This window comes from Bufo bufo, chromosome 10 (genome assembly GCF_905171765.1).
Source record: "Bufo bufo chromosome 10, aBufBuf1.1, whole genome shotgun sequence".
In the NCBI taxonomy this organism is placed as follows: domain Eukaryota; kingdom Metazoa; phylum Chordata; class Amphibia; order Anura; family Bufonidae; genus Bufo; species Bufo bufo.
In genome coordinates, this window is record NC_053398.1 from 96,253,285 (window position 1) to 96,325,373 (window position 72,089).

At 45.8% G+C, this 72,089-nt stretch overlaps 1 protein-coding gene across 1 annotated transcript; it reads left to right on the forward strand.

Annotated features, from left to right (window-relative positions):
• The first annotated feature begins 556 nt into the window (after window positions 1-556).
• On the forward strand, window positions 557-34,193 carry SART1 (spliceosome associated factor 1, recruiter of U4/U6.U5 tri-snRNP). Its single transcript, XM_040409835.1, has 21 exons — window positions 557-682; window positions 4,465-4,710; window positions 7,897-7,951; window positions 8,793-8,848; window positions 8,942-9,068; window positions 9,165-9,270; window positions 10,904-10,978; window positions 11,057-11,153; window positions 11,243-11,388; window positions 13,930-14,136; window positions 14,328-14,443; window positions 21,509-21,630; window positions 22,839-22,960; window positions 23,637-23,807; window positions 25,551-25,661; window positions 25,842-25,929; window positions 27,458-27,548; window positions 28,497-28,632; window positions 28,715-28,804; window positions 29,136-29,257; window positions 33,828-34,193. The coding sequence occupies exons 2-21, from the start codon at window positions 4,467-4,469 to the stop codon at window positions 33,844-33,846; spliced, it is 2,301 nt and encodes a 766-aa protein (XP_040265769.1). The 5' UTR covers window positions 557-682; window positions 4,465-4,466; the 3' UTR covers window positions 33,847-34,193.
• The last annotated feature ends 37,896 nt before the right edge of the window (window positions 34,194-72,089 follow it).

The following is a 72,089-nucleotide window of genomic DNA, read 5'->3' on the forward strand; positions in this document are numbered from 1 at the left end:
TACCGTATGGCTATTTCAGTGTTTTGCGGTCCGTTTTTCCGTTTTTTGTTTCCGTTGTGTTCTCGTTTTTCCGTATGGCATATACGAAATATATATGAATGGTTCCGTATACGGAACGCAAAAAACAGCCCGCAAAATGGGAAAAAAAAAATACGGTAGTGTGAAAGAGGCCTAAGGGCTCATATACATGACTGTATGCATTTTGCGATATGTAAAAAACGGATCCGTCAAAAATACGAATGACGTCTGTGGGCATTCCGTATTTTGCAGAACGGAACAGCTGGCCCCTAATAGAACAGTCCTATCCTTGTCTGTAATGCGGACAATAATAGGACATGTTCTATTTTTTGCGGAACGGAAACGAAAAGAATGGTTCCGCATAAGTACCGCAAAAAAACACAGAACGGACACAGAAATAAAATACGTTCCTGTGCATAGAGTGAGACGCATGGTCACTTTGCACCTGAGGCTTGGGATGTCACGTGACCCAGTGCCAGGCCCTTACGGCGCATGGAGATTAGCTACCACCCTACACATAGAGGTGACGCCGGAAGCGCACGGCTCTTGCGCTCAGTACAGGCATTACGCATTTCCTAGAGCGCCCTAACTGTGCTGACGTCATTGGAGCGACTGCTGCGGCAGCCATCTTGTGGAACGGACCTGGGACGCTGCAAGAAGTGACGTGAGTAGATGGGGATTGTGAGCAGGGGCCGGGGGTCTGCGTCTGTACCGGTCAGGTTCAGCGGACGTGTACTAGTGCGGGCGGGTCACATATTGCGATGTTCTGTAGGATGCCGAGAGTTCCCTGCAGCTGTATTTACATACTCTGCACTGGTGGGGGCGCCGCCAGCTGCTCTGTGGAACAGGTATCATCTCCCCATTATAGCACCAAGAGCGGCCTTTCTGCTGTGCTTAGACTGTATGGGCTCCAGGACCACCACCCAACAGCCCTCACCCTAAGGAGCCTTTTACACCGGGCCAGGTACTGGGAACCAGTGTAAATACCTGCCGAACCGTCCTGTGTCACAGTCCTCCTCCTTCAGCTGTGTGACAGCAAAGTGTCTTCCACAAATCCATGTGCCGTGCCTGACATTAGCTCAGGTCCCTTGATGTCAGCGAGGCCGAGGTGTAGTACCACACACAAACTGTAGACATGTGTGGTGCTGTTTTTGGAAGAAGGCATCCATCTCTTTCTAGTCCTGGACAACCCCTTTAACCTTCTGGGAGATCATGCACTGTGCGTATAGGTCTCTGTATACACCTGCAATACATGAAGGAAACCTCACATATAAATTCCAGTATACACGGCTCGTCTGTGGGGTAATCCTCATATATAAATTCCAGTATACGCGGCTCGTCTGTGGGGTAATCCTCATATATAAATTCCAGTATACGCGGCTCGTCTGTGGGGTAATCCTCACATATAAATCCCAGTATACACGTCTCGTCTGTGGGGTAATCCTCATATATAAATTCCAGTATACACGTCTCGTCTGTGGGGTAATCCTCATATATAAATTCCAGTATACACGTCTCGTCTGTGGGGTAATCCTCACATAATAATTCCAGTATACACGGCTCGTCTGTGGGGTAATCCTCACATAATAATTCCAGTATACACGTCTCGTCTGTGGGGTAATCCTCATATATAAATTCCAGTATACACAGCTCGTCTGTGGGGTAATCCTCCTATATAATCTGACCCAGTGTTATGAACAGTAATCATGTACTGATCTACAGTGTCCAGCTGAACCCCCCCCCCCCCCCAAAAAAAAAAACAGGCCTTTTACCATTACCCCACCAAATTATACAGTCTGCATTAGGGTTGTTTCGGGTATCAAATGTTCGATACCCAATCGATACTTTTGCCTGGTGTCGACCTCGATACCAGGATTTGCCTTTTTTTCGATAGTGGGCTTTGCTATTGCGCAGTCTAGTATCAGAGAACATGAGCACGCAGCTCTCAGGGTGCTCCATGTTCTCCTCAGCAGCACAGGGGAGAAGGAAGCACTCTACCTCCCCCCTGTGCCGCTGCTGCCACCAATGAGGAGAGAGGGGCGGGCGCACTGCGCTACCAATGAAAGTAAATGTTTAATACAAATCCCAGAGGCGGCCTCCTGTATTAAATGTTAATTATATTATCATTGGTGGCACAGTGCCCCCTCACCCCAACCCCCCCAGTATTAAAATCATTGGTGGCAGTGGCCACAGGGTCCGCTCCTCCTCATTGGTGGCGGTTGTGATCGGAGCCCCAGCAGTGTAATCCTGGGGCTCTGATCGGTTACCATGGCAGCCAGGACGTTACTGAAACCTTGGCTGCCATAGTCGGCTCCCTGCTGCTGTGTGTACTATGCACAGGGCGGCAGGGACAGTGTGAGATCCTATTCACCCTGATAGAGATCTATTAGGGGGAATAGGACAAGGGATTCCCCTAAGGGGGAAAATAGTTAATATTTTGATGTTTGTTTGTTTTTTACTTTAGTAAGTATAAATCGCCCCCTTTCCCAATTTTACATATAAAATAAATAAACATATTACATATCGCCACGTCTGAAAAGTCCAAACTATTAAAATATTAAAAAAATGTCCTATGCGGTGAGCACCGTAACAGAAAAAAATAAAATAAAAACTGCGCGCTTCGCCATTTTTTTTGTTGTCACCTTGTCCCCCCCCAAAAAAATAGTTTCGGACTGTTCTATTATGGGCCGGACGTTGCATAAAATGCGGTATGCGCGTGGCTTTTTTTGGTGTTTTTTATTTTTTCCGCATGGTATCGAGTATCGCAATACTTTTTTATGGTATCGAAACTGAATCAAAATTTTGGTATCGAAACAACTCTAGTCTGCATCATGCATTCCACTAGGTAGCTTTCTGCAAGCATCTGCCAAACCTGCACTTGTCTATCAGACTGCCAAATAGTAAATGGGTTAGTTGAGTTATTGATATTGAAGGCCTGTCCTAGGGCTAGGACTCCTGAGATCCCCAACAATCAGCTGTTTAAAGAGAACTTGGCGCTCGGTGATCATTGCGACCTCTTCCTAGGCCATCGACATCTCATTCAGTGGTCACATGACACAGCTCAGTCCTATTCAAGTGAATGGGGCTGCGTGGCAGTACCGAGCACAGCCATTATACAGTGTACGGCACTGTGCTTGGCAAACTAGGAGCAGGTCACTGCTGACAGGAGCTGGGTTTTGGTCCGCAACCATTTTGAAATTGGTGACCTATCCTGAGGATAGGTCATCGATAGGGATGAGCGAACTTGTGTTTTCAAGTTTGGGTTACAAGGTTCGGGTTATCTAAGAATTCTGCTACCACGGACTATAACTTATGCTCAGTGGTAGCGGAACCCATAACGAAATTCTTAGATAACCCGAACCTTGTAAGCCAAACTTGAAAACACAAGTTTGCTCATCCCTAGTAATCGATGTTAAAAGCTTGAAAACCCCTTTAAAGGGAACCCGTCATCAACTGTATGCTGACCTCACTGAGGGCAGCATAAAATAGTGACAAATGCTGATGTCAGCGGTGTGTCACTCATGAGCTAAAAGTAAGTGGTTGCCGAGAACCAGCATCATAATCATTGCAGCACAGGCCTGGGAAAGAGTCAAATCTACCTGAGAAGAGTCCTGGTTATTCCTAATCTCCTGCTCTCTCACCCATCTGCTGATGATTGGCAGTTCTCTCCTAGAGGGAAAGGGAGAAAACTAGATATTAGACTGTCAGTCATCAGCAGGTGGGCAGGGAGAGCAGGAATTCGTGAATGACTCTTCTCAGGTGGCCGTGACTCTTTTCCAGGCCCAGTCTGCAATGATTGTGATGTTGGTTCTCGGCAACCACTTACTTATAAATGACAGACTGGTAAAATCAACTCCTCTGTCTCTACTTTATTCTGACGTTAGTATGGGCAGCATAACGTTGATGACAGGTTCCCTTTAAATCCTGATTCTTCATGCCAGAGAACATACTTCGGTGGCACACTTTACACCACTCCAGCCGGGGTTCGGCATTGCTTTTGGGCTGAGCTGTTGATAGCCCTGGATGCTGACTTACAGCTCACAGGGGTTAATCAGAGGTGGCGTCCTAAAACAGTGCCACAAAGTGACTGAGCTCTTCACCAACCCTTACTGCTACCAGTGTTTGTGGAGATTGGTTTTATGCATCTCTCTGCAGTGGGTGAAACCTCTGAGCTTAACAATTAAAGGGGACGGGGTGCAAAGATTTGGCTATATAGTATACATTTATGGTAAATGCAAATTATATTCCATATGCCTTACTGCAAAACAAGAGTCCACTGAGCCCCTCTTCTGGTAGGCAGCCTTCTCGTGAATTAATGGAGGGGTGCCTGAGCATCTTACCGTTTCTCTCCATTCTACTAACTCCTTGTAAGTGAAGGGGTAAATTAATAAGATGTTGCACATTGTAAAGTCCATGCATTATATCATGTATTTTATCTTTTCTCAGCAATGGGTTCCTCTAAGAAACATAAGGAGAAGGACCGAGATCGGGACAGCTCATATGGAGCTGCTGGAAGTGAAGATCGTCACCGGGAGCATAAGAAGCACAAGCATAAGGAACGGGAGCGAGAGAGACGCAAAAGGTCCCGAGAAAGGGAGAAAACTCGGGACAGAGATGGAAGATCCAGGTCAAGTAAGGATGCCGACTCCCGCAAGATAAAAAAGGAGAAGGCGGATCCTGATTATGAGCAAAGTGAGTGCTAGTGAAGTAACTCATTTCGGGAGCAATTTGCTAGTTTCACTTTTTTTCACGGGGGGAATTATTAGACAAGTTGTTCAAGTAGAGGAGGGTTATCACTTCAGTCCTCAAGACCAGAAGGTATCTCCTTCTCCACTGGGTGTAAAAGAGCCTTGAAACGCTCTGTAGCCAATGTGATAGGAGGGTTGTCACAGCATAGACATTAGTGGAATATCTCTATAACCCTGAGCGATGGCAAAGAGTGGTCAGCCATGAAATATAATGAGCTGACTGTGTCTTACCAAGAAATCTGGGCAAAGGTGAAGTGCGCAGGTCTTTCCTATAGACGCTGGCACTTTGCTCTAGCAGTTGGGGGATGATGCCGCAGATAATCCCTGTAATGATCAGACATTAGTGGACTGAGAGAACCCCTTCAAAGACTTCTAACATTCATGGAACAAAGATATGGGGAGAGTGTTGTGTGTTTCTCAGAAGACTACATAGCCGGTGCGGTGTAAAGTGTGTTCTGTATTTCAGAATGCGAGCGATCAGACACAACACGCCTGTTATTTATAATGTGCATCACAGAATACAGCAGTCAAACCTTAGCAGTAAGGATGGCTTTGCTTCAGGCTAGTTTCACACTAGCATTACAATCTTCTGGCAGAGGAACAGTCTGCTGGAGTTCATCGTATCCAGCATAGCCGCAAAGGGTCTGAGCACCGCCGGGTCCCATTGACTATAATGGGATCTGGCCTATTTCCAGCATTAGCGCCAGGATTCAGCCAGACAAAATTTGGTGCTTGGAGCTTTTTTTTGTTTGGCCGAATCCCAGCACTGATGCCAGAAATAGGCCAGATCCCCACCGGTTCCCATTGTAGTCATTGGGCTGTAGCGCTGCAGGCAGTATCTAGCTATGCCAGATATGATGAAGAGCAGCAGGCCGTTCCTCTGCCTGCCTTTAAAGGGGATTTGCCACTTCAGCGAATAGCATTTATTATGCAGAGAAAGTTTCCATGGTTACGACCACCCTGCAGTCCAGCAGCATGGCTGTGCTTGCACACTATAGAAAAAAGTACCAGTTTCTCTACATGATAAATGGATGCGGACAGCACACATATAACATTTGTGTGCTTCCATATTCTCTGAAAACAGCGGCAGGTCGAACATGCACACTGCCTCTCCATTCATCTCTACAGGAGTTCTGAAGATGGCAGAGTACAGCGCTTGGCTATCTGTCAGTCTCTTAGAGATGAATGGGGAGGCAATGCACCATGTCTTGTTCTTAACAGAACCCATGAGCTACTTGATGTTGATGTCAGATGTCTCTCACTCCAGCATAGAAGTGGATAAAGAATGGTATATGAAACGCTAGCCTTGGTAAATTGACAGTTTGTACTCTAAGAAGGCTGCACGCTACATAACTATCATTGGCATCGGAACTTGATAGCGTAACTAAACTTTATTTCTACTTTTTTTTTTTTTTTTTTTTTTTTTAATGTCCCAAATGCTCGTATACTCAATTGATTTTGACTTTTTACTAAAGAAATTTCCACCTAAAGCCCTGGTTTCCTGCTTGCTTTAAATTCACAATTCTGGCACCTCACAGACTTGTCAGCCATGTACAAAGTACGGACTCTGCATTGTATCAATGGGGCCGCAGAGAATGGAGCATGAGCACACATTTCTGCTCCTGCCTGTGCCCCCTGAGGTTGGCTAAATCCTGGCATCGCGCATCAGTACCCTGTAACCATGGGCTATGTCAGGATTAGCGGAACGGGCTACACTAAGAGTTCTGTTTAAAGCTTTTAGCTTAGCAAAGCGGGCACAGGTAGGAGCCGCTCCGATCAGCTAATCCTGGCATAGCACATGGTTACAGGGTACCCATGTGCTATGCCAGCATTTAGCTAACCTCAGGGGGCACAGGCAGGAGCAGCAATGTGTGCTGCTGCCTGTACTCCATTTGCTGCGACCCCTTTGATGCAATGCAGAGTGTCAATTCAGCAATGTGCCAGAATAGTGAATTTAAAGCGCGCTTGAAATTAGGGCTTTAGGTGGAAATTTCAGTAGTAAAAAGTCAAAATCAATTAATAAAGTATATTAGAAAAAAAAAATTCAGGACATAAAAAAAAGAGTTGAATAAAAGTTTAGTTATTCAAGAGATGAGGAGTTTTGTGCAGAGCAATCTGTGAGATTCCACTTATGATTGCTAAAATATACTCTCAGTTCCGCGACAAGTAGCTTCATTTCACCAATATTGTTCTGCAGGAGGTCATCTTCAGGAAATATTCATTGGGGTATATAATTAAAGGGGTTCTGCAGTTTTTTTTTAAACTGATGACCTATCCTCTAGATAGATCATCAGCATCTGATCGGTGGGGGTCCGACACCCGGGACCCCGCCGATCAGCTGTTTGAGAATGTAGCGGCACTCCAGGAGCGCTGCGGCCTTCTCATTGTTTACTGCAGGCCAAGTGACATCACGACTAGTATCAATGGCCTGGGCGGGGCTAAGCTCCATTCAAGTGAACGGAGCTTAGCCCCGCCCAGGCCATTGATACTAGTCGTGACGTCACTGGGCCAGCGGTAAACAGTGAGAAGGCCGCGGCACTGCTGAAGTGCTGCTACATTCTCAAACAGCTGATCGGCGGGGTCCTGGGTGTCGGACCCCCACCGATCAGATGCTGATGATCTATCCAGAGGATAGGTCATCAGTTTAAACAAACTACAGAACCCCTTTAATGTAGTTTGCTAGTATAATGAAGTTGCTCCAAAGGACATGAAAAGGGGCGATATCAGGCAAAACAATCATTTGTCAGCTTAAATTTAACGAGTGACCAATGACAGCCTGCCGCCTGGAAAGACGTCTGCCGCTTTTGACGTTTTTTCCACAGTTGTTAGACCCATGAAGGATCTTTCTGTGAACGTGCATTCCTAGAATGTTTCTCTATGGCTGTTGCCATTGAATGTGTATGGCTGCGTTCAATGACTATCAGCCAAAATGTTTTAAAATGTGTACGGACATATCCGAGTACCAGTTCTGCAGATGTTTGAATGTTCAATGTTGCTTCCTTTTCTTTCACATAGGAACCTAATGGCAGTCGTTAATTACATTTGGTATATTGTTTAGCCTCGGTTATATACTGCAGTAGCATTTATCAATATGTCCAGTACTTACTACGTGTAATGTGTTCATGTACAGGTCCTGCGCCCAAGTCTTCAGGCGGGGATTCATCATTAACTATCGAGGAAACAAAGTAAGTTTATGTTCATGTCTACGTCCGTGATCAGCCAAGGAAAGTAGGCCCGTGCGTCCCGCGCCTATACTGGCGGTATCATAGTAATGGTTTTGTACAGTCAGTCTCTATCTGATTGTGGGGTTATTGCAGTGCACTCACATCATCACATGAGTACACTGCAATCAGATAGTCTGACTGTAACATACATTACTGTGGCTCCGGGAGATACGTCCGACACACAGGCCATGTTTTCTGGGCCAATGACTATTGTGTGAATCAGCCCTTATTCTATATATGTGAAGAGGAATTGAATATGTCATGACTACTGAGGACATGGTGGGGGGGATTGGTGGGGCTAATGTAAAAGTTGGGTGGGGGCTGCTGGGACTGCTGGAGAAATCTTGAAGGGGCCTGTCATGACTGCCTTAGAAGTTAGGGGAGCGGTGCATGCGGTGACTACTGGAGGAAAGATTGGGTGCACTACTGGGGGAGCACTGCTGTAGCCACTGGGGAGCTCTCTTCTGATTGTCAGGGGCAGAATCTCCAGTGCATGCACATTCCCATTCCCATTCCTGGACTCCTAGACCCAAGAAGTCACAATGATTAGATGATTGACAGGCCAGCTTTAGTAAATGGCCGGCTTCATCAGACACATCACTTTAATTGTTCAGAACCATTGTTGCACCTAACCCTTAAATCTAAAGCATAATGTGAGTGGTTGCATGTTTAAAAAATGAATATTTGAAGAGCTCAGTAACGAGCGTGTAAGCTGAATAGCATTTGAGTAAAATACCAGGATTTTGAAGTGGTTTACATATGACGCTTTGCAGATTGATTTTTTTACTATTTTGTTTTCCAGTAAACTTCGTGCTAAACTTGGATTGAAGCCTCTGGAGCTGCATGTATCGAAAACGGGTGAATATACTGTTCCCTCATGTATCACTTAACTCGTGTTTCTTCTCAAATCAACCAACTGTTACCTACTCAACCCGTTTTATGGTTTTGCAGAGTGCGGCACTAAAGAAGACCCAGTTGCAGCTGCTATTATTAACCCACTCATTCTCAGGCAACAGCAAGAGCTCAGAGAAAAACTTGCAGCTGCCAAAGAGAAGAGAATGCTGAACCAGAAGCTAGGGTAAGAAGTGAGACTGAGATTGGGCTGATGTGGAAGGAAGCATGGAGTCATAGAAGAGACTAACCTTCTCCTTGTTTCTCTTCCTTTCACTTGCAGGAAAATAAAATCCCTGGGGGAGGATGAGCTATGGTTAGACGATACAGCTGCTTGGATTGAAAGGAGTCGTAAGCTTCAAATAGAAAAAGATAAAGCCGAAAAAAGGGTATTTTCAGTTAAAAGATGCTGTGCATCAATCACAGAGTTCACCTTGTAAATAGCTCACCCTTGGCATTCTAATACCTTTGAATGGGTTTTCTGGTATTTTAATATTGATGTCCTATCCTCAGGACAGACCGTAAATATGTGATCGGCTGAGGTCCCACACACCCACTGATCAGTCTGTTCCTGAACTACACAGCTCTGTTTCTCTAGCAGACCGGTATTGAAGTGAATAGGAGCAGTGCTGCAGTTACCAGCTCCATCCACTAGAGAATTGGACAGCGCTATTGCAGCTTCTGCAGAATCAGCTGGGGTGTGGGTTGTCAGTCCTCCACCAATCAGATATTGATGGCTTATCATGAAGATACAGGGGCAGAGCTAGAAGCTATTGTGTGGTGAATTTTTTATTTGACACTTTGTTGGCCCCCTTAGTCATACAAGATATTAGCCTCCAGAGGTTTTAAAGAGGACCTGTCACCACTCCTGACATGTCTGTTTTAATAGATACATGTATTTCCCATGTAATAACAATTCTGGAGCAGCTATTCTTATGTCTGTATGTTGTGCCATTCCTCTATTTCTACTAGAAGTTATGAATAATTGCTAGCATTCTGCAGTAAGGGTACAGAGGGGTGGTGACAAGTTGGGGGGGTGTACCTGCACAGTCTGAAAATGGCAGCACTGATTGGATAGAGTCAGACTGTGCAGGTACTCCCACCCCTCTGTACCTTTACTGAAAGCTAATCGCAATTCATTCATAACTTCTAGTAGAAATAACTACTAGATTGGTACAACATACAGACATAAGAATAGAAGTTCCAGAATTATTACATGGAAAATGCATGAAGCTATTAAAACAGACGTGTCCGGACCGGTGAAAGGTCCTCTTTAATACTGTAAAGCCTCCCTGCAGAACTGATCTGGGCCTGCTAAGACCCAGAAGCTTGTGCAGGCACCCGTCCCCAGCGATCACATGATCATTAGGACTGGAGCAGGAGGCAGCTTCATTGCCACTTCTTGATTTTTTTATATACAGCACCCAGAAAGCTATTTGTATACAATGATGGTAGAAGACAGGGAAGGTAAAACACCATCTCTGCCTTCTCTGTGGGATGTCCTGTTGTCAGCGCAACTGCACGATTAGTGTACAGCTGCCATCTCTGCAAGCACATTCAGGAATATCCTTTGAGGAGTCCTTGCATTCACGAATGGTAAGCATGGACCACCCAGGGGAGTATTCCCATCTCACCTTTTTTGATAATCCTTCAGGCTACCCCAATTAAAGGGGTATTCTGGTTACATTAAGTTTATGCCCTATCCACAGAATAGGGGATAACTATTAGATTGGTGGGGGTCCTACCTCTGGGATCCCCACTGATCACAAGAACAGGGGCCCCCTACTCCTTCAGCCCTTTCAAATAAAAAAAGCAGCTGGTCAGGCATGTGCATGGCTGCTCAATTTCTATGGGAGTTCTGGAGGTAGCAGAGAACACCTCTGGCAAAGTGGTGAAGTCTCTGGTAGTTACAGGAACAGGCGTGTCGCTTTACCAGAAATGTCTGTAGTTGGAATACCTTTTTGTTTTATTATCATTATTTTATTTTTTTAGGGAGGTTTAATGTTTCTTTTCTCCCTACAGGCGAAACTGCTAGCAGAAATGGATGAAGAATTTGGGGTGTCCAATCTTGTAGAGGAGGAATTTGGGCAAAAAAAGGTTAGAAATGTTGTCTAATAACAATACCAATGCATTTTTCCAAATTATATATTTAATTATCTTTTTCTGCTTTTATAGAATTACTCATCTCAAGATTTACGAGGTCTGACTGTAGAGCACAATCTGGAATCCTTTGTCGAAGGAAAGACTGTAATATTGACTCTTAAAGACAAAGGTAGTTAGACCGATGGTCAAGTACGTGAAGGGTTCTGTGCACTTTGTTCTTGCATTAGTCTTATTACCGTTCTGCTTATTTTAACGCAGGCGTTCTTGATAAAGATGACGCGGACGTCTTGGTTAACGTTAATATGATAGACAAAGAAAAAGCAAACAAAAATGTCGAGCTTAAAAAGAAAAGACCTGATTATAAACCGTATGAGGAAGAGGAGTCTGTTGATGACATGGTTATGGTAAGACTTTTTATTGTTAAGGCCTCTTACTTACTTTTATTGACATTTTAAATTTAGTTATTTTTAATCAAAGCAGTCAGTTATCTTATCAATCCTGTTTGTAAATGGAGGCATTTTATTGATGAGCCGAAAGTACAGTATTAAACTGTTTATGGCTTTTAGTTTTTTATTTTTCTGTTTATTTGATGTAAATATTGTTAATTTCTTAATGACTGATGATACATGTTTTATGGTGGTCATCAAAGGAGTTTTCAGAGACTCTGGATAGGTCATTAGTATCCGGTTGGTAGGGTCCGGCACCTGGGACACCCCCCCCCCCCCCCCCCCCCCCGATCAGCTGTTTGAGAAGGCACTGGCACTTGCAGTAGCGCCACAGCCTTCACTCAGCTCATCAAGCATAGCTCCAATCAATTCAATGGGGCTAAGCTGCGCCTAGGCCATGTGACTGATGAGCACTTCTGAGAGCGATGATTCCTTCCCAAACAGCCGATCGGTGTCGGACCCCATCAATCAGATAGGTCATCAGTCTTGCAAAACGTCTTTAATGGACTGAACTCTAGGCCGTTGTCTTTTTACAGCGGCCTAGAATAAGTGCTGCATGGGTCTTTTTATATGTTTAACCACTTAGGTGACATGGTCAGTAACAAACGTGGCATCTAAGTGGTTTACAGGGAGGACGCTCCCTCTGTCTCCCATCAGTACCCCACGAATGAGGCTAATCCTCTCTGGCACCTCCTAATGGTGCTTTTCAGTATAGCACTGACAGTATAATACACCATACTGCATAAGCAATACAGAGTATTATAGAAGTGATCAGATGATTGCCTGTCGATGTCCCTGCTGGTACTAGTAAATTGTAAAACTATTTCACTTTTTTTTTTATTAAAAGAAAAATCTCCAAGTTAAAAAAATAAATAAAAAAAATAAATCGCCTTCTTTGAATGGAATTGCAAAACTAAAAACCCTCCACACATTTGGTTTTGTCACATTCGTAGTGACCTGCACTGCACAATTATCACATCATTTATCCTTCACGGTGTACGTCCTTTAAAAAATTCACTACAAAAAAAAAAAAAAAAGATTAAAATGATCAAAAAGTGCTATGTACCCTAAAGTGATACCAAAGAAAAAAATCTTCCCTCAAAAAATAAGCCCTCAACATGACTTCATCTATGCAGCCAGGAGAACTGGATTGGTGGCACTAGATCTGTAAGTACTGCTTGATGCAAGATGGTAGATAACCAGTACATAGCACATCATCTAAAACAGGTATACACAAGAGCCTCTATACAGTATTAAAAATAGACTAAGAAAAAAAAAGGAAAGCAGTGTCTCCTCCCCCCCCCCCCCCCCCCCATGCTGCTGCTGCCAATGAGAGAAGGGAGGACAAGAGGAGGGGAGGAGCTGTGGCCACTGCGCCACCAATGATGTTAACTACCGTAACTCACAATGATGTTAACTAACTCATTCATTCATATACAGGAGGCGGGAGCTGGCTGCAGAATCACATAGCCGGCTCCCGACCTCTGAGCGGTTGCTGCGATCTGCGGTAGTTAACCCTTAGGTGCAGCAGATCGCGGCTACCGCTCATAGAGGTCGGGAGCCGGCTATGTGATTCTGCAGCCGGCTCCCGCCTCCTGTATATGAATGAATGAGAGAGGTATCTTCATTGGTGGCGCAGTGCGCCCTTTCCCCACCACCCAAGCCCAGTATTAAAGACATTGGTGGCGCAGTGTGCCCCCCCCACCACCCAAGCCCAGTATTAGACATTGGTGGTGCAGTGCGCCCCCTCTCCCCCAACCCCAGTATTAAAGACATTGGTGGCGCAGTGCACTCGCCCACCCAAGCCCCCCAGTATTGATCATTGGTGGCAGTGGCCACAGGGTCCCCTCTCCCCTCCTCATTGGTGGTGCAGTGGCAGCTTCTGATCGGAGCCCCAGCAGTGTAAGCCTGGGGCTCCGATCGGTTACCATGGCAGCCAGGACGCTACTGAAGCCCTGGCTGCCATAGTCGGCTCCATGCTGCTGTGTGCACAAAGCACAGTGCAGCAGGGAGAGTGTGAGATCCTATTCACCCTGATAGATCTCTATCAGGGTGAATTGGACAAGGGTTCTAGTCCCTAAGGGGGCTAATAGTTATAAAAATAAAATAAAAACACACCAAAATATTAATTATAAATGAAAAAAATAAGATTTACAAGAAAAAAACCTACACGTTAACAATAAACATATTCATTTTCAGCAGATTTGTGTAGGAATTTATTTTTTCCAAAAATGAAAATTCGCTGAATATCTGTATAAATTATCGGCTATCGGCCAGAAAGTTCATTGATTATCGGCCCTAGAAAATCAATATTGGTCGATCCCTAGAATGGACCCTTAAACTTGCAGGTTGAACTCCCATCTATCAGCAGTTGATAGCATTTCCAAGCGATATAGCATCAAGGACTTTATTGAAATTGAAAACCATTTTAAGCACTGCAGCAGGTATGCACAAGCTAAGTGTAATTTTTGATGGAATGTGTATGTGTTTTTGATTTAGTTCAAACACAAGTCTGTACTTTCGAAGTATGATGAGGAGATAGAAGGGGAAAAGAAGAAATCATTCCGCTTGGAAAGTGGTGGTACAGCAGATGGATCCTGGGAAAAAGAACTGGAGAATATTCGTCAAACCCTGCACAACCAGGCACAGACACTAGACCTCCCGGCGCTGAAAATTGCCTCCGAGTACTACACATCAGACGAAATGGTACGACTGCAGAACTGGGGTCAGATTGGAATCTGTTGGGAGTTTCCATAGTTCTTGATTTGATTTCTGAGAGGGTGGGTCACTTGGACATCTGCTTGGAAAATGTGGGTGCATTTGAATGGGACACATTTTAATATCCGTGTGCAATCTGAACAAACTAGCTGATAATGTTTGTCCCTTTTGAATGAAAGGTCTCCTTCAAGAAAACAAAGAGACGTGTGAAAAAGATCCGTAAGAAGGAGAAATCTCTGCCTGATGACCTGTTGCTTATGAAACCTGATACCCGTGCAAGTGACCTTGGTTCAAGGTAGGTACTTTACCTTACTACTTTATAGGAAAATATGCAAATATTGAAGGAATCCATATTGTAGAATTATTCCACATTAATGTGCTTCTTGCTCGTGTCATTGAGGGGCGCAGAAAACCATGGGTATAGCTGCTGCCATGGCAAGGCGACACAAAATACAGAAAAAAGTGTTGGCTCCTCCTGCCAGCTATAACCCTCCTGCAGACATTGAGCTAGTCTCTTTTAGCTTAGTGTCCATAGGAGGCAGACATGCAGAGTCTTGTAGGGAGCATACTTGATCCATTACCACAGTGCTCCAGGATACCATTCAGACATTCACCTGCTCCCGTTCACTCCTTGGAATACGTCTGGGCATGATCTGCGTATCTGGCTGAGGATCTCACTTGTGTATCGCCTTCCAGGACTTCTTGAATAGTCTACCTGACTGATCCTCTTCTAGACAGCACCCCTGTATACAGGCCATCATTGTGACGGCTGAGTCTTGCTGGTCTTCCACCTTTCCCTTGTTAGGTTCCTGTGGGGGTTTCCAACCTGTGATCAGGGTGAGGTCTTACCACAGTGCAGTTATTCCACTTTCTCGCCCAGTTTCCTTGGGGGACACAGAAGACCTTGGGTATAGCTCATCTCCATAGGAGGCGTGACACTAAGTGAGAACTGTTAAGCCCCTCCTCCACAGCTATACCCTCAGCCTGGAGAGAGAGACTGCCAGTTTTTGCTTAGTGTCCAAGGAGGCAAGACACTCCCTGCTCTGCAGGGCTGTTTTCTACTTTTTTCTTTTCTTTTTGTTCCAGATCATCAGGGACAACAGACACACACTAGACCTCTCTGTTCTCCCGGGGTTGAGCTGCGCCAGTGCCGGTCACCCGCACTGCTGCCTCCCCCACAGAAGACAAGGTGGATCAGGGTAGCCCAGCTCCCCTACATCCCGCCAGCGCAAGGGTCGCCCGCACGCCAAGTCCCTCTTCCAGAGTCCTGCCACTACGGTGCCAGTAGCTGAAGGGGCGACCCTGCTGGAATGGACCGAGGGTGAAGACGGCTATGGTGAGAGATTGGCTTCTCCAGCACTACGTCCCCCACCCTGCTCTCCTGCGTGCCTGACCCCCATACTGGGCCTCTGGACCCTTTCCCTGCTGGACCTAGGCTGGCCCCTGGGGTGCCGCAGAGCGACAATCTGCTCCCTGCCTCCCCCCCCTTTCCTGGCCCCCATAGGACATGGAGCTAGCTGCAGAAGCTGCTCCTCTATCCGCACGGGCACCCGGTCTCTGGGTCCCCCCATCTCCTTACCGGAGGGTTGCTCAAGGCCTGAGGCTGTGGAGTAAGGCCTCGCCTCCGGCCAGCATTAATATTCCGGTGCGGCCGGGCGCCGGAAAAATTTTAGCCCAGGCTCCGCGGCCTACTAGGCCGCCATTCCGGGCCCTGACTCTTCCGGCCGGCGGGGTGAGCTCCCGCGGCCGGCGAGCCGCCATTCCGGGCCCCTGACTCTTCCGGCCGGCGGGGTGAGCTCCCGCGGCCGGCGAGCCGCCATTCCGGGCCCCTGACTCTTCCGGCCGGCGGGGTGGGCTCCCGCGGCTGGCATTGGGCTTGACTTGGCCCCAGCAGGCCCCGTCGGTGCCGGTCGGCGGGGCTCCGCAAATTTTGTCCCAGGCTTCGCAGCCTGCTGAGCCGCAATTCCGACCGGCCCGGCGGTACATAAGGGCCGGGCGCCGCAAATTTAGTCCCCGGCTTCGCGGCCTTCTAGGCCGCAAAATTCTGGCCTCTGGTGGAGGGGGCGGGAACTTCTCCAGGCGCGAATTCTTCCCGCCTGGGGGTTCCTCCGCCCCCAGGGGATCGCAGCGCCGCCCTCCAGGCCGGATCCCTGTTAACCCTTTGGGTACAGGCCGGCTCCCAATGGGCCTGTATGGTTGGCCCCCTTTTTCCTGACTCGCAGACGATCTGTGCCCCTATAGGGTGGCTCCCCTTTAGCCTCAGAGAGGCTGTGTTTAAAATATATAAATGAAAAAAAAAAATATGAATAATAGATAACTGATTTCTATTGGACTGCGCAGGACGCTGCAGCCTCATCAGTAGTGCTGCATGACCTCTTTCCACAGGCGGCATGGTGTTGCGCTCCCAGCCTGCGTCGCTGCTAGGGCATTTCCCCTTTTAGGCGGTTTTCTTGCTCTCTTCCAGGATACGGCGCTGGCCAAGTGCATGCGGCCCTTCCATAGGCAGCATTCATCATCTCTCCAGTTATGGTGCCTGCCATGTGCACCCCCCCCCCCCCCCCCCCCCCTCTCCCCTCCTAGGCGGGATACTGCACTCTCCCTGGCTGCCGGCTGGCCATGTGCATGACCCCCTTCTTAGGCGGAATACTGCACCTTCACCGGATACGGTGCTGGCCATGTGCACGACCCCCTTCCATAGGCGGAACGCTGCACTCTCTCTGGATTTGCTGCCGACCATGTGCGTGACCCCCTTCCATGGGCGGAACGCAGCACTCACTGGATTCGCTGCCGGCCATGTGCGTGACCCCCTTCTCTAGGCGGAACGCTGCACTCTTACTGGATCTGTTGCCGATCATGTGCGTGACCCCCTTTTTAGGCGGAATACTGCACTCTCACTGATGTGCTATGATGTACTTATGTACTATGTTATGTACTATGTTACTATGCTGCACTCTCACTGGTTTCGCTGCCGGCCATAGGCATGACCCCCTTTCATAGGCGGTATGCTGCACTCTCATTGGATTCGCTTCCGGCCTTGGATATGCCTCCTTCCCTCATGCAGCATACATACATCCCTCTGTCTGTGGTTGTTTTCTCGCAGGTACGTTGCTGGCCATGTGCATGTACCCCATACATGGCAGGGTGCTTGCACTCTCGCTGGATCCGCTGTCGGCCATATGCATGACCCCTCTTCCGTGGGCGGTGTATGCACTCTCGCTGGATTCGCTGCCAGCCAGGGGCATGCCTTCCTTCCTCAGGCGACATACACACATTCTCACTGACTGTGTTTGTCTCTCGCCGGTACGTTGCTGGCCATGTGTATGACTCCCATACATGGCGGTGTGCTCGCACTCTCCCTGGATGAGATGCTGGCCATGTGCATTACCCCCCCCTTTTTCTGGGCGGCATGCTACACTCTCACCGGATACATTGCTGGCCATGAGAATGGCCCTCTAACATGGGTGGAACGCTTGCACTTCCATTGGATACGGTGCTGGCCTTGTGCGTGACCACCCCTCATTCCATGGGCAGAATTTGGCACGCTCATGAGATTCACGGCTGTCCTTGTATGGCTGTGCTGGACTTGTACATGTCCCCCTTCATTGGCAGAGTAGTTGCACTCTCGCTGAGTTCAGTGTTGGGTGTATTATTGCTCACTCACTTAATGCTAGGATAACCCTGTGCATGTTCCCCTTTCACTAGGTGGACCTCCTGCGTTCCTGCTGGATTATAGGGTATGTCCTGCTTCTCTGAAGTGGGTACAGCCTTAGGCATCACTCCCTTTTGGGACGGGCCTTTGCACTCTTGCCGACTGCAGTTTGCCAAGTACAATTTCCCCCCTTTCGGGGCGGACTGATTGCGTTCCATCGCATGCTATACTAGGCTTGTGCATAACTCCCTTTCAGGTTGCACTTTGCAATTCTGTACATGCTGTGGCGAGCCCCTTTTTGCAGTGAGCGGACGTTCTTGTGCGTTGTTTGGGCCGTGTATGCTTTCTCCTCCTGTAGATGGGTTGGCCTTCTCACTGCTTACGGGGCTGCTTGTACGTATGCCTCACCTGCTTCCTGCGGCATACTTTTGTTTTCTTGGGATTCAATGCTTGCCGCAAGCCTTGCACTCGTCTCTAAGGAGTTCATTCTGTCCACCTGACCCGGACAGGCTCTATTGCTCTCTGCTGCACCGAGCTGGGTGGTACTCATTAATTTAGTTGGCCTTTCATCCCAGGGAGTGTTCATGGGTCCTAGATGCGTGCCCATTCGTTCTTCCGCGGCATTGCTTCCCTGCGCTAGTGGTCACATGGTCGAGAGTGCTGTTGTCTGCAGCGCCCCTCGAATTCTTCGTTGGCTCTGGCAGGACTGCGGTTCCCTTGCCTGCTGCAATTTCCTCCTTTTCGGATGCAGTGTGGTATGAGTCCTTCCTCTTGGCGCCTCTACGCTTCAGTCTGATCTGCTACCAGGTTCGGGCAGCTCTTCTCGGGAAGGTCACCCAACTTCTCTTGGGTGCTCGATTACCCAGGTCCGGAGGACCTCCGCCTTGGGTTCTTCAGGGTATTCGCCTTCTGCGATGCGGTGAACCGGGCGTCTCACAGTGTAGCGGGGTTCTGCTTTTGAGCTGTCCTATGGCTTCCCTGTTGCCCACTCCTCCTCCTTTCGGTTGGAGGGTGTTATGCCGGCCTCTGTCTCGACTACCTTATCTCGTCGGCTCTGTTTGGCCCCCGCTCGGTACAGAGCACTCCGATGTGGCTTCTGCCCCGCCAGACTTCAGAGGCTGTTCTTTCACTGTCCTCCCCTTTGGGGAGAGCATGGTTGTTCATGTGGATGGTTCCGGTGTTCCTTTTGGCCTCGTACTGTCTCCCTTGTTCACACTGGCTGTATTAGCTGTGTGCCTATTTACCGAGTCTACCGCGTTCTGTCCTCCCGCTGAGTGCAGATTGCGTGGTCCATTCTAAGACAATGGTCCTGCTGTAGACTTATCTTCTCGGTAACTTGGGGGGACTACCTTTCGATCCAGATTGTCCTTTGATCTCCCACACCGGGACTGTACAACGTGGCTACATCAGCATGGACTTTAGCCTGTCTTGTCCTGGCATCTGGCGGATCCTTTGGTTCCTTTCCGTCTGTCCTTCTGCTCCCCCACTCGGGTGGATACGGGACAACGTTGCTCGAGGGCCGACGGGACCAGTTTTTGTCGACCCTTCTGCCCGTGTTACTGGTCTGCGCCTGATCACATTGGGTTTTCGCCCGCTTGCCAGGCGACTCCAGCGGGTTCGCTACTGTCCGCTCCTGGCTGTGTTTCGTCCAGGATCTGTCGTAAGACTTAGGGTTTTTTGTCTGGGGTTCTGTGGGAAGCTGTGCATTCCCCACTCTGAATTTCTCTCCCCATGGGTTCTGTCTTTTTTTTCCTGTCCGACCTGGGACTGGGACTCCTTTACTTGAGGTGTCAAGTGTCGGCGCTGTTCTTCCTCTTCCAGCGTTCCCCGACCCTCTGGGCCTGTCAAGACCTTCTTCCTCGGAGTGGCTCTTTGGTTCCTCTGTACTGTCCTTCGGTACCGCCCTGGGGACTACATACTGAGCTCTCGGCGCTCCAATCTTGTCCTTGGAGCCGTTACAGAAGTTCTCTCTACCCCTTCTGTCCTGTACGGTTGTGTTTCCGTATCAGTCGTGTCTCTGATGGGTGCCTGAATGACCCCTTTTTGTTCCGAGCCTTCTGTCTTTTCCCAGGACAGGGCTGTTCTACATCACGTTTCTTCATTCCTTCCTTCCTTCTGAAGGTGGTGTTTGCCTTTCGCTTCAACACTTCACCGATTTGGACGTTGTTTGGGCCTTGCCGTTTTTACTTGGAGATCTCCGACTCTTGTCGACGTTCGGCCTCTTGGGTTTCCAGAAGGTCCATGCATAGGGTTGACTGACTCCAGGGTGGTTTTCCTCCGCTTTATCAGATTGGCTATTGCTGAGATTACCGCACCAAGGGCAGGATTCTGCCTTTGGTGTCACCATTCATTTCACCAGAGCGGTCGGTGCCTCCTGGGCAAGGCGGGCACAGGTCTTCCTTGCACGCCTTACCGAGTTCTACAGGGTGCATACTCTGGCAGATGCTGCCTTGGCCCGCCTGGGTCTGCAGGCGGCGGTTTATTGATGCCTTTCGGGTGCTTCACCTTGGAGCTGTGGTCCTTCCCCTTTTGGACTGCTTTTGAACGTCCCAAGGTCTTCTGTGTCCCCCAAGGAAACTGGGCGAGAAAACTAGATTTTTGTATAACTTACCAGTAAAATCTCTTTCTCGCTCTTTCCTTGGGGGACACAGCACCCACCCATTCATTGTTTTCTCTGCACGGTTTCCGAGTTTTTGTTACCCGTTGGGTAGTTGTCTTGTTGGTTCCTTGTTGGACTTTGCCTTTTCTCACTGCTTGGACACGCAACTGGCAGTCTCTCTCTCCAGGCTGAGGGTATAGCTGTGGAGGAGGGGTTTAACAGCTTTCACTTAGTGTCACGCCTCCTATGGAGATGAGCTATACCCAAGGTCTTCTGTGTCCCCCAAGGAAAGAGCGAGAAAGAGATTTTACTGGTAAGTTATACAAAAATCTTGTTTTTGCTTCTGGCCATTTTCATTGACTGCCCAGAGATTTTTTTCCTTATCAGCTTAGTATTCACCAAGCCGTCTCAGTGTTCAGATTCTCTTGGATGGGGGTGTCTCCATTTCTGGGATTTGGCTCCCACATTTGACAGGGTTCTATGAGAGTCCCTAGTGGAAAAGGTTTTTTGTCTTGGCCAGAGATACAAAGTATGGGCCCATGATATCCAAGTTCATTGCTTTGAAGCATGGGGTTAGCTCCCGATCTACAGCCTGCATCCAAAGTGAACACTCCTTCTTTCATGGGTTTGTGTCATTTTGTTCTGATATAGGGCTCATTCACACGAACGTGTGAAGCCCGTGCTGTGGACCGCACAATGCATGGGCACAGTCTGTGGGGCAGGCGGATGGGGATCGCAGACCGATTCACTTAAATAGGTCCGCAATCCATCCATTCCGCAAAAAGATAGAACTTGCTCTATCTTTTTGTGGTGCGGAAGCACGGAACGAAACCCCAGAAAGCACTCCGTAGTGCTTCCATAGTGTTCTTCCGTTCCGCATCTCCGGATTTCAAGTGGTCCGCATCCGTGATGTGGAATGGCCATTGAATGGTGCCCATGTAGTGCGGATCCGTAAATGCAGTGCGCAATACGGCAACGGGCAGCACGCGTTCGTGTGAATGAGCCCTTATGCCCATTTACATCTGTTTTTCCTGTTCCATTGACCCATTTTTCTGTTTTGAAATATCCAGTGAAACAGGAACATTATTATGGCTGAATATTTTCTGTTTTAGATCTCGTGGACGAGGCCGAAGGCATGTTGATTCAGATGATGAAAGGCAGGATGTGGAGATAAAAGCGTCCATGCCTCAGTCAGATGATGTACGTTTGGAGAGTATGGACATTAGTGACGAAGGTTAGAACTCCACTTAACAATTACTTGAAATCTTAGTTCCAATGATTTTAAATGTATTTGCTGAATAGACATTCTAGTATATACTAGCATGGAGGAGGTGCTATCGATACAAACATATTAGCTCATCTTTGCGTGAACCTGCCGATTTTGGCCGGGCCAGCCAGCTAATGTGTATGGGGCCTCACGACTCGCTCTGAATAGACAATGTTGGGGGAAAGATGGATTGGGCAAGCCTGATGCTTCTGTTCTGGTAGGAGATAAGCTACCGCCAGAGCTGTCAGTGTATTTCTCCTCTCTTGCTATTGAAACGGATACTGAACAAAGCATGCATGTGTATGGAGGAGTTGGGAGGGATAAATGTTATTTGCTTTAATAACCTACCACTTAAAGGGGTTGTGCGGCCAATACATATTGATGACCAGTGATGGCCAGTTCGCATTGTTCGCCCGCGAACATATGCGGGCTGCCATCTTTTTTCACAAGTCCGGCGAGGCACAGGTAAGCCCTTACCTGTGCCGCGAGCCGGTCTGAAAACAAATGCGGTCAGCGGGAGCAGGCAGTTCCGAAAAACAGCCTGATAAAGGCCCCCGGTGGCTGTTCTCGGAACTGACTGCTCCCGCTGACCGCACTTGTTTTCAGACCGGCTCGCGGCACAGTTAAGGGCTTACCTGTGCCTCGGCGGACTTGTGAAAAAAGATGGCAGCCCGCATATGTTCACATGCGAACTGGCCATCACTGTTGATGACCCTTTGTCAGGATAGGTCATCAATATCCGCTTTGGTGTTGGTCCAACTCCCGGCATTCCTGCCGATCAACTGTTTGAAGAAGAGGCAGCGTGTGTGCGAGCGCCACTTCCTCTTCAAGATTACACTGTGCTTCGTCTCGGAAGTCTCATCGGCGCAGTGTAATTAGAAGTGCTTGTTCCATTCACTTGTAACAAGCAAGCGGGACAACGCGCAGTGTAATCTCGAAAAGGAGATAGTGCTCGCACGAGCACCACCACCTCTTCAAACAGCTGATCGGTAGGGGTTGCCGGGAGTCGGACCTCCACCGATCGGATATTGATTACCTTTGTAATATGTACTGGCTGCACTTACACCTTTTGATACTGTTTTACGCAAATCTTTCTCGTTCTCTTTCTCTTTCTCTTAGGATGCTATTCATCTTCCTAATCTCTTACCCGTATTCTTTTTCATTACTTGTTTTAGAAGTGGGTCCAGGATCTCCAGTGATTGTAGAGGAAGATGACTTGGAAATTGAGTTGCACCAACAGCTTGAAAAAAGTAGGCGTCTGAAACAAATTCAACAGCAGAAAGACAGTAGTGAGAAGGTAAGTGCATGAATATAATAGAATGGTGAAACAAATCTGTCTCCTGGGTTTCAGAAATAAACTTGAACGCTGATAAGAGCTTTGAATTGATAATTATATAATACAAGCTTATTTTGTAGTTAATGTGCCCACATTTTGGATATGTAATTGCAGATTGCCAGTGATAAAACACATCATTGGTGACTGAACCTCTTAGGTCTGTTGTAGCTGAAAATTATTACAGTTGGGATCAAAAGAAAGGGATTTTTACAAATGGCATACAAATCAAAATAGGAAAACCAAGTGTGCCTACCCATATTAATGAGCATTCGTTGTTTTTGGTTGATGCCGTCGGCTCTTCCAAGCCAGGAACCGCGCTGACCATGGCAAGCTGTGTCTAGTGGGACACCTCTTTATTAGCCACAGTACACTTGACAAGTGGTGAAATTGACAGATCTGGTATGTAACTAACCAGATCGGAGGGGAACTTTAGAGAGGTAGACACCTCTGGAACTAATGGAGGGGAGCGCTTATGAGTGTATCCATCATCAAAAGTAGGGATGCTAAGTCAGATGCTGAGAGGGAAATATATTGGGGAGAGAGTTTGCGTTTTACCATTCTGTAGTTTAGAAGTCTTAAATTGTAAAACCATTGATCTGACCTGTCCTACTTTTATCATTCTGTTTTCTCTCTCAAGATTGCTTCAGTGGTAAAAAATCTCAACACTCAAAAGAGCCAAGATGAAGATGAAGACGATGATAAGAAAGGGTCCATTGTATTTAATGCAACCTCCGAATTCTGCAGAACTCTTGGGGAGATACCAACCTATGGTTTAGCAGGGAACAGGGAAGATCAAGAGGATTTAATGGTAAGGGATGTATTTCATAGGACTCTGCAAATATGTCGTCATTTAACCCGCTACAGCGAGAGGCGTCATAAACTTGTCCTCCAAAACGAATCTTTTACAATTAAAAGGCTTAAAGCGCTTACTAGGTTATCTAGTCAGGAACTACTGGACGCTAAATTGCACAAAATAAAATTGTGCCACTTGGAGTTCTGAAAGAATACTGTGGACTCGTGAGGGGACTACACAGCAGCCTGCCGGGCACCACAGAGGGAGGTGGGCATAGTAATTATAAATTGAAATCGGATGGATTCTTTCTTCGCTCTTGTGTGCTGTTTAGGCTACTAGGAGTGCAGACCTGTTGGCCGTTACGTAGGACGTCAGATACTCTTTAAATAGAGATTTAGAACCTCAGTGTAGTGAGATGATGGTTATGATACTTTTTACACAGTCATATATGACACATTGTAAACTATAAGGTGATGGGACACATTATTCGCCATTAATATTATCATAGTTATATCAAATTTCACAAAACAACTGTGACACTCCATGGACAACATTGTGGTCAGGTATTTTTGTTCTTAATAATTTAGATTTCCTTTATATTAAGTGATCCATGAGACACCTTTGATGAATTGTTTGATAGGTACTAGGTTAGTTTATATACTATAAACGTTCCAGACAATACAAAAGTAGTGGGGATTTGCAAGTTTAAAATGTATTTTTTCCATTCAATGGAAAGTAACATTGCCTGGAGTTTGTGTCAGGATGTCCCATGGGTGGTTGCATGTCTGAAGGGAAGTATGAGTCGTTGAGGCTCTGGACATGCACACTCACACGTGATTACTGGGAGTGGGGGAGATCCGCCACATGCAACAAAAAACATCGGGGGGGGGGGGGGTTGATCACATACATGGGTTAAGGATGGGACTCATGTCTTAACCCACTGAGATTACGGATACATGTACGGAAATGTACTTTGGTGCACAGACAGTTAGGAGAGGCTTTAACATATCGCTGTTTGCGAGAGAACATTATGCTGCACTTTTGCCATGTTATAGGTATGAGGTAACATGGTAGAAAGGAGAGCTCTGTTCTAATGGTCAAGGTTAGGGTAAATACATTTATGCCCACCCAGTATACATAAGGCTTCTTTACATGGGCTAACACTAGGCAATTATTGGAAACTGTCTAATGTTCCTGATAATTGCCTGCTCGTCAGAGGAGGAGAGTGCTGCATTTACACGCAGCAGTCACCTCCTCTGTATGCGGACAAAGGATTGCTGCTGCTCGCTCATCCCCATAGAGAATCATTGTTTCTGGGCAGCAAGTTGCCGTTTAGACAGAACAATCTGTTGTCAAAAACCAAGGTGACTGCATTAACTTCATGAATTTGTTCATCAGGTGATTGCCGCCACCTTTTACACATAGCAATTATCGGGACTGAGCATTGCTAGGAATGCTCCTTCCCAGATCACAGCCCCGTATAAAGAAGCATTTACCTTCAGCATGCTTTCTAATGACTTTGTAAAAAGCGCTGTAACTGTGATCTCACTTGTACTTCTGTCTTGAATTATCTCTATAAAGGCCTAATGTATGTACTTCTAAATGTATGGTAATAACAGAAGGTAATGGTCATCAGTTTACAGGCTAAGAAGTTTTTTTCAAGCTGAAGATTTATTTGAAACTATAGCAATATGTCTCCAGTCCACTTTTGTCATTGCCGCCATGCGGGTTTATTCACACCGTTATTGTCTGTCATAGGATTTTGAGAAGGATAATGAGGAGTCTGAGAATGAACACGGCGACTCTGAAGGCGATGAAAACATTGGTTGGAGTATGGTGAACCTTGATGAGGAGAAAACCCACCAAGATGTGAGTGAGAGGACTATTACAGTTGCCACGTCTCCTTTGTCTTACTATTTTATCAGATGGCATATTGAAACTATTTACTGGCTCAACTATGTTGAAGGTTTTCATCTTAATACAGTAAATTCTAATTCATAAGACTAGCATTCTGTTTGTAACCTAATTCATTTCTTTCTGTACTACCAGTATTCTGCGTCTTCAACCACCATTTTGGACGAAGAGCCTATTGTGAACAGGGGCCTAGCTGCTGCTTTACATCTTTGTCAGAACAAAGGTATCAGTCGTTGTGCGAATGCATGATGAGAAGTGTAAGACAATGCAAATGCTGTTACTCATGGCAGATTCCTCTTTTAGGACGGGTTAGAAAATTAAATCAGGAAGCTGACTGGTCCACATGAGTACAGTTTGTGCTGTTTTTATTTTGTGCTTGTTTTCCCTTATAATATGCATCTTTCATGCACAATTTTCTGTCTTCTGACTTATCAGAAGATTGAATTTCTAGGGCTTTGGATAAGGATCCCAATTATTGGTAAAACAAAGGCCCTACAGTTAAGGTACTTTGCCCCTTTTGGTTACCAATGGTTTTGCTCCGTTAGGGAGTGACAGTTTGGCAGTTCTCTAATTAGGGCATGGTGCTAACCTGTGGAGGTTTTACATAGGACTTATACTCCCGCGATGCCACTGTTACGCACTGTGGGCTCTTCCGTCCAGGTCCCCGCTAGATGTGGCCGCTTCTTTTCCTTTTCATTTGCATTATAGTCAATGCAGCCAAACAGGAAAAGAAGCAGCCATCTCCAGTTGGAACTGGAAGAGTCCGCAGCACAGTGCAGCGGAGGCAGTGGCATCAGGGGTGCGAGGGAGAGTAAGTCCTATGTAAAGAGCTTTCTTCCACTGGTCACATATCTGTATGAGGGCTTATTTTTGCGGGACAAGTTGTACTTTCTAATGCCACCATTAATTATGGCATAAATTGTAGTGGGAAGCGGTAAAAAAATTCCAAATAGGATGAAATTGGAAAAAAAAATAATAATTCTCCACCGTTTTACGGGTTTTGTTCCCACAACGTTTCGTCAGTACGATTGCAACGATACCCCTTATGTATAGGTTCTTTATGTCTAAATAGTGTAAAAATAAATTTAAACTTTGATATCATTTTCTTTTTTTTTTTTTAACATCACCATGTTCTGACCCCCATAACTTTTTATACTCATGTCTACTGAGCTGTCTAGGGGCTAATTTTTTGCGGTACAATCTGTAGTTTTTATTGCTACAATTTTGGAGTGTACGTGACTTTTTGATCACATTTTATTACATTTTGTTGGGTAAGAGAAGCAATGGAAAAAATGGCAAGTCGGCCATTTTGACCCTTTTTTCTGTTACGCCATTCTTTCTATTTTAATAGTACGGGTCTTTTCGATCGCGATGATACCCATGATATTTTTATATTTATTGGTTTTTAGGTATTTATTTTTTAATCATACGGAAAGGGAGGCGATTTTATAAAGTCAGAGGAGAACCTGTGCAGCAGCAGAGATCCTGAGGGTTGGCCTCGGGGTATGCAGTAGATTTTTCTGACGTGTGAGCATACCCTAAAACATGCCTTTACAATATAAAGACTTTCCAATCAACCAGTGAGCAGTGCAGTGAACTATAGGAGCATTTAGGAAATCTTTTAGTAATCTTGTGATTCCGTACATCTGATGTAATTTGATTTCTTAAAATAGTACAAGCTTTATTAATATAAAATGATAGTATCTTCTGACAAGTTTTTTTTTTTTTTTTTTTTTTTTGTGTCTCGGCAGGCTTACTGGAAACAACAGTACAAAAGGTCGCACGTATTAAAGCCTTCACTAAATCACTCCCGAATGCCTTGTACTGCATAGAAGACAAAATGTAAGCAACACTTTTAGCACCCCATAGAATATTTCCTGGGCACGAGAGATGCTTCAAGTTATGATCACTTCATACATGAAGCGCCACCTACGTCCCATCCCCCCACTCACTTAGGTCTGCTTATTAATACATCACCTGAAATAAGCAGCACTGAGTGACGAGACCACGGGGTAATAATAACCCCACTGGCCACTTATGCTTTCTTATTGGCCTATAAGCATTTCTAATTGCTTTTAAGGAGAGCCTGTTCATGTTAAACCATATTGTTTCCTCTACAGACAGCGTGTTATAAGGCAGGAGTAGCTGCTGAGTATTGTTGAAAAAGATAGTGACTTGTATTCTATTCATTTATATCCCAGCCAGTGGAAATGGGGATTTCAATCAATAAATTACACCTTACACTGAGTCCAGTAACTTTTTTTTTTTTTTTCCTCTATAGGTAGTATTTTCTATTATGGTAAATGTGATCATTTTTTCCTGTGTGCGGCTGTGACTGTTATTTAGGATACCTGATCACTTAAGAAACTGTTACCTTGTTCTTGCAACAAAGTTTGCCACAAGCAAGAGTGATTAAGATTAATTTACATGTGGCTCGTTGACGTTTTGGTGTTGGAAATATGGCACGGAATCCGCTTTCCCGTTCAGTAAGAGGCTGTGCTGCAGCCGTTGTTCATGTCCATTCTTAGCGCGGTCACGGCTATATACCGAGGCCTCCCACTGAAAACAATGAGGCGGATTCTGCACAGCCGCTAGCGATTTTTGTGGTGCATCAGTCGCACCAAATTTCCATCATCAAAAGATGAGTGGGGCCTTTAGGTGTTTTAATGCTTTATTTTAGCACAATGCCAGGAAGTGTCTGTAAGTTCTGCATCTGGCTTACAACAGACTACCCAACTGAGCTCCTCCTTGTTCACAACTCGTGTATGTCTTTTTGTCACTATGAAACAGGGCAATAGATGACAAGTACAGCAGGCGAGAGGAGTACAGAGGGTTCACACAGGACTTTAAGGAAAAGGAAGGGTACAGACCAGATGTCAAAATTGAGTATGTGGATGAAACGGGAAGGAAACTGTGTCCAAAAGAGGTAAGCACTGCCCAGTTTTGATGGATTATCTGCTGATGGCCGCCGCAGGGTTCTGATCTCCTTTTTACTTCTGTTAATACAGGCTTTTAGACAACTGTCTCATCGGTTCCATGGTAAAGGTTCTGGTAAAATGAAAACAGAAAAACGCATGAAGAAACTGGATGAGGAAGCGGTGAGTAAACTGAAGCTTCGATCAAATTTCACCTGCATGTTGCCGTTTCATTCAGGGGGAGAAAAAGGCTGAGCAGGATACAGGTCCAAGATGGCAGTCTGATTTTTGCAGTTGATCACTCGACTTCAGCCCTTGTGTTGATCACCTGAATACATTTCAGAGATTATCTACTGTCCTCTAGGCGGAGACTGACAGCCCATCAGCACTGGCATCTGCCACATAAGCAATATTACGACTGCAGTAGGCAGTTGTAGTGTGTGTCATTGCTTTCCAGTAGTGCCTGAATTGGTTAAAATTGATCTAACACAGTACACTTTTGTTTTCACATCAGCTATTAAAGAAAATGAGCTCTAGTGACACTCCTCTTGGTACAGTAGCCCTTCTGCAGGAGAAGCAGAAAGCCCAGAAAACACCATACATTGTGCTCAGTGGAAGTGGAAAGAGCATGACAGCGTGAGTAATTAAAGAAATATTATTTTGTGTGCTTTTTGGTTTGATATAGATATTTCATCAATTTTATTTTATTGAAATGTCCCCAAACTTGGAGACTTGAGAAACACTAGTAATATTAGTTATAATTGGGAAAGAGCAAATCGGCTTCGGATGAAACATCCGAAGTTAAAAAAAAATAAAAATCACAGAAAAAACAAAGGTAAAAACATCCTGCACGGTATGATATATAAATGTGCAGATGTCCTTGGCCATATTATTGAAGAAAATCACAGAAATAAGGTAATAATGCATTTAATAAAGTAGAAGCAAGCATTATATATATGGACAAAGTCCTCACTCTGATATGATAATATCTGAGACACTTAGTCAATATATTTTGATCAAAACACATCTGTGCCCGCTTACCAAGCGCCAAGGTGGTCTCAGGTCAGGCAGGTCCTACGCTCAACCTACCTACGCCATTGGGCTTCTATGTTCAGAAGCACAGACCCTGCACATATGGCTGCTCCTAGTCCCCTCCATGTGCATCAAGCAACCAATGGGAGGAGGAGCAAGCACACCCTTGTAGGCGGGCACAGATGTGTTTTGATCAAAATATATTGGCTAAGTGTCTCAGATATTGTCATATCAGAGTGAGGACTTTGTCCATATATAATGCTTGCTTCTACTTTACGAAGTGCATTATTATCTTATTTCTGTGATTTTCTTCAAACATCCAAAGTCGATTCGCATAAAACTTTGTTCCAATACTGTACGGAGCAGGAGCTCCGTACAGTGTTAGGCTACTTTCACATTAGCGTTTTCAATTCCGCTATTGAGATCGGTCATAGGATCTCAGTAGTGGAAGAAAATGCTTCAGTTTTGTCTCCATTCATTGTCAATGGGGACAAAACTGAACTGAACGAATCGGAATGCACCAAAATGCTTTCTGTTCCATTTGGTTGCGCTCCCATCACGGACAGAAGAACGTTGCAAGCAGCGTTTTTCTGTCCGCGATGTGGTGCGGAGCAAGACGGATCCGTCCTGGCACACAATGTAAGTCAATGGGGACGGATCAGTTTTCTCTGACACAATAGAAAACTGATCCATCCCCCATTGACTTTCAATGGTGTGAATGACTGATCTGTCATGGCCATAGAAGACCTAATACAACCGGATCCATTAATGACTGATGCGTGCGGTTGTAATATTGTAACGGAAGCGTTTTTGCAGATCCATGACGGATCCGCAAAAAACGCTAATGTGAAAGTAGCCTTAGAATGTATTGGCTCCGATGAGCCGACGTTATTGCTTTGCGAAGTCTTGCAAGACTTCACGTAATAACTTCAAAAAATTAATTTGTACTGTAAAAAAAACATTTCCCGAACTCTGGTTTGGTTCCAAGTGGTACTTTGGAACCAAACTCAAGTTCGGGAAATTGTTTTTAACAGTACGAATTAATTTGGGAAGTTATTACGTGAAGTCTCGTGAGACTTCGCAAAGCAATAACTTCGGCTCATTGGGGCCAATAATTCTAATACTGTACGGAGCTCCTGCTCCGTACAGTATTGGAACGAAGTTTTATGCGAATCTACTTTGGATGTTTCATCTGAAGTCTATTCGCTCATCCCTAGTTATAATTTACATCTGGGCTTTCTCACTCATCATCTGGGGACTCACTAGCCAAAACATAGTATGCCTCAGCAATGTTCCTGGTCTAGGCCAGAAATTATTGAAATGACCTGTTTATCTTAGAATTTGTCTCTTGAAATCAGAATATTAAAATAAGCACCGTGGCATTGCTGATACAGAAATTGCTGCATCCAAGGCCCTCTCCCTCTGTGGGAGCAGGCTCTCTCTGTGGCTTCCCAAGAGGTCCGCATGGTAACCATACCAAGAATGGACTTCTACAGTCTTGCTGTGGTTTGGAAAAACTGCACAGCAAAAATCCTCGGCCATGTGAACTGTGGCGTGGCCAGTGGAAGGCGTTTCGGCACTGAAACCTGCCCAAAAAAAATAAAAAATGTGAACATACACTTGCTGTCTCTCCTAGTTTGAACATACACTTGCTGTCTCTCCTAGTTTGAACATACACTTGCTGTCTCTCCTAGTTTGAACATACACTTGCTGTCTCTCCTAGTTTGAACATACACTTGCTGTCTCTCCTAGTTTGAACATACACTTGCTGTCTCTCCTAGTTTGAACATACACTTGCTGTCTCTCCTAGGTTGAACATACACTTGCTGTCTCTCCTAGGTTGAACATACACTTGCTGTCTCTCCTAGTTTGAACATACACTTGCTGTCTCTCCTAGTTTGAACATACACTTGCTGTCTCTCCTAGTTTGAACATACACTTGCTGTCTCTCCTAGTTTGAACATACACTTGCTGTCTCTCCTAGTTTGAACATACACTTGCTGTCTCTCCTAGTGTCAACATACACTTGCTGTCTCTCCTAGTGTCAACATACACTTGCTGTCTCTCCTAGTGTCAACATACACTTGCTGTCTCTCCTAGTGTCAACATACACTTGCTGTCTCTCCTAGTGTCAACATACACTTGCTGTCTCTCCTAGTGTCAACATACACTTGCTGTCTCTCCTAGTGTCAACATACACTTGCTGTCTCTCCTAGTGTCAACATACACTTGCTGTCTCTCCTAGTGTCAACATACACTTGCTGTCTCTCCTAGTGTCAACATACACTTGCTGTCTCTCCTAGTGTCAACATACACTTGCTGTCTCTCCTAGTGTCAACATACACTTGCTGTCTCTCCTAGTGTCAACATACACTTGCTGTCTCTCCTAGTGTCAACATACACTTGCTGTCTCTCCTAGTGTCAACATACACTTGCTGTCTCTCCTAGTGTCAACATACACTTGCTGTCTCTCCTAGTGTCAACATACACTTGCTGTCTCTCCTAGTATTCCTATGGAGATTTGCTCTGCTTTTTATTCAGAAATCCTGCTCCAAATTTATATAAACCTGTATATCACAGACGTAAGTGTCTCTCTCTTGTTTAAAGGAGTATTCTGGTTGTTAAAAGTTATCGATCAGATTTCTGGGAACCCCACGATCATGAGACTTGGTACCCCATACCTCTCAAAGCCACCTGAAATGAACAGAGCAACAGGTCGGACATGCAAACTTTTGCTCCATTCATCTCTTCTGGAGTTCCGGAAATAGCCGAGCGCTGTACTTGACTGTTCCCGAAACTCCTGTAATGATCAGTGGAGCGGGAGTGCACATGCTTGACCTGCCACTCTTTTCATTTAGGGGGGTTCCAAGAGATACAGGGTACCTGTTCTCATGATCGTGGGGTTCCTAGTGGTAGAACTGCCACCAATCTAATAATCACATATCGTATATAGGGGATAACTTTAAACAAGTGGTATACCCCTTTAATTCTGTATGTGCAGAGGATTTTGAATCCTTCTCAAACACCTCCAATTCATAAAAATATTGGATGGGGCGGCTCACCCTGCTTTAGGATTACTATGGTGTACCTACTGCAATTGATGCACCCAAATCAAGAAAGAGACATTTATAATAGAATTGTAGAAGGGCACTTAGCATAAGGAGTCACATCGAATCATGAAAGTTCGAACAGTACGATTTATTGAACACCTTTACAACAATAAAACCATATAAAATAGCAACTATAGTAAAAAACAATAATCTACACACCGTAAAACATAAGGGCAATTAGCGCAATAAAAACAAGACAGAGCTTGTAGATAAAATGTCCAATGTAAAAAAGGGAAAAAAAAAATTCTAATAAAATGTCCAATATCACAAATGGACGCGGGACGCACTTGAGCATTGAGGTAAATTGTATACTTATATATGCAATCATCGGAATTTTTCGAATCCCAATTTTTTCGAATTGAATAATCGACTTAGGCTATCTCGATTCGAGCCAGTTCGTGGCGTCCCACGTTTTCAGATAATATTATAATCGATAAGGGAAAACAATGTTCGTCGAATAAACAATCACAAACTTTTACTTAGCTTATTCGTAGCCGGCACTGTGGTATGCATAGTTTTCCACTATGACGTACTGGATCTAGGCTTTAGCGTCCCACGTGGTATGGCCTATTTGCGGCCTTCTGTTGGTCAGCAGTATAACACAAGTCGAATCTTTCTCTGTAAAGTATCGAACTTGAATTTTGGTATCCCGCGTGTTCGTATTATTCATACACAGATTCAATAGTCGACCCAGGCACTGTAATTATCGAGTCACGCACATTCACATTCAATGGACCTTGTTTAGTTGCAGCAAGATTTAGTGCTTGCCTTTTCCTCGATCCTGTGGGCGTTCCTCTCCAGGTGTTGTCTTTCGGGTCTTTATAGTCTGTTCAGTTGTATCTTTTCCAAAAAATGTGGGTTATGGTTATAATCCCACTATGCAAGTCGTTAAATTGAGCACCAAACGCGTTTCGGAGTGTTGCCTTACTTCTTCCTCACCACTATTTTGGAACTGAAAATCATCTCTATTGTGTCACACCATTGCAGTAATTTCAGCAATAATTATGTCTTAAAGCAGAAAAATTGCTATTCGTCTTAGCTTTCCCGCTTTTTCTTACTTTTAGGAACACACTTATCAAATGAATGGTAAATCACTAAGCTTCCGCAGAAGAAAAAGCCAGTTGACAGGACCAGATGGATATCCTCTCCTACCCACAGTATAGAACTATATTTCAAGGATGCTGGACTGGTGTGGTTTTAGTAATGCTGAGGACCTCTCTGATTGGAATGTGCTGCCGTGCAGACAGTCATTACAGCCTGCGAATTTGGTGGGAATTTATTTTTTATTTTTATTATTTACTAGGCTCTGTAAGATTGGAGTGTGCTGGAATCCAGACATGCTCCAGTTTTCTCCATCAACAGGTTGTCTGTAAATCCGCTAATAAAAGTGTTTTAATATGAAACAAAGGGGTTATCTCATGAATAAAAAAATGAGCAAATGAAAGGTGTCTGGACTGCTTCAGTATTTGATCACCATGCCGGTACTGAGAGGAGGAAGAGAGCAGGAAAGTCCATCACTGAATGCACGAGAGGGTGGACCAGAATTACTGCCACAGGAGTAACATCAGGGGGCACTAGCAGAGAGCAAAATGTAATAATATACATAAAAAAATACAATAGTTTTCTATTGCATGCATATTGCAATAATATTTCATTTGAGATTTCATGTGGAGTCAGTGGGTAGAGATACATGGAGCTAAAAATAATAATAAATTACTAATAGGAGTTTACTATAAACCACCTAATATACGAGAGTCCACAGAAAATTTACTACTAAACGAGATAGACGAGGCGGCAAATCATAATGAGGTGGTTATTATGGGGGACTTCAACTACCCAGATATAGACTGGGAAACTGAAACTTGTACATCTTATAAAGGAAACAGGTTCTTGGCAATAACCAAAGACAATTATCTCTCCCAACTGGTTCAGGACCCGACTAGAGGGACGGCCATTCTGGACTTAATATTAACCAATAGACCTGACAGAACAACAGACGTGCAGGTTGGGGGACACATGGGAAATAGTTACCATAAAGTAATAACCTTTCAATTATCATTCAAAAGAGGAACAAAAATACCAAACTTCAAAAAAGCTAAATTTAGCCAACTAAGAGAGGCCATAGGCCTAACTAACTGGGACAAAGTCCTCAAAAATAAAAATACAGCCACAAAAAGGGATATCTTTAAAAGCATCCTAAAATTTTATTGTGAGAGGTACATACCGTATGGGAATAAAAGGTTAAGGAACAAAAAGAAACCAATGTGGATAAATAGAACTGTAAAGAAAGCAATAAATTACAAAAAGAAAGCATATAAATCTCTAAAACAGGAGGGTAGCACGGAAGCACTGAAAAACTATAAGGAAAAAAATAGAACATGTAAAAAACTAATAAAAGCGGCCAAACTAGAGACCGAGAGATTAATTGCCAAAGAGAGTAAAACTAACCCTAAAATGTTCTTTAATTATATAAATGTTAAAAAGGTATAAATCTGAAGGTGTCTGCCCTTTATAGAGTAATGAGGGGGGAGTCGCAGAGAGCGACGAGGAGAAAGCAAAGCTGTTAAATATTTTTTTTCTCCAATGTATTCACAGAGGAAAATAAACTGTCAATGACATGCAGAATGTAAAAATAAATTCCCCATTAAAAGTGTCCTGTCTGACCCAGGAAGAAGTACATCAGCGACTTAAAAAGATCAAAATAGACAAATCGCCAGGACTGGATGGCATACACCCCGTATCCTAAAGGAATTAAGTAATGTCATAGCCAGACCCTTATTTCAGATATTTGTGGACTCTATACTGACAGGGAATGTCCCACAGGATTGGCGCATGGCAAATGTGGTGCCAATATTCAAAAAGTGTCCAAAAACAGAGCATGGAAACTATAGGCCGGTAAGTTTAACATTTGTTGTGGGTAAACTGTTTGAAGGTTTTCTAAGAGATGCTATCTTAGAGCATCTTAACGGAAATAAGCAAATAACGCCATATCAGCATGGCTTCGTGAGGGATCGGTCATGTCAAACTAATTTAATCAGTTTCTATGAGGAGGTAAGTTCTAGACTAGACAGCGGTGAATCAATGGATGTCGTATATATCTGGACTTCTCCAAAGCATTTGACACTGTACCACATAAAAGGTTAGTATATAAAATGAGAATGCTCTGACTGGGAGAAAATGTCTAAGTGGGTAAGTAACTGGCTCAGTGATAGAAAACAGAGGGTGGTTATTAACGGTACACACTCAGATTGGGTCACTGTCACTAGTGGAGTACTTCAGGGGTCAGTATTGGGCCCTATTCTCTAATATATTTATTAATGATCTTGTAGAAGGCTTGCATAGTAAAGTATCAATTTTTGCAGATGACACTAAACTGTAAAGTAATTAACACTGAAGAGGACAGTATACTACTACAGAGGGATCTGGATAGATTGGAGGCTTGGGCAGATAAGTGGCAGATGAGGTTTAACACTGACAAATGTAAGGTTATGCACATGGGAAGGAATAATGCAAGTCACCCGTACATACTAAATGGTAACACTGACATGGAAAAGGATCTAGGAATTTTAATAAACCGCAAACTAAGCTGCAGAAACCAGTGTCAGGCACCTGCTGCAAAGGCCAATAAGATAATGGGTTGCATCAGAAGGGGCATAGATGCCCGTGATAAGAACATAGTCCTACCACTTTACAAATCGCTAGTCAGACCACACATGGAGTACTGTGTACAGTTCTGGGCTCCTGTGAACAAGGCAGACATAGCAGAGCTGGAGAGGGTCCAGAGGAGGGCAACTAAAGTAATAACTGGAATGGGGCAACTACAGTACCCTGAAAGATTATCAAAATTAGGGTTATTCCCTTTAGAAAAAAGATGACTGAGGGGAGATCTAATTACTATGTATAAATATATCAGGAGTCAGTACAGAGATCTCTCCCATCATCTATTTATCCCCAGGACTGTGACTGTGACGAGGGGACATCCTCTGCGTCTGGAGGAAAGAAGGTTTGTACACAAACATAGAAGAGGATTCTTAACGGTAAGAGCAGTGAGACTATGGAGCTCTCTGCCTGAGGAGGTGGTGATGGTGAGTACAATAAAGGAATTCAAGAGGGGCCTGGATGTATTTCTGGAGTGTAATAATATTACAGGCTATAGCTACTAGAGAGGGGTCTTTGATCCAGGGAGTTATTCTGATTGCCTGATTGGAGTCGGGAAGGAATTTTTTATTCCCCTAAAGTGGGGAAAATTGGCTTCTACCTCAGTTTATAAAGTGACGCATAACAGATTGCAACATGTTCTGTCATTTTCCGTGTGGTGTGCTCTTATCTGCAGCTACTTTCACACTAGGTTTTTTGCGGGTCCGTCATGGATCTGCAAAAAACGCTTCAGTTACAATAATACAACCGCATGCATCCGTCATAAACGTATCCAGTTGTATTATGTCTTGTATAGCCATGACTGATCTGTCAGGAACACCATTGAAAGCCAATGGGGGGCGCATCCGTTTTCTATTGTGTCAGAGAAAATGGATCCGTCCCCATTGACTTAGGTTGTTTGTCAGGACGGATCCGTCTTGCTCTGCACCACATCACGGACAGAAAAACGCTGCTTGCAACGTTATTATGTCCACAACGGGAGCGCAACCAAACGGAACAAAATGCATTTTGGTGCATTCCGTTTCGTTCAGTTCAGTTTTGTCCCCATTGACAATGAACAGGGATAAAACGGAAGCGTTTTCTTCCACTATTGAGATCCTATGACGGATCTCAATAGCGGAATTGAAAACGTTGGTGTGAAAGTAACCTAACAATCAATCAAATGTCATCAGTTCAGCTCCCTGTGACAAACCTTATACAGAATCTGTCACCTACATCATGGCTATTGAAGTAAAGTTATTGCCTAATAGCGCATAGTACTTTATTCCCAAGTGTACCTTTGTTTCAGCAATTGGTGTTTTCTATCTACAGAAAAAACATTTCTCGCCCATATTCATTTGGGGACACAGGAACTGTGGGTATAGCTATGTCCTCTAGGAGGTGTTGACACTAGTAAAAGCTGTTAGCTCCTCCCCCGGCAGCTATACCCCCTCCAGCCTGGAGAGAGAGCTTCAGTTTTTTTCTAGTGTCAATAGGAGGCAAGACCTCCCGAAGATTTTTTATTTTAGTTTATTTTTTTCCTTTTTCAGATGGGACAACAGTGGTTATCTCTATCTCTCTTTTCCCTTTCATCCTCTATGATGGCATACCATGAGAGATGACCCACCTCCAACCAGGTAGGGACAGGAAGTATAAATTGGACCCTCCTCCAGCTCTTCCTCAGTGTCTTCCTGTCCCTCCAGGTAGGAGATGGATCATCCTCATGGCCAGGGACGTGCACAGACATTTTGAAGGGCAGGGGCTTAAAAAAAAAAAAAAAAAAAAGGGCACTTGACAAAAATCGAAAAAGTGTTTGTACCACAAAGCTTAGTTGCTTTCTAAAAGTCTTTCCTTGTTCTCCATAAATGTATAGATACAGTAATAATGCATATTCCTTTATTTTTTGTCAATTCTTTTTATTTATTTTTTTGTATATGCAAAAAGAAAAAGGTACATACAGATATGAAATCACAATGTGCAGTCCAATACAATTGAGGCGACTCAGAGTATGCAAATATCACGGTCCAATATCGGCAGAAAAGAACAGCCTGAAAGTTCACAGAATATCGGTATCGGCAATAAAAAAAATCAATAGCGGTCGATCCCTATTGCAAACATCAAATACACATTCTTAGTGCCCCCGGTAGATGACCCCCATTACTGCTCTCCCCCTTTCCCATAGTACCAAGCAATGCAAGCATAGCGTGTCCCAGTATAAAATGCCATTGTACAGAACCCCCCATATAACATATACCCCTATTTTGTGGCCTCAGTAGATGCCCCTATATAGTGGCCACTGCCCACCAATAATGTGCCACTGTACCAGCAAGAAGTGGCCCCACAGACTGCAGGGGTGATTCATGGGCCTGGGACCTGGGTTTGCACTGCAGGCAGCCTGGCAGCACATATCATACCCCCCCCGGTACATTTTTCCCGCCACTACCAGCCTCCATGATGGCAGTGGCAGGCAGCACAAGTAGCCAAAAAGCAGGGGTGCTGGCCTGCTGGGCCATAAAGGCATGATTGTAAACTGAAGCATGGGTGTGCTGGGCAGTGGGTGGGTTTTGCAGGCAGGTAGAGCATCTCCTCTCCTATACACCCTCCCCCCTCCCTGTTTTTTCCCGCCAGCCGCCACTAATGGCCTACTACCTCCATGACAGTGAGTGTGGCAGGCTCAGTCAGCAGGCCAGGCAGCAGCACAGTAGCCAGAGCACAGAGCGGGGGGCGATCACAGACAGACACATCACACTCACACAGACAGTGACTCAGACCGACAGACAAGACAAACACAAGACAACAACCCAGTCACTCAGCACAAGCAAGCACACACAGGAGGAATTAAACTGAGTGAGCAGGGCAGGGCCGCAGGGCAGTGGTATGTCATCAATCATTTTCTTTTTCTTCACTCACCCACACTTGAATCCGAATTCCTGACGGGAGGGGCGGGCGGTGAGGCTCTGAGGCGGCTTGTCAGCAGGGGCAGGACGGGCGGGAGCACACACAGCCAGGCAGCTCTTCTTCTCTGCTCAGAAGACTGCCTGTGCGCGCCGCCCGTACCACGTGACTTGCCGGCGGGTCTGGTCTTGATAATTAACAAAGATTAATGCGCAGCGCACGTGACAGTGAGTGCCAGCATCTGCGCATTATGAAAAAAAAAAAAAGTTCCAATAAAATAAAATTTCTGTAAGAGCGGAGGGCATTTAAGGGGCCGGTGATGAAAAGGGCAGGGGCTCAAGCCCCCTTTCATCCCTATGTGTGCACGTCCCTGCTCATGGCACATGCTATGAGCCCGTTTCTGTTTCAGGCAGGCAGAGGCGGTAAGAAGAAAAGGAATACCTTAAGCACATGAGGGAAGCAGACAGCACTCGTGCCCTAGTTGGGTATTGTGGGGCTGTAAAGACTGTCAGGTACCCCTGCTCCTTACCTCCCGCATAGCGTGTCGGGCGTTGAGGTCCATGTGTGACCGGACACTCAGTGAGTCCCTCTGGTCTGTCCAACAGCTCCGCTTTGCGATCCGATAGTTTCGGCTCTCGCAAAGAACGCCACTGGAAGTCCTATGCGGTTCACGTGTGTTCCAACCGGAACTTCCGCTCTGTGGAACGCACGCGGTGGGGGCGGAGCAGCAAATCGGCACGCTGATCATGGCGGAAGTCGCCCACTGATCTGAGGTCTGCAGGTGAGAGTATTTTAAGGGGGGGTTTTGTAGAGCAGGTTGCTGCAACATGTCTGAACAACCTGGCCAGAGGGATACCTCTCAGGGACCCTCTATTGTAAGTAAGGTCCTGGGGGTTGGGTGAGTGCTGGTTGTATTACCTTGCTAAACCCCAGTATGTCTCTCTCTCTCTTTTTCTCTTTCTCTTTCTCTTTCTCTCTCTCTTTTTCTCTCGCTCTCGCTCTCCTTGTATGAATGCAGAGTGATAAGGATATAGCTCAGAGAAAAGCTAGTCCAAAAACTAAAAAATGTGTTGTGTTCAGCTAAACTGCCCGACGCTTAGAACAAAAAACTTTTCAAAAAATGTACCTCTAATATGGTGAAGGACTAAGTTCCGTCAATTAGAGAGGAGCTACGAGATGTTATACGGGAAGAAATGGGCTGTAGTTACTCCTGGGACATCTAGCTCTAAACAGAGATCCTAAATTGAGCATCTCCGTGTCATCCTCTGACTCAGAGCCTGAGTCGGATTCGAAGGATGAAGAAAGAGGGTATTTCTCGTGCATGGCATTGGTGGACACAGCACCATGGGTATATGTCCAACTACCACTAGGAGGCGACACTAGACATAAAAAGTGTTGGCTCCTCCCCGTTGGGCTATACCCTCTCCACAGACACTAGGCAGCTCAGTTTTGTTCTAGTGTCCATAGGAGGCAGACCTGACCTGCTTTTTTGTGCAGGTCATCCTGCTACTTTTTTATTTTATTTTTTTCTTTAATCATTTTTTCTTTCTCTGCAGGTTTCGGCCTGCGGCAGGGGTGGCTCCATCGTGTTCCACTTTAGTTGCCCCCCCCCCTGCGGGCGCGTACTCAGGTACCTGGCAGCCACCCAGTCCCCAAATCTGCTTCCGCAGTGGAATTCCGGTAGTCCCACGGTTCCCGTGTTGAGTCCGCCGAGGGGGTGGTTACTGCTGCGCCTGAAGACGTCTGAGGGTGAGTATTTTAGTTTAGGGTCTCCCTCCCTCCCGGGCCTGGGTGCGTTCCCTCCTCTCCCCCCTTCCCCCATATTTGATACAGCTCCATTGCTGTGTGGGAGCCTTGCCTCTGATTTGCCTTACCTCTGATACAGCAGGTTGTAGGTTCAGGCCCCAGCAGTCACTTTTTACTCTCTGCTGTATCCTGGCCCCAGAAGCCCCCTGGCCTTCCGTTTTTCTTTCTCTGGGGGTCGCTTCTTCTGTTCTCCCCCACCCCCACCTGGCCCCCGTTCGTCGCGGCTTCTCTGGGGCACTATCGCGATCGCGGCCGTTTTTCGGGCCGCGCTCCACTAATTTAGTCCCCGGCTTTCCGGGCCTACTAGGCCGCAACTTCCCGCCCACTTTCTGACCTTCCCGGGCTTACTCTGTCACCTCCCCTCCGTGGGGGGAGCCTGGGAGGGGCCTCTCCTGCCTGCCAGTCCAGCCCCAGGTTCCTTCTCTCTCTGAGGGGCGTTTCTTCCTCCGGCTGTCGGCTCCTGCACTCTCCGGTCGCCATCTTCTGGTCTCCAGCTTGGGGTGCTCTGCACAGTTACTGGGGTCTGGTAGGCAGCCTCTGGCTGAATTTCTCCACAGGCTTTTTTCCTTCCCTCCCCTCTCTATTGCTGCATTCTCCTGCAGCCCTTCCACTGCTCTATAGCTGCTGCAGCACCTCTTGGGGGACGTGACATCCGTGGTCAGATAGGACAGCCCTGCTGCTCTATGGGGCCTCCTCTCCCAGCCTCCCTATCGGGTCGCCACGTATTTACGTGCGTCCGTTGTCTTCAGAGGTTTCCACGTGGTCGCCTTGTCCCCCCTCCCACCCTTTTGCGTGTAGGTCCCCCCTGAGTGGGCTTCCTCCATGTCGTTCCATGGGAACCTTGCCTGACTCGCCCAATCCCTGGCGGAGTCACTGGAGCGCTACCTACAGATTGCGGTCTCCTTCCCCCCCCCCTGAGCCACGCTCACGCTCAGATACTGGGTCACGCAAGGAGTAGCCCATGGACCAACCTCGGGTGGTCTCAACTAGCTTCCACCCCTCCTCGGCATCCTCGGGTCCCCCAGGACAGGCCGGAGGCTGGTGACGAAGCCTTCTCTGTCAGTTGCCTCTGGGGACACCTCTGCACCGATTCCCTCGGAACAGAGCATCAGGCGGTCTTCCACTGTGCAGAATCCCTCTGCGTGGTCAAGTCAAAGGTGCATGGTGGTACCTACCCTACCCAGGTTTGGTGCCCCTCTAGTGGACTTTCGGATGGCGCTCTCCTGCCTGCACAGGTAATTATCGCACAGGTAAGGCAGCCGTCACTGTGCTTAGCAACTGGGACACCTACGCGGTGTCTCTGGTATGTACGCCCTCGTAGGCTGTGCACGACAGACCTTCCTGGTTCCCCTATCCAGGGGCTATGTTCTAGGCAAGCTGATAATTCAGGCAAACGCCACTTGTAGGGTTGGCTCCCCTTCTCGGCCTCTAAAGGTTCTTTTGTAGTGCCTGTACCAGAGAATACAGGCCGGCTTCTATGCCGTGGCGATTACATCTGTCTGTTTCCAGCTGCCTTGTTACTTTCGCAGGTAGAGTTCCTGCTGACTGGTTAGATGTTCCATGCGGCACTATTTCCCCCTACTGGGCGAAATACACAGGCCGCCTTCAATTGCCGTAGCAACGGCACCTGTCTGTTTCCAGCCACCTTGCTCCCTTCATGGGTAGAGTCCCTACACCATCTCCTGATGCTGTATCCAATATCCCTGGCGCGCTCTATTGTGTTCCGTGCGGCACTATTTCTCCCTTCTAGGCGAGATTTAGAGGCCACTCTCAATTGCTGCGCAATTGCCTCTGTTTGGTTCTAGTTTTATTTAACTTCTCTATCTCCAGGAGCTGTTGCCGTTGCTCCTGTCTGGCCTTATGGTGTACCTTGCGGCACTATTTCTCCCTTACTGAACGAGATATTGAGGCCACTTTGTAGTGCCGTTGCCACTGCAACCTCATCTAGAGTGCACCAAACAGCCATCTTACTCCCTTCTTAGGTGAGTTCCTGCACCGCCTCTGATGCTGCAGCCGTTACACCTGTCGGGCTCTATGGTGTGACATGCGGCCCTGTTTCCCTCTTTTAGGTGAAATAGAGGGCATTCTTCAGTTGCCATTGCACTTACCTAGTTGTGGTGTGCACCTGTCGTTCCTTGTGGTACCGTGCGGCCCTATTTTTCCCGAGCAAAATATAGGTGCCATAGCTAACGTGGCAGCCGTTGCACTTCTCTGGTCCTAGGGTGCTCCATGTGGCCACATCGCTCTAATCTTAGACCTAGTACCTCTGCCATTTCCAGATTCTGTACCCATTGCACCTCTCTGGTCGTATCTCTGCACTACACAGCCTTTTTTTCTACCTTACAGGTTGAGGACCTGTACCCTCCAAATGCGGTCGCATTCCTGGATGCTGTGGCTTTGTTTCCACCCTCCTTAGTGTGCAACATGCAGCCACTTTTCCTCGGTTTTGGGTGCGTATTTTTAGTCCCCACGTGCTGGGCCCTATGGTGCAATCTGTGGCCCATACAGTTTCTGTATTATTGGGTGCTTCCTTCCCCGGGCTCTAATCTGTGCTGCGGATGTTGGTTACTTCCCTTTTCGGCCATCCTGGTTCAGCACGAACATGGTAGCCATATCTGGCAGGGGTGGGCCAGCCCAACCTCCCCCTTGTCGGTCTATTACTGCTTCTGGTGTACCCAGTATATGACTGATCTGTTCTGATCTGGTGGGTGGTCCACATACAACCACGCTCCCTACACCACGGCCTGGTAGTTGTTGGTTTTTGTGCTAGGGTTGCTATTGCCATCCCTATCAAATACTACTTTTGGCTGCACTCCGCGTTCCCCATATTATAAAGGAGTACCGCGTTGTTTTCTATTACAGGGCGGGCCATTCCTGGTGGAGTACAGTGATCTCCTTGTTGGGATACGTAGCTTGCTGAGCACTGGCCGCTGCAGCAGTTTTCGGCCACCACTGGATGTCCTCTGCCACACGGAATCCTCCTGGGGTCAGCGACATATCCTCGCTGGACGTCCTCCCTGATGAGTCAGGGACAGAACCACTGAGCGCCACACACCTGCCTGGTAGGTGAATTTCTGCTGATTGCTCTGACATAGGACAGGGTTCCGTAGTTCCTTCTGGGTCCGGGTGTTCCCTTATATTCTCTGCTTAGTTGAACTATCTAACAGAGGGCAGTCCATCGGGACCTTGCTATTGTCTGCGCCCATCCGGTACTCTCTCCCCCTGGGAGCCTTCTGTATGTCGGTCGCAGCTGGTTCCTACATTTCGTGTAGTCACTCCCGCTTCTTTTATAGCGACTTCACCATTCCTTATGCATATGGGCGTCTGTTGTTTTTAGTTGTACAACGCAAGCCGTTGTTTTTTGTTGTCCTCTGGTGGTTCGGTTCCTTGTGAGCCCATTGCGGGTACTCCTTTCTGGAGTCCCGGTCCCCGTTCATTTGACCACACAGATTCTGTAGGATTATCGTTGTTTGGGAGGGGCCTGGGTTGATTGTTCCCCTTGCGGGTTCCAATAGCCTTTTGGACCTCATGGGGTTCATGTCTGTCTTCCCATCCTCCCACTTCAAGTACCTTGTATTGAGTGGTTTGGTGCTACGGTTTGCATTTCCACCTTATGGTCTCCTTCGGGAGGGACTTCCTCCTTAGACTGTTGGGAGTACTCTCCTTCTCCTCCCATGTCTCTCAGTCCAGTGTGTCCCTGCTGAGATTTCCTGGGCCTGCATCTCCCTGATACTTCATTTGGCCGGAGTTTCTCCGGTCTTGCGCTTCTCAGTGATATTTTGTTTTCAGAGGCTCGTTCCTCATCTCCTGATTTTGGGATGCAGGTCTTCTCTTATTTTTTTCTTTTTACCTGGCCCTTACTTCCTACCTCCTCCCTTTCCAAGGGTTGGTGGTTTCCCTTAGCGCCTTTGGGGGTTTTCACTTTCCAATAGGACGTTTAACTTCATCACCTGCTTTGCAGTGGGGGGAGTCCTGCTCCCTTCATATGTGAGCCTTGCTATGGCTTCCCTCACTCCAGTGTGCTCCTGCTGAGATTCCTGGGCTTGCATCTGGTTCCCTTCTTCCCTGATAATTAGTTTCGCCAGAGTTTCTCCGGTCTTGCGCTTCTCAGCGATATTTTGGTTTCAGAGGCTCGTTCCTCGTCTCCTGGTTGGGGATGCAGGTCTTGTCTTTTCTCTTTTCCTGGTTTTTTACTTACAACCGCCTCCCCTTCCAGGGGTTGGCGGTTTCCCTTAGCGCATTTAGGATTTTTTCCTTTCAATAGGGCAATTTTAATTTTTTCACCTGCTTTGAGGTGAGAGGAGACCCGCTCCACTCACATGTGAGCCTTGCTATAGCTTCACTCTCTCGTTTGGCCTTCAGTGATTCCAATTTCTCTTGCTCCCCTGGCCCTTCGGGGGTTCTCCTCAGGGTGTCTGTGCTTTCGCCTGAGGCAATTGGGATGTTGGGTAGATCCAATACGCGACGCTGTCCTACTTTCCCTCCAGCCTTCGGCTGAGCTGGGTGTTCCTTTGCCTTCTTCTTGCATTTGGGACCTTCTCCCAGGCATTTGGCCTGGGGTGCTGACAGTCGTCACTGTGGCCTCCTTGGAGTTTCTCCCTTGTTATGAGGCTTCCTGCCTATTCCGTGCTTTTCTCCTGTTGGGTCACATGGTTCTCCCGCACCTGTATGCCCACAGGTGGCATGGTTGTTCTTCCCACCCTCGGGGACTGCTTTGGGACGTCCCATGGTGCTGTGTCCCCCAATGCCATGCACGAGAAAATTGGATTTTTTGTACTCACCGTAAAATCCTTTTCTCGTAGTAGGCCTTGGGGGACACAGATCCCTCCCTATGTTGTTTTACTTCAGCTTCTCCGGGCTGGTCTCTTGATCTTTCCCGGTACGGGAGTTGTTGGTTCCTTGCCTTTCTTCTCTCTCCTACTGCTTTTGGTACAAACTGAGCTGCCTAGTGTCTGTGGAGAGGGTATAGCCCAACGGGGAGGAGCCAACACTTTTTATGTCTAGTGTCGCCTCCTAGTGGTAGTTGGACATATACCCATGGTGCTGTGTCCCCCAATGCCTACTACGAGAAAAGGATTTTACGGTGAGTACAAAAAAATCCAATTTTCCGGTCCATAAAAACATGATGGAACTAATTAAAAGAGAATGGAAATCCCTAGATAAAAAAACTATTTGTCCCAAAAACAATGAAACGTCGCCTCCCATTCTGTAAAGAAGACAAGGCCCTATTAACAACTTTCCCCAAAGTGGATGTATCTTTATCCAAACTAGTGAAAGGGGCTAATGCTCTCCCATTTGAAGATATGGGGACCTTGAGGGATCCCATGGACAAAAAAAACTGATCAGGTCCTAAAAAAAAAAAAAAAAAATCTGGGAGGCCAGCACAGCACTATTCAAGCCTAATCTGGCGGCTACATCTGTGTCAAGGTCTTTAAAACAGTGGCTGTTACAGTTAGAGATTCTCCTGAAAGAAGGAGCCTCTTATGACACTTTAAAAGACTTCTTTCCCCTACTAGTAAAAGCAGTTGATTTTCTGTCAGACTCCACGGCAGAGTCAGTCAGAATGGCTGCTAAACCTCGGGCCTAGCAGTTGCAGCTAGGAGAGCTCTCTGGCTAAAATCCTGGTCCGGTCATACCGGCTCAAAAACGAGGCTTTGTAGTTTGCCCTTTCATGGGAACCTACTGTTCGGCCAAGATCTCCAATCCATCTTCGAGAAGGCTGCGGACTCAAAAAAATCATTTCCCAAAGATACAAATAAAAGGAAGTTTCTCTTTCGTAGAAATAAAAAAGGGAGTTCTTTCCAGGCCAAGAGAACCTATAGGGACACTCCTTGGTCAAAAGGGAAAAATCAAAAAAGTGGTAACAGAGGGTTCTTATTTACCCCAAGAAATACAGATTCCACTAAACAATGACGCCAGAGAGGTAGGAGGAAGACTGAAGTTATTCTCAAAGGAATGGGAAAATATTAGAACAAACCCCTGGGTGTTAAACATCATTTCAAAAGGTTACAATATTACCTTTCGCCTTCCTCTTCCCCCAAATGTATTCAGAATAACCCCCATCCAAAGATCGGCTGTGTTACAGAAAAAATTGGAAGGGGGGATTCGGGATTTGTTGGCCCAAAAGGCCATTGTCCTGGTTCCTCTCTCTCTCAACAGAGGAAAGGTGACGGAAAATCGCGACTAATAATAAATAAAAAAATTAAAAATAAATAAAATTCATAAAAGTAGTCCGGTTCAAAATGGAAACAATAAGGTCCATAATAAACCTGCTAAAAGAAGGAGATTTTTTAGCATCAATCGACCTAAAGAACGCTTATTTCCATATCCCAATTTGCGAGGAATCCCGAAAGTTCCTCCGCATAGCGGTTTTCTTAGGAAAAAAATTGTCATTTCCAGTTTCAGGTGCTCCCATTTGGTATTACCTCTGCACCAAGGGTATTTACCAAGGTAATGTTGGAGGTAGTGGCCCACTTAAGAAGACGAAATAGCCTGATTTTCCCTTACTTAGACGACCGGTTGATCGTAGGCACTTCAGAGATAGATCTCCAAAACAATCTGTTTTGACTTGCCAAACTCTGTACCATACAGGGTGGCTAATAAATTGGGAAAAGTCAAATCCTTGCCCATCCCAGAACCTAACCTTCCTGGGGGTTCGTCTAGATACGATCCACCAAGAGACAGTTCTTACAGACCAGAAGGTGATAAGCGAAAAGGTAACAAATTTACAAAATCAACCTGTATGTACGGTCAGAGAAGCAATGAAACTACTGAGCTCTCTGACATCATGCATCCCAGCCGTAAGATGGGCTCAGTTCCACACCCGGATCCTGCAACAATGGATTTTAGAGAGTTGGAACAGGAGCCCGGAGAGTCTAGAGGAAATAATTCAAATTCCCGGACCAGTGTTTCAGTCCCTACAGTGGTGGAAACAATCAAACCATCTGTTAAAGGGAGTTCCTTGGAACCCCTAACACTTAGTCGTTATCACCACGGACGCAAGTATTTGGGGATGGGGAGCTCATTGTTCTCATCTCTATTCCCAAGGAGAGTGGTCTGTCACTCAAAAATCTCTGTCGTCAAATCAAAAGAACTCACGGCAGTCTGGGAAGCGATAAAGGCGTTTTCCCACCTTGTAAAAAACAAAGACGTTCAGGTAAGAACGGACAATACAACAGTCGTCGCTTACCTGAACCATCAAGGCGGGACAAGAAGCTTAGCATTGGGCAAACTAGCAGAAAAAATATTCTCCTGGGCGGAGACTCATTTGAGATCCCTATCATCAATCCATCTAAAAGGATCCCTAAACATAGAAGCAGACTTTTTAAGCAGAACTTCCTTAAAAACAACAGAATGGAGCCTAGAAAGACAAGTCTTTCTCCAAATCACAAAATTGTGGGGAACCCGACAAGTAGATCTCTTTGCTTCAGCCTCGAACACAAAACTAAAAAAGTTTTTTTCTCTGAATCCGTTCGACGGAAACATAGGGGTAGATGCACTGTCCCAAAAATGGGATTTTCAACTAGCATATGCCTTCCCCCCCTTGTCAATTAATTCCCAGGGTCCTAAAAAAGATTCGGTTAGATGGGGCTCACGTGATACTAATAGCCCCCCTATGGCCAAAAAAAACATGGTTTCCGTTACTGAAAACTCTTTCAGTCCAGAGCCCATGGATCCTTCCTTGGCAACAGGATCTACTGTCCCAGGGCCCGATCTACCATCCCCAGATAGAAAGGTTACACCTAACGGCTTGGAACCTGAAAGGATGATTTTGAGGGCTAAGGGCCTATCAGAAGCCATAATTGACACTGTCAGCCAGCAGAAAAGATGTAACTTTACCGTAAGGTGTGGAATAAATTTTGCTGTTGGTGCATCCAGGAAACAACTTCTTCACAGAAGCTCTCAGTCCAAACAGTTCTAGGTTTCCTGCAGTCCGGCTTTGAAAAAGGCTTACGCCCAAACACACTAAGAGTTCATATATCAGCCCTAAGCGCAGTGTTCGGTGAAAAAATTGCAGAACATCCTTGGGTGATCCAGTTTCTAAAAGGGGCAGATAGGTTAAGACCTACAGTTTCCCATTGGGATCTCAATATAGTGCTATTAAGGTTGACAAATGCCCCGTTTGAAACTCTTTCAGAAACCTAGTTGAGATATTTATCTCTAAAGACTTTATTCCTGGTATCAATCACCTCAGCGTGAAGAGTGAGTGAAATCCAAGCTCTAAAAATAGCTGAACCTTTCTGCACTATATTTCCGGACAGAATTGTATTCAGACTGGACAATTCTTTTCTTCCTAAAGTGGTATCAAACTTCCACAGACAGGAGGCGATTATTGTACCATCATTCTGCTCAAACCCAAAAACAGAAGTTTAATGGAATTTTCACAATTTAGATGTACGTAGGGCTGTGTTACTCTATCTAGAGGTTACAAAGACGTTCAGGAAAACTGATTATCTGTTTGTTCAGTTCAGTGGAACACACAAAGGGCAAAAAGCCACAAAAAAATAAAAATAAAAATCATTATCCAGATGGATAAAAATGGCGATTTCAGAGTCATATAAAGTATCAAATATGCCTCCACCAAAGTCCTTTACAGCACATTCCACAAGATCTGTGGCTGCATCCTGGGCAGAGAGGGCAAGTGCCACATTAGAACAGATATGCAAAGCAGCGACATGGTCAAGTCCTCATACATTTATTAAACATTATAGAGTGGATACTACAGCTAGTCAGGAGCTCACTTTCGGCAGGAAAGTGCTTCAGGCCATAGTCCCCCACCTAATAAGAATTTTAATCTGTTATATCTCATGGTATGCCGTCATGGAGGATGAAAGGGAAAAACCAAATTACTTACGGTAATTCCCTTTTCATGAATCCTCCATGACTGCACCGATTTCCCACCCTAATTACGTATATGAATAAATATATGTAGGAATATGTACATACAGGCCCACATATAGGCCAAAAAATTAGGTGAAGGTGTGTGTGGGTGTGAATGCAAAAAATAAATAAATATTTGTAGATATATAATAATCCTTTATATGTGAGGATAAGACTCTCTAGGCTATCGGTCCAGAAAGACACTGAGGAAGAGCTGGAGGAGGGTCTAATTTATACTTCCTGTCCCTACCTGGTTGGAGGCGGGTCATCTCTCATGGTATGCCGTCATGGAGGATTCACGAAAAGGGAATTACCGTAAGTAATTTGGTTATCTCTCGCCACGGGCAAGTTTCTGAGAGGTAGAACTGCGCGTAAGCGGGCCAGAGCAGAAAACTTCTCCTCTGTCACCTGCGCATCCCCAAGGGTCCCGCTCAGACGCACCCTTCCATCCCTGGAGTGGTTCAGTCCGAGGGGGGTGGAGGGGGGGAATCAGTGATTCGGGCTCTGACTCGAATCCGTTGCAATCTTCCAAGATTGCGCCCATAGTAGCCAGCAGTTTTTGACTTCTGCATTACCCCCTTCCTCAGGTGGAGTATTTGCACCACTGCTGCATACAATACCTACCTTAGGCATTACCTCCTTTCATAGGTAAACTAACTTCTAAAGCTCTGTTTTCAGTGATGCCTGTAGTTTTTCCACCCTTCCATAGGGGACGGAATTGCATTTCCACTGGGTACAGTCCGTACAGTATGCATTAGCCTCTTCCATAGGTGGCGTTATGGCATTATCACCGGTTACAGTGTTTACCGTAGTGTCACGGCCAATTTATGTTGACCGTGACGCTGTTGCGTGCAGACTGGTTGCCGGGGGCAACGTGTAGTTTTCTGTTTGCACGTACACTTTCCTTTATTTGGTGCATTCCCTGTTTTGGTGGTCACGGGGTTAATTTAGGTGTGTCTGCTAGGTGTGGTGGGTGTGACCTCAGGCCTCTTTATATGATGGTGTGTTGGAGCCTGTGGTCAGTCTTATTTTGTTGTCTGCCTGAGTAGGAGCTCTGCTCCCTGGCGGTATGTCTTTGTGTCTGTGTGAGTCACCCTTGTTTATTATATTGATTCCTTGCCCTGGCTGTGTCCCCCCTCCGGTGTGTCTCTGTTTTCCTACCCCACCTGGTGTATGTTGTATTGGTGTGGTTGGTGTATGGAGGTTTTCTGGTGGTGTCTGGGCTCCGCAAGGGGCGTGCTTTCCCGGAGGGGTTTAAGCGAAGACAAGACTGTGGGTTTCCCAGCCTGGAGCCTCATTCCATCTTGGCTACGGCAGGTAAGTGTGGATTGCATAGTTATGTTGCTGTGTAACTTACCTGCCGTACTGTTTATCCCATGATCTTGCTTCCTGTCTGCCACTAGGTCTCTGGAGACACCTTTTTATCCGTGATGTAGGATGAATGGGTGGTCTCTGCCCTGTCGTTTGGCCTAGGGCATTACAGGGATAGTAGGGTCCTAGGTTCGTGAGCATGAGCCCCCTTACCATCTGAGGCGGCTTATGCGCTAGGAGTCCAGGGAGAGCTCAGGGTTACTTTAGCTGGTGACCAGCTCCTTGTGCCCTGCTATCTTGCATTGCAGCCACTTCCATTGCACGGTGGGGGGTTTTCCCCGCTCCCCGCCGTGACACGTAGGCATTACCCCTTCCTTAGGTGGAGTAATTGCACTCTCACCGGGTACTGGATTCGCCATGTGCATTACCCTTCGTAAATGGCGTAATCTCTACCGTTGCATTCAGTTCCTGCTGTATGCATGACCACTTCTGCTGCAGTACTTTGTATGCATTACCACTTCCATAGGCGGAGTAATCGCACTGCTACGTTTACAGTACTTGCCTTATGTATTGTCCACTGCCGTAGGTGGACTGAGTACAATTACACTCTTTTCAATGCCGGACGTATGCATCCCCCCTCGGTAGCGGGCGGCATTGCATCTCCACTGGGTTCTGCACCTGCCATATGCATTAGCCTTCTCCCATCACCGTGCTTCCTGTTGGATTTCCCCTTCCACAGGTGATCCGCTTACAGGGGAATACCTGAACATCTTAGATTACTACAGTTCAACTACGCCACGGTGCTAGATGCCTTAGGACATGCTCTTTCACAGGGGGCGTGGCAGCAGTCGTTACCGCAGGTGCTCTGCATTCGTCGTGTATGGGTGCCACCAGTGGATACGGTTGCTATTTCCACAGGGGCTCCTTCTTATGTTTCGGTTCTGGTTTGGAGCATGGTTGTGACATCCTCCTGTCTTCTCAGAGGGGTTGCCTAGCAACACTATGTGTCCTAGAGACCATCCATCTCTATGGGCCTCCTCGGCTCCAGTCGGTCATGATATGGTCCTCATCAATACGTGGTGCATTCACCATTGCGAATAATATGGAGAGTATGTTCCAGCTAGTCGAGTGTTCACTGACTGTAGTCCCCCTCAGCTGGGGGTTCTGCCCTGACGCTAGCTTGCTGTGTCTCCTGTTCAGAGCCCTTCCAAGGTGAAGTGTTCAGGCTAGCTCAGCTTAACTGGGGCAGTATGGTACCATGGCTTCACGCCTCCCCCTCAGTTTTGCGCCGATAGGGCGGGCACTGGCTGCTTCTGGGGGAGTGGTATTTGTGTTACCACTACATACTATGGTTCTTACTGCACAGCTCCTTCGTCAGGTGGCGGATTCTTCTAGCACTGATTTGGTGAACTCTGCGGTGTGGCCCCTCCTCCGCTGGGGTGTGGGCTAGCGATACAGTTGTGGCTCCCCCTGTGCTTGACTTCTTCCTCTGGCAGAGTTTTGGCACTAAATGCCTGGTTGCATCTGCATTTGTTTTTTCTCTCCCCACGGTCCTGTCCTTTCTACAATCTGGGTTGGATCTTGGTCTGGCCCTTAGTTCTCGAGGAGTCAGGTGTCGGCGCTTTCTATCCTTTCCAGCGCCCTCTGGGGCCTGTAAGGACTTTTCTTCAGGGAGTGGCACATACGGTTCCTCCGTTCCGTCCTCCTTTACCGCCTTGGGATCTGAATTGGTCCTCTCAACGTTCCAGGTTTTCCCTGGAGCCCTAGCGAGAGTTTTCTCTCAGTCTCCTGTCCTGGAAGATAGTTTTTTCTGGTCTCTATCTTCCATCAGACAGGTGTCTGAGTTGGCAGCCCTCTCTACAGCGAACCCTTCCTGTTTTTTTTTTTATAGGGACACTGTGGTTCTCCGGCCTGTCCCTTCTTTTCTTCCGAAGGTGGTCTCTGACTTTCATTTTTTCGAGAAAATTGTCCTTCCCTCTCTGTGCCATCTCCTTCACACCCTAAGGAAAAGGAGTTACACCATTTGGACGTTGTCAGAGCTCTGCAGGTCTATTTGCAGCCTCCGGTTCCTTCCGCTGTACGGATCCCCCTTTTGTCATTCCGGAGGGTCTTCGAATGGGACTGGCGGCTTCCAAGGTGACATTCGCATTCTGTACTCAATCTACAATTGCTGAAGCATGCCACGCCCGAGGCAGGGTTCCGACCTTAGGTGTCACGGCTTACTCCACCAGAGCGGTGGGCGCATCTTAGGCTCGGAGGAATCACGCTTCGGCTGTACTGTCGTGTAGGGGGGCTACTTGTCCTCCTTACACACATTCGCATGATTTTACCAGGTGCATACTTGCATCGGCGGCCGCTGCCTTAGGCCACATGGTCTTGCAGGCGGCAATTTCTTAGATGCCTGCAGGGACGATTGCGTCCGTGGGTCTGTGGTTTTTCCCTCCCTGTGGACTGCTTTTGGACGTCCCACGGTTCCTGTGTCCCCCAATGAATATGGGCGAGAAAAGGAGATTTTGTATAACTTACCAGTAAAATCTCTTTCTCGCTCTTCATTGGGGGACTCAGCACCCACCCAGTATTGGACCACAGTTGTGGCTGTTGCTGGTTAGAACCCTGTTGGGTTTTCGGCATGATTGATGATCCATGTTTTTTTCTTGGTTGGCTTGCTTATACACAAACTGAAGCTTTCTCTCCAGGCTGGAGGGGGTATAGCTGCCAGGGGAGGAGCTAACAGCTTTTACTAGTGTCAATGCCTCCTAGAGGACATAGCTATACCCACGGTTCCTGTGTCCCCCAATGAAGAGCGAGAAAGAGATTTTACTGGTAAGTTATACAAAATCTGTTTTTTGCTTGGTATACAAATAACGCGCCCAGAGGGGTGATTTCATATGACTGTGTCCGAACACGACCTCTTGTTAGTGGTCAAGGCTGCCTCTTCTCTGACAGGATTCCTCCTGCTGCAATGTGACCGCTATGGAACCTTATACAAGCCATAACTCTGCCTGCCCTTTCCCTGCTGCACCGTGTCTAATTCGGCCTGTGCCGAAACAAAGGAGAAGTTCGTCACTGGGCTTGGCGTATGACTAGTTGGCGAGTTGAGGCTGATGCCCTCAGTGGGACATGCAACATGCAGGCAGTGTACGGCACTGCCATGCGCAAGATTTAGGCGCAATGCAGCAGGGAAAGGATGGGAAGAGTTATCGCTTGTATTCGACGTAGCGGGGGTAATAGGCTGACACATTGCAGCAGGGGTCGTCATGACAGAGCGGATAGGAGGCAGGCTTGGGTGCTAACGGGAGGCGTGTCTGGGGCTCCTTCATACGAAAATAACACCCCTCTGGGCACCTTACTTGGCTCATTTGCATACCAACAAGAAAAAGCCAATCACTGAAATAAAGGTACATTTGAGAATAAGGTACTTTGTGGCAACTGCTTTACCTCAATAGCCATGATATAGGTGACAGATTTCCTTTAATTCAAAGGGGCCTGGAAGAGAGAACAAGGAGGCTCCACCGATTAAGGTGGAACCAGTTATGGAGGATAGCTCCCAGTCCACGGCTAAGTTGGGAGAATATCTGCATTGAATTGTAGGATGGAGTGCAAGTAAGTTGAAGAAAGGTTGTAGTGTGAGAAGAACTTCAGTAATGAGTCCCATAACTAAGATTGTGAGCCAAATCCAGAAGAGGAGCCCTCGCAGAGATGCGGTAAGCCAAAAAAACCATGGTGTGGCAGCAGCCTTGAGGTTATTTTCCCTGTAATTGTGAGCAGTTTGAGCTATGAAGAGAAAGTGTAGTGTAAAATTATAAAAAACCTATTCTAAATGTCCGATGTTAAAACAATATATGTGAAGTTGAGAAAATGCTCAAAATAAAAAATGCATTCCTGGACCCATTCTAAAGCCATAAACTCAGTCTTAACATAAACACCATGGGGGGAGATTTATCAAATCCGGGGCACCGAAAAACCTTCTTACTTGCCCCAACAAACCACTCAGATTCATCCTTTCATTTTCCAAAAGAGCTCTGAAAATCGAAAGATGGAATCTGATTGGTTGCTATGGGCTGCTAACCCAGGTCGCCGGTTGTGATAAATTTCCCTCCATATGTTAAACTACAATGATAAACGCATTCTTACCAAAGCTTGTTCCGCACTATGCATAGTGTTAATGGTTTGGGCTGGACCCTTTTTGTTCCAGTGAAGGGAAATCTTAACCCTTTCCCTGTCAGTATTTCTAGACCATTTGCACTTCTGGTATCTGGGACAGTTTTCGTACTATACAAAACCCCTGCAGCGGGAAAAATAAATCTGCACAGCAATAAGTGAAATTTACAGCAACAAGAAAATATCCACAACAGATGGGCCATGGTGCCGCTTTGCCATATAAAGAACACTTATATGTGCCACTTGTACTATGCTGATTTCCGCTGTCACTTTTGAGCTGTCAGTCAGTTCTTTTATAGTACTGACACACCTGGCAGTGCTGAGAAGCATCACCTGCAGTTCTTTAGCATGTTCACAAAGACTGGATGAAATCATGGACATCCGGCAGAATGGTGGACGACACGTGTAAAGCTCTTTAGGAAACTTTGACCTCAATTAACTCTTAAACAAGTAAAGAGAAGTCAAAACTGACACTTCCAGTGCGAAGAGGACGTAGGAGGGCAACAACCCAGAAACAGGACCGCTACCTCCGCCCTTGTGCAAGGAGGACCAGGAGGAGCACTGCCAGAGCCCTGCAAAATGACCTCCAGCAGGCCACAAATGTGCATGTGTCTGCTCAAACGGTCAGAAACAGACTCCATGAGGGTGATAAGAGGGCCTGACGTCCACAGGTGGGGGTTGTGCTTACAGCCCAACACCGTGCAGGACGTTTGGCATTTGTCAGAGAACACCAAGATTGGCAAATTCGCCACTGGCGTGCTGTGCTCTTCACAGATGAAAGCAGGTTCACACTGAGCACATGTGACAGACGTGACAGAGTCTGGAGACGCCGTGGAGAACGTTCTGCTGCCTGCAACATCCTCCAGCATGACCGGTTTGGCATTGGGTCAGTAATGGTGTGGGGTGGCATTTTTTGGAGGGCCGCACAGCCCTCCATGTGCTCGCCAGAGGTAGCCTGACTGCCATTAGGTACCGAGATGAGATCCTCAGACCCCTTGTGAGACCATATGCTGGTGCAGTTGGCCCTGGGTTCCTCCTAATGCAAGACAATGCTAGACCTCATGTGGCTGGAGTGTGTCAGCAGTTCCTGCAAGACGAAGGCATTGATGCTATGGACTGGCCCGCCCGTTCCCCAGACCTGAATCCAATTGAGCACATCTGGGACATCATGTCTTGCTCTATCCACCAATGTCACGTTGCACCACAGACTGTCCAGGAGTTGGCAGATGCTTTAGTCCAGGTCTGGGAGGAGATCCCTCAGGAGACCGTCCGCCACCTCATCAGGAGCATGCACAGGCGTTGTAGGGAGGTCATACAGGCACGTGGAGGCCACACACACTACTGAGCCTCATTTTGACTTGTTTTAAGGACATTACATCAAAGTTGGATCAGCCTGTAGTGTGTTTTTCCACTTTAATTTTGAGTGTGACTCCAAATCCAGACCTCCATGGGTTAAAAAAATTGATTTCCATTTTTTAATTTTTGTGTGATTTTGTTGTCAGCACATTCAACTATGTAAAGAACAAAGTATTTCAGAAGAATATTTAATTAATTCAGATCTAGGATGTGTTATTTTTGTGTTCCCTTCATTTTTTTGAGCAGTGTATATATATATATATATATATATATATATATATATTTATATATTTAGCAGGGACAGACACAGATAGCAGAGGGCCCCTGTGCAAATAATGTGCCCCTTCCCTCAGTGCTTTGTGGCAAGGGGCAGGGGTGCACGTAGCCTTTCTGCTACCAGAGGCAATTGTCGTTCACCACCAGCCATAATGACTATAATGGAATCCGGCAGAGATCTGGTCACTATCTGGAGAAATGCCTTCTTTCAGGAAGACAAAAAACGTTGTATACAACCGTTTTTGTCCATCCAAAAACCAGCACTTATACCCGAAGAGCAGCCAGGTCCCCACCGGATCTCATTATAGTGAATTGGGTCCAGCAGTGAATGGCAATATCTGGTGAACTCTGGCAGGCTGTTCTCTCAGGAAAAGTCTGCAAGATCGATTTAATGGAGGAGAACCTACCCTTAAAGGAGTTGTGCAAGAATTGGGGGGGGATTTGGCAAACCACCACCCTCCTCATTCCACCAGGACCTGCAATGGGAAGGTGACTTACCTGATTCCTGGTGCTGGCTCCCCGCTCCTTCTCCTGCAGGCCTGCAATGCTCCACTAGGCTCCATCAATGTCCACATCCAGTTTGACATCACCGCAGCCAATCACTGGCCACGGCGGCCTCCGGCTCCCCTTGCATCATGTGACTGTCATGACATAAAATGAGCCAGACACCGCCACGGACAGTGATTGGCTGTGATGATGTCAGACTCGATGTTGACATTGATGGCCTGCCGGAGAATAAATGAGAAGCAAGTAAGTCATTTTCCATATGCAGGTCCGTCAAAATTGCCATACCCCTCCCCCTTCTTGCACAACCCCTTTTAAAATGGTTTCTCTGAACAGGTGTACTTTGACAGCAGAATTTTAATACATACATTCAACTTTTTAATCTACATACTATTTATTATTTGCAGTTTACTAGTTCATGTGTATTACCAATGTATTAATCTAACTATTAATCTATTAGCCAAAATCTGTATTCCTTCCACAGGCCTTTGACTTGTTCAGTTTTGGCAGTTTCTCATGCAATATTGTTACCTGTGCTTTGCTGTTATGATATACTGAACTTGACGAAGTGCGTGGTTTGTGCATGGAAGACATTGTCCCATAAAATATTTTCCCTGCAACTGTAGATAGAGATATATATATATATATATATATATATATATATATATATATATATATATATACTCACCTAAAGAATAATTAGGAACACCTGTTCTATTTCTCATTAATGCAATTATCTAGTCAACCAATCACATGGCAGTTGCTTCAATGCATTTAGGGGGGTGGTCCTGGTCAAGACAATTTCCTGAACTCCAAACTAAATGTCAGAATGGGAAAGAAAGGTGATTTAAGCAATTTTGAGCGTGGCATGATTGTTGGTGCCAGGCGGGCCGGTCTGAGTATTTCACAATCTGCTAAATTACTGGGATTTTCACACACAACCATTTCTAGGGTTTACAAAGAATGGTGTGAAAAGGGAAAAACATCCAGTATGTGGCAGTCCTGTGGGCAAAAATGCCTTGTGGATGCTAGAGGTCAGAGGAGAATGGGCCGACTGATTCAAGCTGATAGAAGAGCAACGTTGACTGAAATAACCACTCGTTACAACCGAGGTATGCAGCAAAGCATTTGTGAAGCCACAACACGCACAACCTTGAAGCGGATGGGCTACAACAGCAGAAGACCCCACCGGGTACCACTTATCTCCACTACAAATAGGAAAAAGAGGCTACAATTTGCACAAGCTCACCAAAATTGGACTGTTGAAGACTGGAAAAATGTTGCCTGGTCTGATGAGTCTCGCTTTCTGTTGAGACATTCAAATGGTAGAGTCCGAATTTGGCGTAAACAGAATGAGAACATGTATCCATCCCCTGATGGCTACTTCCAGCAGGATAATGCACCATGTCACAAGGCTCGAATCATTTCAAATTGGTTTCTTGAACATGACAATGAGTTCACTGTACTAAAATGGCCCCCACAGTCACCAGATCTCAACCCAATAAAGCATCTTTGGGATGTGGTGGAACGGGAGCTTCGTGCCCTGGATGTGCATCCCTCAAATCTCCATCAACTGCAAGATGCTATCCTATCAATATGGGCCAACATTTCTAAAGAATGCTATCAGCACCTTGTTGAATCAATGCCACGTAGAATTAAGGCAGTTCTGAAGGCAAAAGGGGGTCCAACACTGTATTAGTATGGTGTTCCTAATAATTCTTTAGGTGAGTGTATGTATGTATGTATGTGTGTGTATATATATATATATATATATATATATATATATATATATATATATATATATAGTAAAGGCAAAATGAGAGGCAGCATCGATGTATGTATGAAGTAGCCGGGTGCACGCTCTGGGGACTGAAGCTTACCCAAATATAATGTGCAAAAAAAGAGCAGCACTCCAACGCAGAATAAAATAAAATCCAAGAAAATTTATTGACCCACGGTGTAGCGATGTTTCGGCTCTACAATTGAGCTTTTCTCAAGTATGTATGTATGTATGTATGTATGTGTGTGTGTATATATACACTCACCTAAAGAATTACTAGAAACACCTGTTCTATTTCTCATTAATGCAATTATCTAGTCAACCAATCACATGGCAGTTGCTTCAATGCATTTAGGGGGGTTGTCCTGGTCAAGACAATCTCCTGAACTCCAAACTGAATGTCAGAATGGGAAAGAAAGGTGATTTAAGCAATTTTGAGCGTGGCATGGTTGTTGGTGCCAGACGGGCCGCTCTGAGTATTTCACAATCTGCTCAGTTACTGGGATTTTCACGCACAACCATTTCTAGGGTTTACAAACAATGGTGTGAAAAGGGAACAACATCCAGTATGCGGCAGTCCTGTGGGCAAAAATGCCTTGTGGATGCTAGAGGTCAGGAGAATGGGCCGACTGATTCAAGCTGATAGAAGAGCAACGTTGACTAAAATAACCACTCGTTACAACCGAGGTATGCAGCAAAGCATTTGTGAAGCCACAACATGCATAACCTGGAGGCGGATGGGCTACAACAGCAGAAGACCCCACCGGGTACCACTCATCTCCACTACAAATAGGAAAAAGAGGCTACAATTTGCACGAGCTCACCAAAATTGGACTGTTGAAGACTGGAAAAATGTTGCCTGGTCTGATGAGTCTCGCTTTCTGTTGAGACATTCAAATGGTAGAGTCCGAATTTGGCGTAAACAGAAGGAGAACATGTATCCATCCTCTGATGGCTACTTCCAGCAGGATAATGCACCATGACACAAAGCTCGAATCATTTCAAATTGGTTTCTTGAACATGACAATGAGTTCACTGTACTAAAATGGCCCACACAGTCACCAGATCTCAACCCAATAGAGCATCTTTGGGATGTGGTGGAACGGTAACTTCGTGCCCTGGATGTGCATCCCTCAAATCTCCATCAACTGCAAGATGCTATCCTATCAATATGGGCCAACATTTCTAAAGAATGCTATCAGCACCTTGTTGAATCAATGCCACGTAGAATTAAGGCAGTTCTGAAGGCAAAAGGGGGTCCAACACCGTATTAATATGGTGTTCCTAATAATTCTTTAGGTGAGTGTACCCTTTGGAATGATATGGATTTCTGCACAAATTGGTCATAAAATGTGATCTGATCTTCATCTAAGTCACAACAATAGACAATCACAGTCTGCTTAAACTAATAACACACAAAGAATTAAATGTTACCATGTTTTTATTGAACACCCCATGTAAACATTCACAGTGCAGGTGGAAAAAGTATGTGAACCCCTAGACTAATGACATCTCCAAGAGCTAATTGGAGTGAGGTGTCAGCCAACTGGAGTCCAATCAATGAGATGAGATTGGAGGTGTTGGTTACAGCTGCCCTGCCCTATAAAAACACACACCAGTTCTGGGTTTGCTTTTCACAAGAAGCATTGCCTCATGTGAATGATGCCTCGCACAAAAGATCTCTCAGAAGACCTACGATTAAGAATTGTTGACTTTCATAAAGCTGGAAAGGGTTATAAAAGTATCTCCAAAAGCCTTGCTGTTCATCAGTCCACGGTAAGACAAATTGTCTATAAATGGAGAAAGTTCAGCACTGTTGCTACTCTCCCTAGGAGTGGCTGTCCTGTAAAGATGACTGCAAGAGCACAACACAGACTGCTCAATGAGGTGAAGAAGAATCCTAGAGTGTCAGCTAAAGACTTACAAAAGACTCTGGCATATGCTAACATCCCTGTTAGCGAATCTATGATACGTAAAACACTAAACAAGAATGGATTTCATGGGAGGATACCACAGAGGAAGCTACTGCTGTCCAAAAAAAACATTGCTGCACGTTTACAGTTTGCACAAGAGCACCTGGATGTTCCACAGTAGTACTGGCAAAATATTCTGTGGACAGATGAAACCAAAGTTGAGTTGTTCGGAAGAAACACACAACACTATGTGTGGAGAAAAAGAGGCACAGCACACCAACATCAAAACCTCATCCCAACTGTGAAGTATGTAGGTGGGGGTATCTCGGTTTGGGGCTGCTTTGCTGCATCAGGGCCTGGACGGATTGCTATCATCGAAGAAAAAATTAATTCCTAAGTTTATCAAGACATTTTGCAGGAGAACTTAAGGCCATCTGTCCACCAGCTGAAGCTCAACAGAAGATGGGTGTTGCAACAGGACAACGACCCAAAGCATAGAAGTAAATCAACCACAGAATGGCTTAAACAGAAGAAAATACGCCTTCTGGAGTGGCCCATTTAGAGTCCTGACCTCAACCCGATTGAGATGCTGTGGCATGACCTCAAGAAAGCGATTCACACCAGACATCTCAAGAATATTGCTGAACTGAAACAGTTCTGTAAAGAGGAATAGTCAAGAATTACTCCTGACCGTTGTGCACATCTGATCTGCAACTACAGGAAACGTTTGGTTGACGTTATTGCTGCCAAAGGAGGTTTAACCAGTTATTAAATCCAAGGGTTCACATACTTTTTCCACCTGCACTGTGAATGTTTACATGGTATGTTCAATAAAAACATAGTAACATTTAATTCTTTGTGTGTTATTAGTTTAAGCAGACTGTGATTGTCTATTGTTGTGACTTAGATGAAGATCAGATCACATTTTATGACCAATTTGTGCAGAAATCTATATCATTCCAAAGGGTTCACATACTTTTTCTTGCAACTGTATATACATACATACACACTATAAACCTTTAAACCTACTCACCCACCCTTCAAACCTAACTTTTCACCAAGGATACTTAACCTCTTACAGACACAGGGCGTACAGGTACGCCCTGATGTCAGAGTCCTTAAGAACACAGGGCGTACATGTACGCCCTGTGTATTTCCGATCACCGGCGGGCGGTGATTGGAACAGAGTGCCTGCTGAAATCATTCAGCAGGCACTCTGTGACAATCCCGAGGGGGGTCCTGTGATTCCCCCCCTGTATCGGCAATCACAGCAAACCGCAGGTCAATTCAGACCTGCGGTTTGCTGCGTTTCCGGGTCATTCGGGTCTCCAGTGGCCTGATAACCCGGAATAGGTTATAATAATGATAATACACCACCAATCACCATCCTTAGATCCTGAGAGGTGGCGATGACATCCCCTCTCAGGATCGCATCCTATTGGCTGGATGGGCGGGCGGGGGTTAACTTCCCCCAGCTCTGCTCTCCTCCACACTGCTTCCGTGGAGCCAGGAGAGAGGAGCCTGTCTGTCCACCTCTGAGCCCAGCACCCCCATGTGAGCCACCATAGTTGGGGCTTTCAGTTATTTATTTTTTTCTTTTAGGGTGGGTTAGGGTAGGGTATAGGTGAACGTGAACACCCGTCTCCCCACACACACGCACACACTCCCCTATGGCCCGCCGGATGTTCTCGGCCGAGGAGACATACGCCCTGCTTGTCTCCGACTCAGAGAGCCCCAGTGAGGATAAACACAGTAAAAAAAAAAAAAAAAACGGTGTAAAAAAAGCAATTTTTTTTTGTCATCTTACATCACAAAAAGTGTAATAGCAAGCGATCAAAAAGTCATATGCACCCCAAAATAGTGCCAATAAAACCGTCCTCTCATCCTGCAAAAAATTAGCTTCTACCGAAGATAATCAGCTAAAAACAAAAAAAATAACTGACTCTCAGACTATGGAGATACTAAAATGTTTTTCTTTGGTTTAAAAAAGGATATAGTGTAAAACCTAAATAAATTTTAAAAAGTTGACATATTAGGTATTGCCGCGTCCATAATAATCTGCTCTATAAAAATAACACATGACCTAACCCCGCAATTTTTTGCCAAATTTTCAATTTTAATCCATTTATTTCTGTTAACCCTTGCTTTAACAGTCAAACAAAGCTCTATATTTATTGCCCTGATTCTGTAGTTAACAGAAACGCCCCATATGTGGTCTTAAAATGCTGTATGGCCAAACGGCAAGGCGCACAAGGAAAGGAGCACCATATGGTTTTCGGAAGGCAGATTTTGCTGGACTGGTTTTTTGACACCATGTCCCATTTGAAGCCCCCTGATGTACCCCCAGAGTAGAAACTTCATTAAAGTGACCCCATCTAAGAAACTACACCCCTCAAGGTATTCAAAACTAATTTTACTAACTTTGTTAACCCCCTTTTGGTGTTCCACAAGAGCTATTGGCTATTAAAATGGGGTTATTTTTGGGTGGTTTCTATTATGTAAGCCTCACAAAGTGACTGCAGACCTGAACTGGGGAAAGTGGGTTTTGGAAAATTTCTGAAAAATTTCAAGATTTGCTTCTAAGCCTTGTAACGTCCCCAAAAAAAAAAAATATGGCGTTCCCAAAATGATCCATACATGAAGTAGACATATGGGGAATGTAAATTAATAACTATTTTTGGAGGTATTACTATGTATTATAGAAGTAGAGAAAATGAAACTTGGAAATTTGCTAATTTTTCCAAATGTTTGGTACATTTGGTATTTTTTTTTTATAAATAAAAATGAAAATTTTTGACTCCATTTTACCAGTGTCATGAAGTGCAATATGTGACGAAAATAACTTCTCAGAATGGCCTGGATAAGTAAAAGTGTTTTAAAGTTATTCACACATAAAGTGACACATGTCAGATTTGCAAAAAATGGCCTGGGTCCTTTAGGTGAAAATGATCCCGGTCCTTAAGGGGTTAAAGAGGTTGTGTCACTTCAGCAAATAGTATTATTATGTGAGAAAGTTAATACAAGCTGCTTAGTAATGTATTGTGATTGTCCATATTGCCTCCTTTGCTGGCTGGATTCACATTATACACTGCTCATTTCCATGGTTACGACCACCCTGCAATCCAGCAGCAATGGTCGTGCTTGCACACTATAGGAAAAAGCAACAGCCCATGTGTGCTGCTGCGGTCTTTTCCTATAGTATATTGTGCAAGTACGGCCACCTCTGCTGGATTGCAGGGTGGTCATAACCATGGAAATGAACAGTGTATAATGTGATGGAAAAATCAATCCAGCCAGTAATAAATTAGTTAAGTGGCCTGTATTCACTTTCTCTACATGACAAATGCCACTTGCTGAGGTGACACAACTCCTGAGGCATGGCTCAGCTGGCAGGGCATCAGAATCCAATAGACCGTAATAGATCTCTATTATCGTCTGTGGGATAAGCAATCGGAAGATTTTAGTTTCTAGCCCCCTAAGGGGGTTATAAATTATTAAAAGCATAAAAAACCTAAAAATTTAAATCACCCCCCTCCCTCCCAGTTTTACATATATTAACAATAAAAAAAGAACAGGTATAGTTACATCCAAAAATGTCTGAACTATTAAAACATAAAAACATTTTTCCTGTGCAGTGTCCACTGTAACAGAACAAAAATAAAAACATGTCGCCAGCTTTTAAATACCTGTTGAATAACTGATCAAAAAGTTGTATGTAACCCAGAAATAGTACTAATAAAAACTAGTTAGTTCTGCAAAAAACAAACCCCCATACAGCACCGTGGACTGAAAAAATTTAATAAAATGATGGATGTCAGGAAATGGTGATGCAAAGAAAATGTATATATTTTTTCCAAAGGTTTTAATTTTTCGAAAAGTAGTTAAGGCAATACCATATTTGTATAGATTTTTTTTTAACTGAATTAACCCGCAGAAAAAGGACATCATCATTTTTAGTAAACAGTGAATATCGTAATATGAAAACCCCAAAAGATCTTGGCGGAATTGTGGATTTTTTTTCAATTTCACCCCACCTAATTTTTTTCCCATTTTCTATTAAAAGACATGGTAAATTAAATGGTACCATTTAAAATACTTTTCCCACAAAAAAATAATGGGAAACCTAAAAAGTTATGGCTTTTGGAATGTGGGGAGGAAAAAATGCAAAAACAAAAATAGGCTTCGCCTTGATGGGGTTAATGCCATTATTCTATGTGAGTAATATTAGGGGCCATTAAGTACTGTTCTCTTATAAGTCTTAAACACTAAACTGTGATAGTGAGGTGGACAATTTGTTTGGACCCGAAACTATTTGTCCAATTAATTTCAGGTCGGTGATTTAGCCTGGACTCTCATCTTTTCCTGGTGATGAGCTTTAGATTCTGGGGAAATCATGTGTAGGACTTGGTTGGTATAACTTCGAATTGGCAGATAAAGACAGATCCCACCAAGATCGGGAATTTGGCTATTTTTCTGTTGTATGTAATTATGGTACCTGTTGGGGAAAGAAAATCCGCAATATACTGTAGGTACCTCCCTTGTGTTGCCAGTGTTTTATAAAGAGAAGGGGGCCTACCTTGAATGAAGTATGGGTTATCTAAAAATGGAAGCAATGTAGAGGATTGGAGGGGAAATCCCATGGTTTTCTTATTAAAATGCCAGCTCTGATTTGTGGACAATAAAAGAGTTATCTTTAATTTAATTTTTTATTTTTTTTTAAAAGAATGGATGGGGGTATGTGATGTAGTAGGGCTACAGGTAGGTATGAGAGACTAAAAGCTAGATCAACAGTTTAATTAGTAAATTGAGACCTGTTTCTGCAATACTGTAGTGACATAGGTTTGGAAAGTTAAGACCATTTAAAAATTAGTTTTTTTGTTGGATAAAGAGACTCATCCTGAACCGACCACGAGTCCCCTGCCTCGGTGGCGTACCTCCAATGGAGACAGACTATGTAGCTGGAGCAAGGGGCCCAAACCTGCCCATTACACTTACAGCTGGCTGTGAAAACCAAAAGAATGATGTGGAGAAGAACCTATGATGATGTCATCATCATCTGATCAGGGCAGAATTACAGAGTTCAGTAGCTATATAGGTGAAGGGCCTACAGTATCTCACAAAAGTGAGTACACCCCTCACATTTTTGTAAATATTTTAATAGATCTTTTCATGGGACAACACTGCAGATCTGACACTTTGATACAATGTACAGTAGTCAGTGTACAGCTTGTATAAGTGTAAATTTGGTGTGCCCTCAAAATAACTCAACACATATTCATTAATGTCTAAACCACTGGCAACAAAAGTGAGTACACCCCTATGTGAAAATGGCCAAATTGTTCCCAATTAGCCATTTTCCCTACCCTGTGTCATGTGACTCATTAGTGTTACAAGGTCTCCGGTAGGAATGGAGAGCAGGTGTGTTAAATTTGGTGTTGTCACTCTCACACGCTCTTATACTGGTCACTGGTTCAGTTCAACATGGCACCTCATGGTAAAAAAAAAAAAACTGTGAAAAGAAAGAATTGTTGAACTACATAAAAATGGCCAGGGCTATAAGAAGATTGCCAACACCCTGAAACTGAGCTGCAGCATGGTGGCCAAGACCATACAGCGGTTTAACAAGACAGGTTCCACTCAGAACAGGCCTCGCCGTGGTCAACCAAAAAGGTTTGGTGCATGTGCTCAGCGTCATATACAGAGGTTGTCTTTTCAAAATAGACGTATGAGTGTTGCCAGCATTGCTGCAGAGGTTAAAGGAGTGGGTGGTGGGGGTCAGCCTGTCAGTGCTCAGACCATATGCCGCACACTGCATCAAATTGGTCTGTATCATCCCAGAAGGAAGCCTCTTTTTAAGATGATGCACAAGAAAGCCTGCAAACAGTTTGCTGAAGACAAGCAGACTATGGACATGGATTACTGGTTTCATGTCCTGAGATCAAGATAAACTTTGGTTCAGATGGTGTCAAGCGTGTGTGGCGGCAACCAGGTGAGGAGTACAAAGACAAGTGTGTCTTGCCTACAGTCAAGCATAGTGGTGGGAGTGTTTGATTTCTGCCGGCTGTGGGGAGCTACAGTTTATTGAAGGAACCATGAATGCCGACATGTACTGTGACCTACTGAAGGCAGTGGCGTACTACCAATATAGGCAGACCACGCCGTTGCTATGGGGCCCGCGGCACAGGGGGGCCCGCAGAGCATGGAATGCCCCGCCCCCTACTTTCACTCTGCACAAGACAAAATTTATTCATGGCATGCAGTATTGAGGCGGCCCGTGGCCCGCCTACTTGTGTTCTCCCAGTGGACTTCCCCCCCCGCCCCAACCCCCCGGCGTTGACGCGACCCCTCCCTGTCTGACCTCCAGGCAGCGGGCTCCCAGGTCCTGCCTCTGCTCTCTGCTGAGACACTGGCCAATTAGCATTTAGCAGCGCAAAGATCCTGCTGCTGATTGGCTAGTGTATCGCTGGCAGGCAGCAGGAGGAGCAGGCTCAGGCGCGCACCCGGCATGGCAGACTATCCTCTGCTCTCAGTGAGTGCTGCCATCTGCCTCAGGCCCTCGGCGCTCACGTCAGCCAGTCAGTGCAGTCCAGCTCCGGCCCAGACTGAAGGACCGCTCTGGAGCCTCTGTAATCTCAAAAGTAGGTCTTCCCGGACTGTTTGTGAGACCTCATATACATTAGAATGGTGGTGGATCTTTCTGTCAAAATGTAGCCAGACCAATACTTGTATTAGCCAGGGGTAGATTTGGCATTTGTGGCACTCCAAGATAACTTCTGTCTGGGGCTCTAATCAAAGACATTCAGTATATACCTACCTCCTGCAATCTATAACTTATATCTTCTTATGTGACGCCCACACCCTTCATGTGTTCCACACACAGTACAATGCCCCCTTATGTTCCCTGCACACAATATAATGCCCCTTATGCGCACCAAACACAGAATAATGACTTCTTATGTGCTCCTCACACAGCATGATGCCCCCTTATGTGCCACCAACACAATATAGTGCCTCTTTATGTTCACCCAACATAATATGGTGTCCTTATGTGTCCCCACTCAATATGATGGCTTCATATGTGCACTCAACACATATGTGCCCCTCGCACAGTATAATGCCCTTTATGTGCCAGTCACACAGTGAAGAACCGCTCCGGACCCGGGTCACTGTACACCGAACACGGACAGAATAAACACACTCAGGTGTAGTTTCACTTTTAATAAAAGGGGGTGGGGGGGCTGTAGATGTAGGAGGGAAGCACACTGTTCTTCTAAGTCCTCTATGAGCCTACAGGCCACCCCAGCACATCAGTCACCTTGGGGGGGGGGGGGACCTGTAGGCTCATAGAGAGGCTCATAGAGAGGACTCAGAAGAACAGTGTGCTTTCCTCTTACTCTCCCCCCCCCCCCCCCTAAGTCCTCTATGAGCCTACAGGCCGCCCCAGCACATCAGTCACCTGTTTTCATCAGCAGCAATGTGCACACCCGGCACCCACATTGCTCCTGATGCCCGCACAACAGTCAATAGCAGGCCATGATGGGAACCAGCCTAGGGAGGCTAAATTCTGATGCGGCCTGCTATTAGCTGCACCACCCATAGGGCATAAGTATTATCTGTATTCGGTGCCTGGGCATTTTGGGGGCATAATAGGGGTTATATAGCCCCTTTTACCCTTAGGATACGGGAGGTTTTTTCATTTCCTATTTTCTATTTATAATTTTTTTAATGTTTAAATAGTGTAAAAATAAATTAACAGTTTGAAAAAAAAAAAATATTTACTTTTTACATCACCATATTATGACCCCCATAACTTTTTTATAGTTACATCTACTGAGCTGTGTGGGGGCTCATTTTATGCGGGATGAACTGTAGTTTTTATTGAGACCATTTTGGAGTGTGTGTGACTTTTTGATCACATTTTATTAAATTTTTGGGGTAAGAGAAGTGATGAAAAAATGGCGCTGGTAGAAAAGGGGTTAAGATGTGGGGGATGGGCTATGTCAGGCTTTAGCACAGTGGACACAGGCAGGAGGAGCGATATGTAAGCGGGCACCTGCCCTGCACTCGTTCAGCTGATCTCACATACATATCGAGCCCTGTGTCCACTGTCCTGTGCCCACTCTGCTAAAGCCTGACCTATAGCCCATCTATGCCCGGCTTTACCAAAGCAGACAGACAGGAGCAGTGATGTGCGCTGCACATGGCTCACTGCAGACCTAGTGAGATCCTTACTCCCATGCAGCACTGTCATATCAGCGGTGTATCAGAGTAAGGCTACGTGCACACGAACGTTGTTTGTTTCCGTGTCCGTTCCGTTTTTTTTGCGGATAGGATGCTGACCCATTCATTTCAATGGGTCCGCAAAAAACGCTGTCCGCATCAGTATGTCCGTTCCGTTGCCCCGCAAAAAAAATAGTGCATGTCCTATTTTTTCTAGTTTGCGGACAAGGATAGCCATTATTACAATGGATCCGCAAAAAAAACGAATGCCATACAGACCGCAAAAAACACATATACGGTCGTGTGCATGTAGCCTTAGGCCTCATGCACACGGCCGTTGTTTGGGTCTGCATCCGAGCTGCCATTTTGGCGGCTTGGATGCGGACCCATTCACTTCAATGGGGCTCCAAAAGATGCGGACAGCACTCAGTGTGCTGTCGGCATCCGTTGCTCTGTTCCGTGGCCCAGCTAAAAAAATATAACATGTCCTATTCTTGTCCGAGCTTTGCGGACAAGAATAGGCATTTATATTGAAGGCTGTCTGTGCCGTTCCGCAAATTGCCATGTAGCCGAAGGATAATAAAAGTTGGTTAATAAAGAAAAAAAAAAAGATTCAGTCGGTCATGTATAATTTTATTGGCAAATGGGGGTATTGCAGGGGAGGGGCCAGGACAGGAGGTGGGATGGGCCATGGGTGGGTAGTGGGCGGGGTTAGGGGGGCCCAATTCAGATTCTTGCTATGGGGCCCAGTGATTTCTATGTACGCCCCTGACTGAAGCAGAGCATGATCCCCTTCCCTTCGGAAATTGGGCCGCAGGACAGTATTCCAACATAACAACCCCAAACACACCTCCAAGACAACCACAGCCTTGCTGAAGAAACTGGTGCTGGACTGGCCAAGATACTTGTATGATGATGTCATCATCATGTGACCAGAGCTGTGAGATGGAGAGGAAAAAGTGGTGAACTACATGAGCTTCTCTGCTGTGCCTGGAGGAGAATTTAGTGGTGTCCTGAGATAATCCATAACATCTTAGAAATACTGGGAGTTGTAGTTCTACTGTATCCATCTCCATGTAATATTCACTGGAGCCTGACAATAACAGTCTGGACATGCTGGGCTTTGTAGTTCTCTCCTGTTAAAATCTCCACTGATGCCATATTACAGTCTGGTAATACTGGGGGTTGTAGTTCTCTTCTCATAAACCCTCTCCCTGTAATGTCAACTTGTGTTGGATAATAACAGCCTGGACATCCAGGGAGTTGTAGTTCTCTCCTTTTACCCCTCTATGTATTGCCATCTAATTTTCAGCGATAACCTGGTCATGATGACACTTGTAATTCTCCTGCCACTATAATGATGTTCTGCAGCATCTGAGGTGTGTATTAGGGTAACTTTTGTCGTTCTGCCCTGTCATAGGAGCACTACAATGAAAATGACTACTCAAATCTGGCACATCATGGGCGACAACACCTGACGGATCCCACTGACTGATGAGATCTGATGGGTTTTCATCATGGAGCCTGGCAGGCTGCAAAATTGTGTACCATTTATGACCTGATCGACAGCTGAGGCCCCAAAACAGATCTGATCAAAGCCTTATGTGATCTGTAGCATCAGATTATCATGTTCTCAAGCAGCTGAGGTGTGTATTATGATGTCCTGCGGCAACTGAGGTGTGTATTATGTTCTGCGGCAACTGAGGTGTGTATTATGTTCTGCAGCAGCTGAGGTGTGTATTATGTTCTGCAGCAGCTGAGGTGTGTATTATGTTCTGCAGCAGCTGAGATGTGTATTATGATGTTCAGCAGCTGAGGTTTGTATAATTAGGTTCTGTGGCAGCTAAGATGTTTATTATGATGTTCTGCGGCAGCTGATATTTTTATTATGATGTTCTGCAGCATCTGAGATGTTTATTATGATGATCTGCAGCAGCTAAGGTGTGAATTATGAGGTTCTGCAGCAGCTAAGGTGTGAATTATGAGGTTCTGCAGCAGCTAAGGTGTGAATGATGAGGTTCTGCAGCCGCTGAGGCATGTATTATGAGATTTTGCAGCAGCTGAGGTGTGTCAATATAGTTCCACTGCACACGTACAGGGTACAATGTTTAACCGTGGCCTAATACTGACGCTATGTAACGCAACAGCGAAGTATTTAACCATAGCCTAATGCTGCCGATATGCAGTGGCGTCGCCAGGGGGGGCCACGGCCCCCCCTACATCATGCTGTGCCCCCCCCAAGTGCCCCCCCAACTAAAATGACCCCCCCCCCCCCAAGTGAGCCGCCGCCGGGCACAGGGAGATGAGCGCTTCCATTGCGCTCATCTCCATTGTAAACTGCCTGTGCCAGCGGAGGTGCAGGGGAGGGAGAGGCGTGTCCCTTCCCCTTCCTCTGATAGGCTGCAGGCAGGCACCGAAGTGGAGGAGAGGCCCCGCCCCCTAATTACTCCTGTTTATCTTTCTAAAGCTAAAGGACCTCTCATGATGTCATCACAGGTCCTGTAAGGGAACTGCACAGTGTAAAGTGTAGTTCCCAGGTTAGAACAGTGCATCTGCCAGGATCTGTGATGACATCATCTTCAACGTCA

Coding starts and splice junctions, on each gene's coding strand:
- SART1 (XM_040409835.1), top strand. CDS start 4,467: ATGGGTTCCTCTAAGAAACATAAGGAGAAGGACCGAGATCGGGACAGC. Junction 9,069..9,164: donor ATGCTGAACCAGAAGCTAGG/GTAAGAAGTGAG, acceptor TTTCACTTGCAG/GAAAATAAAATCCCTGGGGG. Junction 25,662..25,841: donor AGGAGAAAACCCACCAAGAT/GTGAGTGAGAGG, acceptor CTGTACTACCAG/TATTCTGCGTCTTCAACCAC.